This window comes from Neovison vison, chromosome 6 (genome assembly GCF_020171115.1).
Source record: "Neovison vison isolate M4711 chromosome 6, ASM_NN_V1, whole genome shotgun sequence".
Classification (NCBI taxonomy): Eukaryota; Metazoa; Chordata; class Mammalia; order Carnivora; family Mustelidae; genus Neogale; species Neogale vison.
Window position 1 is genome coordinate 210,883,557 of NC_058096.1, and position 72,089 is coordinate 210,955,645.

A 72,089-nucleotide genomic window follows, 5' to 3' on the forward strand; every position below is an offset into this window, starting at 1 on the left:
CAATGTGATACAACAAATTAATATGAGAAGAGAGAAGAACCACATGGTCCTCTCAACTGATGCAGAAAAAGCATTTGACAAAATCCAACATCCGTTCCTGATTAAAACGCTTCAAAGTATAGGCAAAGAGGGAACATTCCTGAACCTCATCCAATCTATCTATGAAAGACTCACAGCAAATATCATCCTCAATGGGAAAAAGCTTGCAGCCTTCCCGTTGAGATCAGGAACAAGACAAGGATGCCCACTTTCACCACTCTTGTTCAACATAGTATTAGAAGTCCTAGCAACTGCTATCAGACAACAGAGAGAAATAAAAGGTATCCAAATTGGTAATGAAAAAGTCAAACTCTCTCTCTTCGCAGATGACATGATTCTTTATATGGAAAACCCAAAAGACTCCACCCCCAAACTACTAGAACTCATACAGCAATTCAGCAGCGTGGCCGGATACAAAGTCAATGTGCAGAAATCAGTGGCTTTCTTATACACTAACAATGAAAATACAGAAAGGGAAATTAGAGAATCGATTCCATTTACTATAGCACCAAGAACCATAAGATACCTGGGAATAAACCTAACTAAAGAGGTAAAGGATCTATACTTGAGGAACTATAGAACACTCATGAAAGAAATTGAAGAAGACACAAAAAGATGGAAGACCATTCCATGCTCTTGGATCGGAAGAATAAACATTGTTAAAATGTCTATACTGCCTAGAGCAATCTATACTTTTAACGCCATTCCGATCAAAATTCCACCGGCATTCTTCAAAGAGCTGGAGCAAATAATCCTAAAATTTGTATGGAATCAGAAGAGACCCCGAATCGCTAAGGAAATGTTGAAAAACAAAAATAAAGCTGGCGGCATCACCTTACCTGATTTCAAGCTTTATTACAAAGCTGTGATCACCAAGACAGCATGGTACTGGCATAAAAACAGACACATAGACCAGTGGAACAGAGTAGAGAGCCCTGATATGGACCCTCAACTCTATGGTCAATTAATCTTCGACAAAACAGGAAAAAATATACAGTGGAAAAAAGACAGTCTCTTCAATAAATGGTGCTGGGAAAACTGGACAGCTATATGTAGAAGAATGAAACTCGACCATTCTCTTACACCGTACACAAAGATCAACTCAAAATGGATAAAAGACCTCAACGTGAGACAGGAATCTATCAGAATCTTAGAGGAGAACTTAGGCAGTAATCTCTTTGATATCAGCCACAGCAACTTCTTTTAAGATACGTCTCCAAAGGCAAAGGAAACAAAAGCGAAAATAAACTTCTGGGACTTCATCAAAATCAAAAGCTTCTGCACAGCAAAGGAAACAGTCAAAAAAACAAAGAGGCAACCCACGGAATGGGAGAAGATATTTGCAAATGACAGTACAGACAAAAGGTTGATATCCAGGATCTATAATGAACTCCTCAAACTCAACCCACAGGAAACAGACAAACACATCAAAAAATGGGCAGAAGATATGAACAGACACTTCTCCAATCAAGACATACAAATGGCTATCAGACACATGAAAAAATGCTCATCATCATTAGCCCTCAGGGAGATTCAAATTAAAACCGCATTGAGATATCACCTTACACCAGTTAGAATGGCCAAAATTAACAAAACAGGAAACAACATGTGTTGGAGAGGATGTGGAGAAAGGGGAACCCTCTTCCACTGTTGGTGGGAATGCAAGTTGGTGCAGCCTCTTTGGAGAACAGTGTGGAGATTCCTCAAGAAATTAAAAATAGAGCTTCCCTACGACCCTGCAATTGCACTCCTGGGTATTTACCCCAAATATACAGATGTCGTGAAAAGAAGGGCCATCTGTACCCCAATGTTTATAGCAGCAGTGGCCACAGTCGCCAAACTATGGAAAGAACCAAGATGCCCTTCAACGGATGAATGGATAAGGAAGATGTGGTCCATATACACTATGGAGTATTATGCCTCCACCAGAAAGGACGAATATCCAACTTTTGTAGCAACATGGACGGGACTGGAAGAGATTATGCTGAGTGAAATCAGTCAAGCAGAGAGAGTCAATTATCATATGGTTTCACTCATTTGTGGAGCATAACCAATAGCATGGAGGGCAAGGGGCGTTAGAGAGTAGTAGGGAATTTGGGTAAATTGGAAGGGGAGGTGAACCATGAGAGACTATGGACTCTGAAAAACAGTCTGAGGGGTTTGAAGTGGCGGGGGGGTGGGAGGTTGGGGTACCAGGTGGTGGGTATTATAGAGGGCACAGCTTGCATGGAGCACTGGGTGTGGTGAAAAAATAATGAATACTGTTTTTCTGAAAATAAATAAATTGGGGAAAAAAAAAGAATGCTTGGATCAACCAGGAGATCAAAGAAGAACTGAAACAATTCATGGAAACCAATGAGAATGAAGACACTTTGTTCCAAAACCTATGGGATACAGCAAAGTCGTTCCTGGGGGGGGGAATACATAGCCATCCAAGCCTCCCTCAAAAAACTGAAAAATTCAGAACACAGCTGCTGTCTCTACACCTTAAAGAACTGGAAAAATCAAGAAATCAAACCAACTCCACACATAAGAAGCGACATCATCAAGATTAGAGCTGAGATCAATGAGGTAGAAACCAGAGATACAGTAGAATGTATCAATGAAATGAAATCAGTGAAACGTAGCAATGAAACTGTTTTTTTTTTTTAAGGAATCACTAAGATCGATAAAACATTGGCCACAGTAATCCAAAAGAAAAGAGAGAAACCCAAATCAATAAAATTATGAATGAAAAGGGAAAGATCACAACTAACACCAAGGAAGTAGAAACAATCATCAGAAGATATTATCAACATTTAGATACCAATAAGCTAAGCAACCAAGAGGAAATGGATGCATTCCTGGAAAACTATAAATTCCGAAAACTGAACCTGGAAGAAATGCACAACCTGAAGAGACCAATATCTAGTAACAAGATTGCAGAAGTGATCCAAAACCTTCCAAAAACTCCTCCAAGAACTCCTCAAACTCAACCCACATGAAACAGACAAACACATCAAAAAATGGACAGATTTATGAACAGACACTTCTCCAATCAAGAAATACAAATGGCTGTCAGACACATGAAAAGATGCTCATCATCATTAGCCCTCAGGGAGATTCAAATTAAAACCACATTGAGATATCACCTTACACCAGTTAGAATGGCCAAAATTAACAAAACAGGAAACAACATGTGTTGGAGAGGATGTGGAGAAAGGGGAACCCTCTTACACTGTTGGTGGGAATGCAAGTTGGTGCAGCCTCTTTGGAGAACAGTGTGGAGATTCCTCAAGAAATTAAAAATAGAGCTTCCCTACGACCCTGCAATTGCACTCCTGGGTATTTACCCCAAAGACACAGATGTCGTGAAAAGAAGGGCCATCTGTACCCCAATGTTTATAGCAGCAATGGCCACAGTCGCCAAACTATGGAAAGAACCAAGATGCCCTTCAACGGATGAATGGATAAGGAAGATGTGGTCCATATACACTATGGAGTATTATGCCTCCATCAGAAAGGACGAATATCCAACTTTTGTAGCAACATGGACGGGACTGGAAGAGATTATGCTGAGTGAAATCAGTCAAGCAGAGAGAGTCAATTATCATATGGTTTCAGTCATTTGTGGAGCCTAGCCAATAGCATGGAGGACAAGGGGTGTTAGAGAGTAGTAGGGAATTTGCGTAAATTGGAGGGGGAGGTGAACCATGAGAGACTATGGACTCTGAAAAACAGTCTGAGGGGTTTGAAGTGGCGGGGGGGTGGGAGGTTGGGGTACCAGGTGGTGGGTATTATAGAGGGCACAGCTTGCATGGAGCACTGGGTGTGGTGAAAAAATAATGAATACTGTTTTTCTGAAAATAAATAAATTGGGGAAAATAATACAACCTTCCAAAATACAAAAGCCCAGGACCTGATGGATTCCCTGGGGTATTGTACCATACTTTCAAAGAAGAAATAATACCTGTTCTCCTGAATCCGTTTCAAAATCTTGAAGCAGAAGGAAAACTTCCAGACTCTTTCTAACCAGCATTACCCTGATCCCCAAACCAGGCAAAGACCCAACCAGAAAGGAGAATTTCATACCAATATCCCTGATGAATATGGATGCTAAGATTCTCAACAAGATCCTAGCCAACAGGATCCAACAGCACATTAAAAAGATTATCCACCATGATCAGGTGGGATTCATTCCTGGGCTACAGGGATGGTTCAACATTTGCAAATCAATCAATGGGATACAACAAATTAATAAGAAAAGGGAGAAAAACCAAATGGCCTTCTAAATAGACGCAGAAAAAGCTTGCATGGAGCACTGGGTGTGGTGAAAAAATAATGAATACTGTTTTTCTGAAAATAAATAAATTGAAAAAAAAAGAAAAAAAAAGAATTACTATCTCAAAAAAAACAAAAAACAACAACAAAAAAACACTTCAAAGTATAGGGATAGAGGGAACATTCCTGAACTTCATCAAATTTATCTATGAAAGACCCACAGCAAATACATCCTTAATGGGAAAAAGCTTGCAGCCTTCCCGTTGAGATCAGGAACATGACAAGGATGCCCACTCTCACCACTCTTGTTCAACATAGTATTAGAAGTCCTAGCAAGAGCAAGCAGACAGCAAGGGGAAACAAAAGGTATCCAGACTGGCAATGAAGAAGTCAAACTCTCTCTCTTCGCAGATGAGATGATTCTTTATATGGAAAGCCCAAAACACTTCAACCCTAAACTACTAGAACTCATACAGCAATTCAGTAACATGGCAGTATATAAAGTCAATGTACAGAAATCAGTGGCTTTCTTATACATTAACAATGAAAATACAGAAAGGGAAATTGGAGAATCGATTCCATTTACTATAGCACCAAGAACCATAAGATACCTGGGAATAAACCTAATCAAAAAGGTAAAGGAACTGTACTCGACAACTACAGAACACTCATGAAAGAAATTGAAGAAGACACAAAAAGATGGAAGACCTTTCCATGCTCTTGGATTAGAAGAATAAATATTGTTAAAATGTCTCTACTGCCTAGAGCAATCTATAATTTTAATGACATTCCAATCAAAATTCTGCCGGTATTTTTCAAAGAGCTGGATCAAATAATCCAAAAATTTGTATGGAATCAGAAGAGACCCTGAATTGCTAAGGAAATGTTGAAAAACAAAAATAACACGGGGTCATCACGTTACCTGATTTCAAGCTTCATTTTAAAGCTGTGGTCACCAAGACAGCATGATACTGGCTTATAAACAGGCACATAGACCCCTGGAACAGATTAGAGAGCCCAGATATGGACCATCAACTCTATTGGCAACTGATGTTCGAAAAAACAAGAAAAAAATATGCAGTGGAAAAAAGACAGTCTCTTCAATAAATGGTACTGGGAAAACTGGGCAGCTATATGTAGAAAAATGAAACTCGACCATTCTCTTACACCGTAAACAAAGATAAACTCAAAATGGATAAAGGTCCTCAAGGTGAGACAGGAATCCATCAGAGTCCTAGAGGAGAACATAGGCAGTAATCTCTTCGATATCAGCCACAGCAACTTCTTTCAGGATATGTCTCCAAAGGCAAAGGAAACAAAAGCGAAGATGAACTTTTGGGACTTCATCAAAATCAAAAGCTTCTGCACAGCAAAGGAAACAGTAGAGAAAACAAAAAGACAACCCTCAGAATGGGAGAAGATATTTGCAAATGACAGTACAGAAAAAAGGTTGATATCCAGGATTTCTAATGAACTCCTCAAATTCAACACACACGAAACAGGCAATCATATCAAAAATGGGCAGAAGATATGGACAGACACTTCGCCAATAAAGGCATAAAAATGGCTATGAGACACATGAAAAAATGTTCATCATCACTAGCCATAAGGGAGAATCAAATGAAAACCACATTGTGGTATCACCTTACACCAGTTAGAATGGCCAAAATTAGCAAGACCCTGAATTGCTAAGGAAATGTTGAAAAACAAAAATAAAACTGGAGTCATCACGTTACTACAAGATTTACTACAAGCTTTACTACAAAGCTGTGATCACCGGGACAGCATGGTCCTGGCATAAAAACAGACACATAAACCAGTGGAACAGAGTAGAGAGCCCAGATATGGACGCTGAACTCTATGGACAATTAATCTTCGACAAAACAGAAAAAATATACAGTGGAAAAAAGACAGTCTCTTCAATAAATGGTGCTGGGAAAACTGGACAGCTATATGTAGAAGAATGAAATTCGACCATTCTCTTACACAGTACACATAGATAAACTCAAAATGGATAAAAGACCTCAACGTGAGACAGGAATCCATCAGAATCCTAGAGGAGAACATAGGCAGTAATCTCTTCGATATCAGCCACAGCAACTTCTTTCAAGATATATCTCCAAAGACAAAGGAAATAAAAGCGAAAATAAACTTCTGGGACTTCATCAAAATCAAAAGCTTCTGCACAGCAAAGGAAACAGTCAAAAAAACAAAGAGGCAACCCATTGAATGGGAGAAGATATTTGCAAATGACAGTACAGACAAAAGGTTGATATCCAAGATCTATAAAGAACTCCTCAAACTCAACACACACAAAACAGACTATCATATCAAAAAATGGGAAGAAAATATGAAGACACTTCTCCAATGAAAACATACAAATGGCTATCAGAGACATGAAAAAATGTTAATCATCTCTAGCCCTCAGGGAGATTCAAATTAAAACTACATTGGGGCGTTTGAAGTGGCAGGGGTGTGGGAGGTTGGGGTACCAGGTGGTGGGTATTATAGAGGGCACGGCTTGCATGGAGCACTGGGTGTGGTGAAAAAATAATGAATAATGTTTTTCTGAAAATAAATAAATTGGAAAAAATTGAAAAACAAACAAACAAAAAAAAAACACATTGAAAGAACCAAGATGCCCTTCAACGGACGAATGGATAAGGAAGATGTGGTCCATATACACCATGGAGCATTACGCCTCCATCAGAAAGGATGAACACCCAACTTTTTTAGCAACTTGGACAGGACTGGAAGAGATTATGCTGAGTGAAATATGTCAAGCAGAGAGAGTCAGTTATCATATGGTTTCACTTATTTGTGGAGTATAACAAATAGCATGGAGGACAAGGGGAGATGGAGAGGAGAAGGGAGTTGAAGGAAATTGGAAGGGGAGGTGAACCATGAGACTACGGACTCTGAAAAACAATCTGAGTGTTTTGAAGGGGTGGGGAGGTGGGAGGTTGGGGTACCAGGTGGTGGGTATTGTGAAGGGCACGAATTGCATGGAGCACTGGGTGTGGTACAAAAATAATGAATACTGTTATGCTGCCAATAAATAAAAAATAATTTAAAAAAATGAATACTGTTATGGTGTGGTGAAAAAATAATGAATACTGTTTTTCTGAAAATAAATAAATTGGGAAAAAATCAGAACTGTATGATTGTTAGAGAAAATAAAGAGAATGACTTTAAAAAAAAAAAGAATACTGTTATGCTGAAAAAATAAAAAAAATAAAAAACAAATAAAATAAATTCTTACCGCATGCCAAATAATAATAATAATAATAATAATAATAATAAAGAATGCCATTATTTCTTACAAGAATACAATCAAAACACAATAAAAATTCAGCCTAATCTCTGGCTGAATATATTTTTGGCTTTGTTACCCATTTACTTCTGATATACAAATTGTTTTTGCAAGTGTGTTGCTTTCTTGTAGAGATTATGCTGAGTGAAATAAGTCAAGCAGAGAGAGTCAATTGTCATATGGTTTCACTTATTTGTGGAGCATAACAAGGAGCATCCATCCTTGCATGGATGACAAGGGGCGTTAGAGAGGAGAAGGGAATTTGGGTAAATTGGAAGGGGAGGTGAACCATGAGAGACTATGGACTCTGAAAAACAATCTGAGGGGTTTGAAGTGGTGGGGGGGTGGGAGGTTGGGGTACCAGGTGATGGGTACTATAGAGGGCACAGCTTGCATGGAGCACTGGGTGTGGTGAAAAAATAATGAATACTGTTTTTCTGAAAATAAATAAATTGGAAAAAATATATATATATTCAGCCACTTTAGTATTAAAATAGCTATGAGGTACTGATCCTTGGTATATTCCTTCATGCATATTAAGTACATTTTCCCCTGTGGATGCCACTAGAAGTGACAACTGTGAAGTATACATCTTAAATGTATACTTCACAAGGTATTATTTACTGTCACAAGGTATTATTTACTTCCACAGACCTGGATCCTTTTAATAAAAATAGAACTAAAGCTAAATACACCCCATCTGAACTTTCTTTTTAAAATATTCTCACTCCAGCCCTCACACTTCCAGGCCTAATGTCCTGTTTTCCTACTCTGCTTACCTGCAAAAACTCCTTGAATGTGTTCTAATTTCACTGGAACCACTTTATGTCCCCCAATCCTTCCTCTGTCTCATCCAACTTGACTCACATTCCCACAACATGTTGTGATCCCTTTAGTGATGAGTCCAATGAACACTTCTTTTAAACATATATTAAATGAATTATTTTAAAAATATTTTGCACTTTATTTTTTTTAAATTGGTCCAAGTTGTTTGTTTATTTATTTATTTATTTTAAGCTTTTATTATTTTTTCAATTTATTTATTTTCAGAAAAACAGTATTCATTATTTTTTGACCATACTCAGTGCTCCATGCAAGCCGTGCCCTCTATAATACCCACCACCTGGTACCCCAACCTCCCACCCCCCCGCCACTTCAAATCCCTCAGATTGTTTTTCAGAGTCCATAGTCTCTCATGGTTCACCTCCCCTTCCAATTTACCCAAATTGCACTTTATTTTTTAAGTCTTTATTTATTTGACACAGAGAGAGACAGAGTGAGAGAAGGAACACAAGCAGGAGTGGGGGAAGGAAAAGCAGGCTTCCCACTGAGCAGGGAGACTGATGTGGAGCTTGATCCCAGGATCTGGGACCATATCTGAGCCAGAGGCAGATGCTTAATGACTGAGCCACCCAGGTACCCCTTAAACCAATTATTTTTAACCTTAGTATTCAACCCAGAAAACAAACATATAATCTCTTGGATCTAGATAGGTTGGTTAGGTTCACAGACAATCTTAGGTAAAGGCTCTCAGGTTACATTCTCTCTGATCCTTTCCTGAAATACTTGTTGAGTTCTTAGACTAACCTGTGTGGGGACTAAGATGAAAGTCTTCTTGTGGAGGTCTGAATTCTTCCCCAAGTGGTTGGTAATGGAGACCCAAGGTCTGTTCCTGGACAGGACAGCAGGAAGTGGTGAAACATGGGTTCCCCAGCCAGACCTAGGAACTCAAAAGCAACAACCATGTCCTTTCCTGCACAATGATGAGCCACGGTAAGGGATGCAGTTGAGGAGATATTTACAGCTTCCTGTGTCTAGTAATTAGGCACTGTTCCTAGTGTTACTTTCACCTCTGAGCATATTATTTCCCTGTGGACCACTGGTTTGCAAATTTCCAGAAAGAAATTTTTTTCAGCCAATTCTCTGTTCCTAGGAGACCAGATTAGAAGTCAGGTGAATCCAACTTTTCTTACTTCTTCTCCATGATCTTGCCTGACTTCCAGAGCTCTAATCTCCTTCTATCTTATTACAATTTTGAGTTAGTATTTTGTCCAAATCTAAGACTGAAGGGCCACTTAATCAGGTCTCATGGACCTCCAAAGTATTTTCTTATGACACAGAAGGTCTCCTGACAGCTCTAGAAAAATTCTATCCCTCTCTTCATCAAGGGAGAAGGGTATGTTAATTAGTGATAAATGTATTGATACATTTATGTCTAATAATCATCCAGGTTATTTCATGGTGGTAATACAAATGAAGTGCTCCATTTTTTAAAAAGTGTGTTAATTATGAGATATTTAGATCATTTTATGCCCCATACACTGAGTTGAGAATCCTACATAGATTAGTTTGTTAGCTTGTTTTTGTTTTTCTTTACTGTTCCTTGGAAGTTTCTTTTTTAATTTTTTTTTTAAATTCAGATGAATGGATAAGGAAAATGTGGTCCATATACACTATGGAGTATTATGCCTCCATCAGAAAGGACAAATACCCAACTTTTGTAGCAACATGGACGGGACTAGAAGAGATTATGCTGAGTGAGATAAGTCAAGCAGAGAGAGTCAATTATCATATGGTTTCACTTATTTGTGGAGCATAACAAAAAGCATGGAGGACAAGGGGAGATGGATAGAAGAAGGGACTTGAAGGAAAATGGAAGGGGAGGTGAACTATGAGAGACTATGGACTCTGAAAAACAATCTGAGGGTTTTGAAGGGGCGGGGGTGGTAGGTTGGGGGAACCAGGTGGTTGGTATTGGAGAGGGCACGGATTGCATGAAGCACTGGGTGTGGTGCAAAAACAATGAAAACTGTTACGCTGAAAAGAAATAAAAAATTAAAAAAAATAATTGAGTCCTTAGGATATCATATTCTGAGTGTTATCCACTTCAAAACATATGTTAATTTCTTGAGGAATCTCCACACTGTTCTCCAAAGTGGCAGCACCAACCTACATTCCCACAAACAGTGTAAGAGGGTTCCCCTCTCTCCACATCCCTTCCAACACATGTTGTTTCCTGTCTTTTAATTTTGGCCATTCTAACTAGTGTAAGATGATATCTCAATGTGGTTTTAATTTGAATATCCATGAGGTATAGTGATGATGAACATTTTTTCATGTGTCTGATAGTCATTTGTATGTCTTGATTGGAGAAGTGTCTTCATATTTTCTGCCAATTTTTTGATATGATAGTCTGTTTTGTGTGTGTTGAGTTTGAGGAGTTCTTTTTTTTTTAAATTTAATTTAAAAATGGTTTATTATTAAAATCAGTAAATTTTTTTCCTCCCAATTTATTTATTTCCAGAAAAACAGTATTCATTATTTTTTCACCACACCCAGTGCTCCATGCAAGCTGTGCCCTCTATAATACCCACCACCTGGTACCCCAACCTCCCAACCCCATGCCACTTCAAACCGCTCAGACTGTTTTTCAGAGTCCATAGTCTCTCATGGTTCACCTCCCCTTCCAATTTACTGAAATTCCCTACTACTCTCTAACGCCCCTTGTCCTCCATGCTATTGGTTATCCTCCACAAATGAGTGAAACCATATGATAATTGACTCTCACTGCTTGACTTATTTCACTCAGCATAATCTCTTCCAGTCCCGTCCATGTTGCTACAAAAGTTGGATATTCGTCCTATCTGATGGAGGCATAATACTCCATAGTGTATATGGACCACATCTTCCTTATCCATTCATCCGTTGAAGGGCATCTTGGTTCTTTCCATAGTTTGGCGACTGTGGCCACTGCTGCTATAAACATTGGGGTACAGATGGCCCTTCTTTTCACGACATCTGTATCTTTGGGGTAAATACCCAGGAGTGCAATGGCAGGGTCATAGGGAAGCTCTATTTTTAATTTCTTGAGGAATCTCCACACTGTTCTCCAAAGAGGCTGCACCAACTTGCATTCCCACCAACAGTGGAAGAGGGTTCCCCTTTCTCCACATCCTCTCCAACACATGTTGTTTCCTGTTTTGTTAATTTTGGCCATTCTAACTGGTGTAAGGTGATATCTCAATGTGGTTTTAATTTGAATCTCCCTGAGGGCTAATGATGATGAGCATTTTTTCATGTGTCTGATAGCCATTTGTATGTCTTGATTGGAGAAGTGTCTGTTCATATCTTCTGCCCATTTTTTGATGTGTTTGTCTGTTTCGTGTGGGTTGAGTTTGAGGAGTTCATTATAGATCCTGGATATCAACCTTTTGTCTGTACTGTCATTTGCAAATATCTTCTCCCATTCCGTGGGTTGCCTCTTTGTTTTTTTGACTGTTTCCTTTGCTGTGCAGAAGCTTTTGATTTTGATGAAGTCCCAGAAGTTTATTTTCGCTTTTGTTTCCTTTGCCTTTGCAGACGTATCTTGAAAGAAGTTGCTGTGGCTGATATCAAAGAGATTACTGCCTATGTTCTCCTCTAAGATTCTGATGGATTCCTGTCTCACGTTGAGGTCTTTTATCCATTTTGAGTTGATCTTTGTGTACGGTGTAAGAGAATGGTCGAGTTTCATTCTTCTACATATAGCTGTCCAGTTTTCCCAGCACCATTTATTGAAGAGACTGTCTTTTTTCCACTGTATATTTTTTCCCGTTTTGTCAAAGATTAATTGACCATAGGGTTGAGGGTCCATATCTGGGCTCTCTACTCTGTTCCACTGGTCTATGTGTCTGTTTTTATGCCAGTAACATGCTGTCTTGGTGATCACAGCTTTGTAATAAAGCTTGAAATCAGGTAAGGTGATGCCGCCAGCTTTATTTTTGTTTTTCAACGTTTCCTTAGCGATTCGGGGTCTCTTCTGATTCCATACAAATTTTAGGATTATTTGCTCCAGCTCTTTGAAGAATGCCGGTGGAATTTTGATCGGAATGGCGTTAAAAGTATAGATTGCTCTAGGCAGTATAGACATTTTAACAATGTTTATTCTTCCGATCCAAAAGCATGGAATGGTCTTCCATCTTTTTGTGTCTTCTTCAATTTCTTTCATGAGTGTTCTATAGTTCCTCAAGTATAGATCCTTTACCTCTTTAGTTAGGTTTATTCCCAGGTATCTTATGGTTCTTGGTGCTATAGTAAATGGAATCGATTCTCTAATTTCCCTTTCTGTATTTTCATTGTTAGTGTATAAGAAAGCCACTGATTTCTGCACATTGACTTTGTATCCGGCCACGCTGCTGAATTGCTGTATGAGTTCTAGTAGTTTGGGGGTGGAGTCTTTTGGGTTTTCCATATAAAGAATCATGTCATCTGCGAAGAGAGAGAGTTTGACTTCTTCATTACCAATTTGGATACCTTTTATTTCTCTCTGTTGTCTGATAGCTGTTGCTAGGACTTCTAATACTATGTTGAACAAGAGTGGTGAAAGTGGGCATCCTTGTCTTGTTCCTGATCTCAATGGGAAGGCTGCAAGCTTTTTCCCATTGAGGATGATATTTGCTGTGGGTCTTTCATAGATAGATGTGAAGAGGTTCAAGAATGTTCCCTCTATCCCTATACTTTGAAGCGTTTTAATCAGGAACGGATGTTGGATTTTGTCAAATGCTTTTTCTGCATCAATTGAGAGGACCATGTGGTTCTTCTCTCTTCTCATATTAATTTGTTGTATCACATTGATTGGTTTACGAATGTTGAACCATCCTTGTAGCCCAGGGATGAATCCCAGCTGATCATGGTGGATAATCTTTTTAATGTGTTGTTGGATCCTGTTGGCTAGGATCTTGTTGAGAATCTTAGCATCCATATTCATCAGTGATATTGGTCTGAAATTCTCCTTTTTGGTAGGGTCCTTGCCTGGTTTGGGGATCAGGGTAATGCTGTCTTCATAGAAAGAGTCTGGAAGTTTTCCTTCTGCTTCAATGTTTTGAAACAGCTTCAGGAGAATAGGTGTTATTTCTTCTTGGAAGGTTTGGTAGAATTCCCCAGGGAATCCGTCAGGTCCTGGGCTCTTGTTTTTTGGGAGATTTTTGATCACTGCTTCAATCTCGTTATTAGATATCGGTCTATTCAGGATGTCGATTTCTTCCTGGTTCAATTTTGGTAGTTTATATTTTTCCAGGAATGCATCCATTTCATCTAGGTTGCTAAGCTTATTGGCATATAACTGTTCGTAATAACTTCTGATGATTGTTTCTACTTCCTTGGCGTTAGTTGTGATCTCTCCCTTTTCATTTATAATTTTATGAATTTGGGCTTTCTCTCTTTTCTTTCGGATTAGTGTAGCCAGTGGCTTATCGATCTTATTGATTCTTTCAAAAAACCAGCTTCTAGTTTCATTGATACGTTCTACTGTATCTCTGGTTTTTCCCTCATTGATCTCAGCTCTAATCTTGATGATTTCCCTTCTTATGTGTGGAGTTGGTTTGATTTGTTGTTGGTCCTCCAGTTCTTTAAGGTGTAGAGACAGCTGGTGTTTTCTGGATTTTTCAATTTTTTTGAGCAAGGCTTGGATGGCTATATATTTTCCCCTTAGGACCGCCTTTGCTGCATCCCATAGGTTTTGGACCGAAGTGTCTTCATTCTCATTGGTTTCCATGAATTGTTTCAGTTCTTCTTTGATCTCCTGGTTGATCCAAGCATTCTTAAGCAAGGTGGTCTTTAGCTTCCAGGTGTTTGAGTTCCTTCAGAACTTTTCCTTGTGATTGAGCTCCAGTTTCAAAGCATTGTGATCTGAGAATATGCAGGGAATAATCTCAGTCTTTTGGTATCGGTTGAGTCCTGATTTGTGACCCAGTATGTGGTCTATTCTGGAGAAGGTTCCGTGTGCACTTGAGAAGAATGAGTATTCTGCTGTTTTAGGGTGGAATGTTCTGTATATATCTATGAGGTCCATCTGGTCCAATGTGTCGTTCAATGCTCTTGTTTCTTTATTGATTTTCTGCTTCGATGATCTGTCTAATTCTGAAAGAGGCGTGTTAAGATCACCTACGATTAGTGTATTCATATCAATATGACTCTTTATCTTGATTAACAGTTTTCTTAAGTAATTGGCTGCTCCCATATTGGGAGCATAGATATTTACAATTGTTAGATCATCTTGGTGGATAGTCCCTTTAAGGATTATGTAGTGTCCTTCTGTATCTCTGACTACAGTCTTTAGTTTGAAGTCTAATTTATCTGATATGAGAATCGCTACCCCATCCTTCTTTTGAGTCCCACTGGCATGAAAGATGCTTCTCCACCCCTTCACTTTCAGTCTGCGTGTATCTTTAGGTTCAAAATGGGTCTCTTGTAGACAGCATATGGATGGGTCCTGTCGTTTTATCCAGTCTGCAACCCTGTGCCTTTTTATGGGTGCATTTAGGCCATTCACATTGAGAGTGATTATTGATAGATATGTTTTTATTGACATCGAGTTACCTTTGAAGTCTTTCTTTCTGTAGACTGTCTCTATATTTCTGTTCAATGCTATTCTTGGGATTTTTCCTCTTTTATAGAACCCCCCCTTAATATTTCCTGTAGTATCGGCTTGGTGGTTGCATAGTCTTTTAAGCCTTGCTGGTCTTGGAATCTCTTTATCTCTCCATCCATTTTGAATGTCAGTCTTGCTGGATAAAGTATTCTTGGCTGCATGTTCTTCTCATTTAGTGCCCTGAATATATCTTGCCAGCCTCTTCTGGCTTGCCAGGTCTCTGTGGACAGGTCTGACGTTATTCTGATGGGCTTCCCTCTGTAAGTAAGGAGCCTCTTTGCCCTGGCGGCTTTGAAGAGATTATACCTACAATTATAATTTCTCAATTTGACTATCAGGTGTTGTGATGTTTTTTTGGAGTGTATAATCTTGGGTGGAGACCGTTCAGCCTCTAGTACATGAACGCTGGTTTCATTCGCGAGATTAGGAAAGTTCTCATATAGGAGTTGTTCCACTATATCTTCTAGACTTCTTTCTTTCTCCTCCCCTTCAGGAATTCCAATAATTCTGACGTTGGAACACTTCATGGCATCACTTATTTCCCTAATTCTGCTTTCGTGGGATCTAAGATGTTTGTTCCAGGCTTCCTCCTGATCCTTTCTCTCTATCTGTTTGTCTTCCAGATCACTAATTCTCTCTTCTGTCTCAGTTACCCTAGCTTTGAGAGAGTTTAGATTGGATTGGAACTCATTGAGAGCATTGTGGACCTCCTCCCTGGTAGCTTTAAGCTCTGCCCTAACATTGTGAACATCCTGTCTGGTCGCTTTCAGTTCGGCCCTAATCAATTCTGTTTGGTCATCCATGGCTTTCTCCAACCTAGCTATTGCCTGGATAATTGTTAGCCTGAATTCTCTTTCCGACATATTGTCTATGTTGATAGCCATTAGCTCTGTTGCAGAAGGTCCATCCTCTGTATTTTTCTTCTGTTGGGCATTCCTCCTCCTAGTCATTTTGGTGGGAGAAGACTGAACAGATTTAGCTGGAATATCCACTCTGGTGCAGTCAAGGTGCACCCTGGAACACTTCCTGATCTCCGTCTCAGAGAGAAGACTCAGTCTGGGTGCAGAAGCTGAATAAATTCCCCCTTGGACGCTGGCAGTGCAGGATCCAAGTTAAAGACCCTGGGGGCGCAGGATCTTTTGCTCGTCCCCAAAGCCAAGGCAGTGGCGGCTGTCTGGGAGCTCCTGACCGCCAGAGAGGTTCCAAGCAGCGATCGCACACTGAGATTTTGCCGCCGGCCCGGGCTGGGAGTGCCCGGCTTGTGCGCACCTCTTTTCAGAGGCGGCTGTGGGTCGGGCTTGCGTCTGGGGCACTGAGAACGGGGCGCTGGTCCGTAAGCCGCAGGCTGGGCTTTTGCGCGCCTCTGTCCTGGGAAGAGTTTCGCGCGCGCGGCTTAGACTTTGAAACAATGGCCCGGGTCAAGAAGCGCCCCCGGGCCTTAGAAACCCAGGAGAGCTGGAGGGTCGTATGCGCGCATCTCAAGCTTTGTGGTAGGGCTAGCGCGCATTCTGCAGACCGGCGCAGCTCCCATCCCCTCACAGGAGCCGGAACGCCCGCGCTCTGGGGCGCGCTGGCGGCTTAGGGACCAGTAGCTGGTTTCACTGCTGCACTCTCTCTGCCTCCGTGCAGGGGAGGCCGTCTGGGACCGGGGACTTAAGCCCCTGTCTCTAGCCGCCCCGATTCCCACAATTTGCCCCCGAGATCCTTTGCTCTTTTGGAGTGCTTTCAACCAGTCTCCAAGTTAATGCTGGTCCCCAGACGCAGGGCACTCTCGCTCGTATCGGGGTATTACTTTTCCACCGGTCGCCTCTGGTGGCTCTCTCCCCCTTTTGTTTATCTTCCGGTATCATTCAGCTGTTCCCATTCCGCTTTACCTGCTCACTGGCGTCTTCTGCCCCTGTAGAGATCCAGACGTGTATAATTCTGATCTCAGGCTGATTTCATGGGTGATCGGAGTTCTTTGGTAGGTAATCAGCTCGCTTTGGGGTACCAGCTGAAAAGACGCCTCTTCCTAGTACCCGGCCATCTTGTCCCCCCCTGAGGAGTTCTTTATAGATCTTGGATATAAACCTTTTGTCTGTACTGTCATTTGCAAATATCTTTTTCCATTCAATGTGTTGCGTCTTTGTTTTGTTGACTGTTTCCTTTGCTGTGCAGAAGCTTTTGATTTTGATGAAGTCCCAGAAGTTTATTTTCGCTTTTGTTTCCTTTGCCTTTGGATACATATCATGAAAGAAGTTGCTGTGGCTGATATCGAAGAGATTTCTGCCTATGTTCTCCTCTAGGATTCTGATGGATTCCTGTCTCATGTTGAGGTCTTTTTTTTTTTTCCCCAATTTATTTATTTTCAGAAAAACAGTATTCATTATTTTTTCACCACACGCAGTGCTCCATGCAAGCTGTGCCCTCTATAATACCCAACACCTGGTACCCCAACCTCCCACCCCCCCGCCACTTCAAACCCTGAGAGTCTATGGACTCTGAAAAACAGTCTGAAAAATGTTGAGGTCTTTTATCCATTTTGAGTTTATGTGTACGGTGTAAGAGAATGGTCGAGTTTCATTCTTCTACATATAGCTGTCCAGTTTTCCCAGCACCATCTATTGAAGAGACTATCTTTTTTCCACTGTATATTTTTCCTGTTTTGTCAAAAATTATTTGACCATAGAATTGAGCATCCAGATGTGGGCTCTCTACTCTGTTCCACTCGTCTCTGTGCCCGTTTTTTTTTTTTTTTGTTTTCCAATTTATTTATTTTCAGAAAAACAGTATTCATTATTTTTTCACCACACCCAGTGCTCCATGCAAGCTGTGCCCTCTATAATACCCACCACCTGGTACCCCAACCTCCCACCCCCCCGCCACTTCAAACCCCTCAGATTGTTTTTCAGAGTCCATAGTCTCTCATGGTTCATCTCCCCTTCCAATTTACCCAAAAGCACATACCCTCCCCAATGTCCATAACCCTACCCCCCTTCTCCCAACCCCCTCCCCCCAGCAACCCACAGTTTGTTTCATGAGATTAAGAGTCACTTATGGTTTGTCTCCCTCCCTATCCCATCTTGTTTCATGGATTCTTCTCCTACCCACTTAAGCCCCCATGTTGCATTACCACTTCCTCATATCAGGGAGATCATATGATAGTTGTCTTTCTCTGCTTGACTTATGTGCCTGTTTTTATGCCAGTACCATGTTGTTTTCGTGATCACAGCTTTGTAGTAAAGCTTGAAATCAGGTAACATGATGCCCCAGTTTTATTTTTCTTTTTCAACATTTCCTTAGTGTTTCGGGGTCTCTTCTGGTTCCATACAAATTTTAGAATTATTTTCTCCAACTCTTTGAAAAATACTGATGGAATTTTGTTCGGCATGGCATTAAAAGTATAGATTGCATAATATTTTAACAATATTTATTCTTCCAATTCAAGAGCATGGAATGGTCTTCCATCGTTTTGTGTCTTCTTCAATTTCTTTCATGATTTTTCTGTAGTTCCTTGAGTTCAGTTCCTTTACCTCTTTGGTTAGGTTTCTTCCCAGGAATCTTATGTTTCTTGGTGCTATAGTAAATGGAATTGATTCTCTAATTTCCCTTTCTGTATTTTCATTGTTAGTGTATAAGCCACTGATTACTGTAAATTAAGTTTTTATCCTGCCATGTTGCTGAATTGTTGTATGAGTTCTAGTAGTTTGGGTGTGGAGTCTTTTGGGCCTTCCATATAAAGAATCATGTAATCTGTGAAGAGAGAGAGTTTGACTTCTTCATTGCCAATTTGGATACCTTTTATTTTTGTTTGTTGTCTGATTGTTCTTTCTAGGGCTTGTAATACCATGTTGAACAAGAGTGGTTAGAGTGGGCATCCTTGTCTTGTTCCTGATCTCAACAGGCATGCTGCAAGCTTTTTCCCATTGAGGATGATATTTGCTGTGGGTCTTTCATAGATAGATTTGATGAAGTTCAGGAATGTTCCCTCTATGCCTATACTGTGAAGCATTTTAATCAGGAATGGATGCTGGATTTTGTCAAATGCTTTATCTGAATTAATTGAGAGGACCATGTGGTTCTTCTCTCTTCTCTTATTGATTTGTTCTATCACATTGATTGATTTGCGAATGTGGAAGAACCATCCTTATAGCCCATGATGAATCCCACCTGGTCATGGTGGATAATCTTTTTAATGTGCTGTTGGATCCTCTTGGTTAGGATCTTGTTGAGAATATTAGCATCCATATTTATCAGTGATATTGTTCTGAAATTCTCATGATCAAAAGCTTCTTCACAGCAAAGGAAAGAGTCAACAAAGCAAAGAGGCAACCCACGGAATGGGAGAAGATATTTGCAAAGTACAGTACAGACAAAAGGTTGATATCCTGGATATATAAAGAACTCCTCAAACTCAACACACATAAAATAGACAATCATATAAAAAATAATGGGCAGAGGATATGAACAGACACTTCTCCAATCAAGACATACAAATGGCTATCAGACACATGAAAAAATGTTCATCATCACTAGCCATCAGGAAAATTCAAATTAAAACCACATTGAGATACCACCTTACACAGTTAGAATGGCCAAAATTAACAAGACAGGAAACAACATGTGTTGGAGAGGATGTGGAGAAAGGGGAACCCTCTTACACTCTTGGTGGGAATGCAAGTTGGTATAGCCACTTTGGAAAACAGTGTGGAGATTCCTCAAGAAATTAAAAATAGAGCTTCCCTATGACCCCGCCATTGCACTACTGGGTATTTACCATAAAGGTACAGATGTAGTGAAAAGAAGGGCCATCTGTACCCCAATGTTTATAGCAGCAATGGCCATGGTCGTCAAACTGTGGAAAGAACCAAGATGCCCTTCAACTGATGAATGGATAAGTAAAATGTGGTCCATATACACTATGGAGTATTATGCCTCCATCAGAAAGGATGAATACCCAACTTTTGTAGCAACACGGACGGGACTGGAAGAGATTATGCTGAGTGAAATAAGTCAAGCAGAGAGAGTCAATTATCATATGGTTTCACTTATTTGTGGAGCATAACAAATAGCATGGAGGACAAGGGGTGTTAGAGAGGAGAAGGGAGTTGGGGTAAATTGGAAGGGGAGGTGAACCATGAGAGACTATGGACTCTGAAAAACAATCTGAGGGGTTGGAAGTGGTGGGGGTGTGGGAGGTTGGGGTACCAGGTGGTGGGTATTATAGAGGGCACAGCTTGCATGGAGCACTGGGTGTGGTGAAAAAATAATGAATACTGTTTTTCTGAAAATAAATAAATTGAAAAAAACTTACCTATTTATTAAAAAAATGGACCAGAATAGTGGCAATGTATGAAAAATAAAAGTTTTCCTATGAAGTAAAAAAAAACCCCAAAACACTGAATATTGTTACACTGAAAAGAAATAAATATTTAAAAAAAGATTGAAAAGCAAACATGTAAAAATGTTTCTTACAAACATTATTTGTAAGAAAAACCAAAAAAACAAAACCAAAATAACTACAGAATCCTGTGTTAAAATTCTATGCTCTTATTTTTATGTTCATTCAGATGTTTTTTTTATTCATTTGTATCAACCCCAACTTTGGATTTACTTTCAACATAATAGATGGGTTTTAACTAAGTCTCTGTGTGTCTATTTAAATGTGTGTGAATATGTTTATTTGAGGAAAGATGTACAAATATGTACACAGACATATACATACTCACATTACTAGCCTTGAATGTTTTCTTTGTACTCAACAAAGTGTTTGCACACATTTAATTTATTCCTTACAACTTCTGTCAGAATTTAGGGTTCATTCCCTAACATTATTTTTAGAAATAAGGAAATTGAGACTCACATTCATCACATTTTAAAATTTTTTTATTTATTTTCAGTGTAACAGTATTTATTGTTTTTGTGCCACTCCCAGTACTCCATGCAATCTGTGCCCTCTCTTTTTTTATTTGATATTTATTTATTTATTCATTTATTTATTTTAATTTATTTTTATTTATTTTCTGCACAACAGTATTCATTATTTAGCACCACACCCAGTGCTCCATGCAATCTATGCCCATTCCAATACCCACCACCTGGTTCCCCCGACCTCCTACCCCTCACCCCTTCAAAACCCTCAGATTGTTTTTCAGAGGTCATAGTCTCATTCATCACATTTTATCAATAACATTACAAAGGAGTTAAAACTTACTGTATACATTTTTTTAATTCTACATGAATGGAGTCATGTAATATATATGTATATATACACACATATATTCATATATATACATATATGTGTATATATATAAACATTTCATCTTTTAAAGCAAGTTTGTGAAAATAATTTAATACAACCAGATTTATTCATAAACTTTCAACCTGAATTTTTACATTAGAATCATACAGAAGATTATGTTTTATAAAAAGCCACCTTAATCCCAGAAAAGAGTCATGAAAGATTTTGAACCCAGTTTACTGTTTAAAGGATGCTCTTCCTTTGTGTCCTGTTGTAAGCACTATTCATTCTCTTCAGTTTTGCTTAAATGCTTCACCACATCAACTCAGTTCCATTCTTGGGGAGGTTCTCCTTTGTGATCTGTTTTCTCTGCCAGATTGCATTTCTGTTTTTTTTTTAAGCTGTTCTTTTTTGTCTTTTTCCTTACTTGATGGGGCTATATTAGGAGTTTTAATGGAGATGATATTGCTTATGGGTGTGGTAGCATTCATGGGATGGTGATACTCCATGAACAGCTCTTTAGTGTCATTTGTATATTCAAATGATGTGTAGGTCCTAGCATCATGAGATTAACTGCCACTGTTTCTTATATCTTGGCTAATATGCTCTGCTTTACAACTGATGCTGTGAGTGTTGTTAAAAAAATCAGGGTGCCTGTGTGGCTCAGTGGGTTAAAGCCTCTGCTTTTGGCTTGGGTCATGATCCCAGGATCCTGGGATAGAGCCCCACATCAGGGTCTCTGCCCAGTGGGGAGCCTGCTTCCTCCTCTCTCTCTGCCTGCCTCTCTGCCTACCTGTGATCTCTGTCTGTCAAATAAATAAGTAAATAAATCTTTAAAAAAATGCTTAGCGAAATAAGTCAAGCGGAGAAAGACAACTATCATATGATCTCCCTGATATGAGGGAGTGGTGATGCAACATGGGGGCCTAAGTGGGTAGGAGAAGAATCCATGAAACAAGATGGGATAGGGAGGGAGACAAACCATAAGTGACTCTTAATCTCACGAAACAAACTGTGGGTTGCTGGGGGGAGGGGGGTTGGGAGAAGGGGGGTAGGGTTATGGACATTGGGGAGGGTATGTGCTTTTGGGTAAATTGGAAGGGGAGATGAACCATGAGAGACTATGGACTCTGAAAAACAATCTGAGGGGTTTGAAGTGGCGGGGGGGGTGGGAGGTTGGGGTACCAGGTGGTGGGTATTATAGAGGGCACGGCTTGCATGGAGCACTGGGTGTGGTGAAAAAATAATGAATACTGTTTTTCTGAAAATAAATAAATTGGAAAAAAAAAGCATTCACAGATAAGATTGGAAGTGTTCAAGGGTATGTTTCTGTCCAGGAAATCTCTATAAAGAAGGCTCTAGGATCACCACTTTTGCCTCTCTTATAATGAAAGTAAACTGGGATTAATTCTCAGAATCATTCATCTACTGCATCAACAGCAGGTCATGTTTCCAGTTCCATTTCCTGGACCTCATTGGCACTCAGCAAGTGGGTCATGGGACACCTCTCAGGAGGGCATCTGCAATAAGGACAAAGGGAGAGCAGTGGCCTGGAGGCCAGGAAATCCTTCTTCTGTGTCCTTTGCTGTAGAAAGTAGAAAGTGTGTCCCTCATACTGGAGCAAGAATTCCATGTTCCTCTATAATCTTAATTTTTGTATGCTTTCCAAAATTCAGCAAATTGTAATATATATATATAGTAATAAATTGTAAAATATATTTAATATATAATATAATAATATATATTACAATTTGAATATATTATATATATATGAAAAAAATACATATTTTTTAAGAGAGAAAGTGTAAGTAGTGGGAGAGCAGAGGAAGAGGGAAAGAGAGAAATCCCCAAGCTGACCAGGAGCTCTGTTCCAGGACCCTGAGATCACAACCAGAGCCAAAATCAAGAGGCGAATGCTCAACTAACTGAGCTAGGTGCCCTATCAAATTGTATACTTTAAATGTGTGCAGCTTATTCTATGCAATTATACTCCAGTGAATCATATTTGTAGGGAGACATGGAAGCTTCCAGGCAGTAGGAAGACAAGACAGAAAACATAATTATGTAAACTCTTTTTCACCCCAATGATAGACATCCTTACATATGGATTCCAGCCTCACATCATCAATAAGCAGGTGGGCAGCATGAAAACATTGGTTTGAACATTAGTAAATGTCTCACTTAAATTTTGATTCATCTCTGACTCTAGGGCCATATTATGTCAAACTAGTCATTGAAATTTGTGTTTCTGTGTAGACTACAACTGGAGATGTGTGTTTGATTATTGGTTTGCCAGGACTAGGCAATGTGGACACTGAGATGCATAAGAGAACAGGATCCTAATGAGAAAAATAAAACCCAATATGTTTTCTTTTTCATAAAGAGTAGTGCAACTTATGATTATTTTGTGGGAAAAAAATAAAACCTCCTCAATTTGATAAATTTTTTTCAGAAGAAATTATTCTTAACAAATCTATAGAATCTCATGAGATTAATGGGAATTTCCTATATTTTGTGGTTTTAAAAAATATTTTATTTATTTATTTATTTATTTGACACACAGAGAGAGAGAGAGCACAAGCAGAGTAGCAGCACGTAGAGGGAGAGGGAGAAGCAGGCTTTCTGCTGAGCAAGGATCCTGATGTGGGTCTTAAGCTCAGGTCCCTGGAATCATGACCTGAGAGGAAGGCAGATGCTTAACCTACTGAGCCACATAAGCACCCCAAGGGAATTTCCAATATTTTGTCCAAAATTGGAAATCAACTTAGGAAATCAGGAGAGCAACTAAGGACCACATTGTGAGATACCAGAGAGCAGAAAATTTAATACAGATGGTTACTCAAGTTGTACAGAGAAGATGATGTCACAGAAAGGGATATGCCACGAAATCAAGAGTAAGAATAAATTGTAAGTCCACAATCTGATCAATGAATTACCACTGCTGGCTCTCAGGCTTTGAGTCCTGCTATCATGTGCATTTTTTTCAGCCCCAGGACAATGGGCCCTTTTATAGTTTTCTTTCCAAAGAATCTTTTCAGAGCCCTCCTTATGTCTTTATTTCTCAGGCTATAGATAAAGGGGTTCAGCATGGGTGTGGCCACCGTGTACATCACTGAAGCTGTTGCACCTGAGTGTAAGCTCTGGGGAGTAGAAGAGCTGAGGTACACTCCTAGACTCGTACAGTAAAATAAGGAAACAACTGAGAGGTGAGATGCACAGGTGGAAAATGCTTTATACTTGCCCTGGGATGATGAGATCCTGAGTATGGAGGAAACTATCTTAGAATAAGAGTAAAGGATTCCAGCAAGGGGTCCACCACCCAGCAGCCCAGCTCCAAAATACATCACCATATGATTAAGAAAGGTGTCAGAACAGGCAAGCTGGACCACCTGTTTAATTTCACAGAAAAAGTGGGGTATTTCCAAGATGGTGCAGAAGGACAGACGCAACACCATTAAGCACTGTAACAAGGAATGCAAGATGCTCATGATCCAGGACATGAGGACCAGCAGTCCACAGAGCCGGGGATTCATGATGATCATGTAGTGCAGGGGGTGACAGATGGCCAAAAATCGGTCATAGGCCATCACAGTCAGGATGTAGTTGTCCAATCCTGCAAAGAGTAGGAAAAAATACATCTGGGTGATGCAGTCTGCATAGGTAATGACTTTTCTCTCTGTCTGTATATTCATCAGCATCTTTGGGATGGTGGTGGAGGTGAAACAGATGTCTACAAAGGACAGGTTGGCGAGGAAGAAGTACATGGGAGTGTGGAGTTGGGAGTCAGAGCTGACAGCCAGGATGATGAGCATGTTTCCAAACACAGTGATCAGGTACATGGAGAGGAAAAGCCCAAATATGAGGGGCTGTAGTTCTGGTCCCTCTGAAAATCCCAGAAGAAGAAATCCTGAAACTCTTGTAAGGTTCCCTGGCTCCATGGGTTGGAGGTAGCTATCAGGATATAGAAAAATAAATGACTACTTTCACATAAACATGTGTTTTTATAATCTAGCACAAGTCCTACTACTTATATCTTAGAGTCAAGAAATTAATTTCAATATGTGTGTGGGGTCTCATCTCCATTAGGGCATCCCTAGCACCAATTCACATCAGAAATACTGTAATCACCTCAGTCTGTTCCTCACACATAATGTAGACTCTTGATCTGTTGAGAATATGTTTCATTACTTTAAGGGATGTATACTGAATGTTGAACATGTTCCAGGCACTGTTTGGCAATAGACAGAAGGTGCTTATAAGCAATGTCCTAATAATCATATGGTGAAGAAAGAATATAAGCAAATGCTAATAATCAAATAATATGTCAGATGGTAACAGAAGTTATGAAGACAAGGAAAGAGGATATAAAGGAGAGAGTTGATGGGGTGTTATTTTTTTTTACTATATGTTCATAAAACCTGCAAAGAAGGTAACATATGAACAAGACCTCAAGGGAGATAGTAAGGGAGACTGAGGTTATCTCAGGAAGTGTGTACCCAGCAGGATCAACAGCCATGTCAAGGCCCTCAGGAAGCTGTTTGATTCAGAAAATCAAGGCTCAAAAGAAAACTAGGATGTCAAGAGGAAGAAGAAGGGGAGAGATGAGAGGTGGTAGCAGTGTGTGATGAGGAATGAAGCAGTCTCCAGGCTATGACTGAAACTTCAAGACACAAGAATCACTCATTTTATTAATTTTTCAAGACTTTCTTAATTTTTTTATAAAGATGCCCAATGAGTCAAAATGCACACCCACATTAGTAACTCCTGTTCATAGAATTCTGGCCTCAGTCAATAAGAGTCACCTTGTAATACGTGAGCTCTTATACCCCTGCTCTGAGGACTGCCCTCTGTTCACAACACTCACACACACACACAGACACGCACACCATGACCCTCTATAGCCTCCTGGGATACTGACTGCCATGTCTTTTTCACCCCCAGCCACACTAGTTAGGCCAACAGCAGATACACATCAAGCTCACCAGATCTCATTATCTTTCCCCTAAATAATGCAGAAGTGGTACCCAGAAATTCCTAGGGACAATAAACTTGGGGATGCCTATTGGTGTGCTCATTTTCTGATATCAATTTAAAGAAACTTAGCCAACCTCTGGGGTGCCTGGATGGTTCAGTGTGTTAAAACCTCTGCCTTCAGCTCAGGTCATGATCCCAGGGCCCTGGGATGGAGCCCACATCGGGCTCTCTGCTCAGCAGGGAGCCTCCTTCCCTTCCTTCCTCTCTGCCTGCCTCTCTGCCTACTTGTGATCTCTCTCTCTGTCAAATAAATAAATAAAATCTTTAAAAAATAAATAAACATAGGCAATCTCTTCAGTAAAGATGTAGAGAAAAGAGAAGAATGACATGGACATGAGAGGAAAAACAGCTCTAGCAGGGCAGGCAGCCCTTGAGAGACCAACCAGGAGGAAGAAAAAAGTGTTTTTGGTTCTGATGACATTCCTGATCTCCTTAGAGCTCCCTGATGTCCAGAAAAAAAATAATACAGGAGCAAAAAGACAAAAGTAGTGATATTTTCATGTGAAACATGTTATAGATGGAATGTTCCAAGAGTAGAATGAGGAAAAGGTATAAACCAACACTTTACAGAAGGAAATATACAAAGTAAAACAGCAGTTGGACTGTTTTAATATCAAGGATCAGAAGGTTTGCTTTTTTGGTGGCCAGTCCATATTTATTTGACAAATTGTTGTTTATTTGGCCTGGTAGGGGGCGAAATAAGTCCCTTCCTCATTTGTCTTGTGATACATCTTTTCTTTGTTATTCTTGTTCTTTAGGTTTTGATGTTTTTGACAAGACCAAAGGACATTCTTTAGTCCTGGTTCCAGTCTTCACCCCAGATCCTGCTCTATCTGACCTGCACCAACCATAATAATCCATCCTTACTCAATATGACTTCTCCATGTGATTTTTCCATGAGGTTATTATGTCACACACAATTTTATTTTATTCTCCTCTGCCTTTGTCAGTGTGTGCATTACCAAGTGAGCAGACACTTCATGTGCATCGTTCCCTTTGTTTTTCCCAAGCAATGGGAGTATATGTGCCTTTATATGAACACACATTGAAGGAAACAAAGACCTATAGAATAAGAATAGCAAAGGAGATTAAACCTGTTAACTTGAGATTAAACCTGTTACCCAACTGTATTAAACAAAACTAAAAAGAACATCAAAAACATGTGATGAAAACTGGATGTTTTAAGCAAATAATAAATTTTTGAACACTACATCAAAAATTAATGAGGACTCTGAAAAACAATCTGAGGGCTTTGTAGGGGCAGGGGATGGGAGGTTGGGAGAACCAGGTGATGGGTATTGAAGAGGGCATGGATTGCATGGAGCACTGGGTGTGGTGCAAAAACAATGGATACTGTTATGCTGAAAATAAATAAAAAAATAAAAATATGAGGTACTATATATTGGTTAACTGAAGATAATAAAAAAAATTTAAAACTGAACAAAACATGATATACCACATACTCTGGATAATATCAACAATTAAATTAATAGTTTTTAATTAGTTATTAGTAATTAATAGTTACTTTAGTGAAGACCTTGACATAAGAGAACATATAATAAAATGTATCTAGAACTCTGACACACAGTGAGTGTTCTGTAATTATTTGCTGATAGAGTCAGGAATTAGGTTACAGTAGACATGGACATTTAACATATGGGAAGGTTGCACTTCAATTGGAACCATCTTGATTGTTGAATAAAAGCTGACACAAATGGCTATCTGTCTACGAGGAAATGAAGTGGTTCCTGATCTTAGGTACCTTTAAGAAAACCAGTGTAAATATAAATAATGCTTTTCACATGACTATATAAAAAAAGTGCAGATAAAATTTATAGCCAGACAAAACCATTATAATTTAAGTGAGAAAATCAGAAGCAAAAAGAAAAACACATTTAACTCTATCAATTAATATTTTTTAAGGTCAAAAATTCCCAACCCATAATCAGTTGAATAACAACTTTTAAAAATCATTTTAAATGCAGCTAACTGTGGGAAATATATGGACAAATTATAATGATGGATCCAATATATGAATCCTTTCTCAAGGTGAGTGATAGTTTGAGAAAACAATAAAGTTTTGGTTTCTCTCTCCCGCCCATCAGTTGGGAAAGCCCCTGAAGAGCTACCTGGCTGACTGGGGCTGGAACTTCTTAACTGACAGTGAAAGAGACACTTTCTAATTTGGGAGTCAGAAGTGAGAAGAACCATGAGAGACTATGGACTCTGAACAACAGTCTGAGGGGTTTGAAGTGGCGGGGAGGTGGGAGGTTGGGGTACCAGGTGGTGGGTATTATAGAGGGCACAGCTTGCATGGAGCACTGGGTGTGGTGAAAAAATAATGAATACTGTTTTTCTGAAAATAAATAAATTGGGAAAAAAAAAGTGAGAAGTATGCAATGATGGGAAAACAACCTGAAGGCAGATATAAATATTAAAAATACTTATATTCTTTAACTTAGGGTTTCTCAGTCTCTGCACTGACTGACATTCTGGGTCAGATCCCTCTCCGCTGTGGGTCTTCCTGTGCACTGTAGCATGTTTAGCAGCACTCTTGATCACCATGTGGCTCTCCCCAGTGCAATGGTGAGAACAATCTGGATATTGCTTCAGTGTTCCTTCGGTGACAAGATGGCTCTTGGTTGAGAAGACCTGTTTTAACTTAACAATCCCCAACTATTTCTGTAATAGTGACACAATAGTATTTCAGAAAAAAAATATGAAAAACTGCTGATTGGTTCAATATCACAGCCACACCACGAAATGTTAAAGACATTGAAATAAGGATCTAGGATGATATGAGTTGATTGTAGGCAACTCTATGAGAAATTGTTGAGAAGGAAGAAAAAGTGGACACAAGTTTGGGAAAAAAATACTGCACTAAGACATCAAGAGCATTTATGTTTTGCATAGGGTCCTAGTGAATCATTTATATGAAAGTGCATGAATGTATACATGCATAAAATGGAAGAGAAGTTGCAAAAGAAACTAGAAACTTATGGAACAAAGAATGTCAGTAAGAATGTCATTAGGTTAAGTCTATTGTTTATAAACAACTGTGCTGAAATAAACAAAAAAATGGAATGAAAACCTGACTTATATAAAGACCTAGAAGAACAATAACTTAAAGACACCAAATCGGTTGCTAATTCTGATTCAAGATTAAATTGCCAAAGACTCATAAATAAAAGGATATAACAGAAAAGCATTTACAATATGTGGAGAAAGCAGTGAAACTAAGTTGTAATTTCATGTTACATAAAGACCTAGGGATTCATATTGGCTTATAGAATGGAAAGGTGATTTTTAGCTAAACGGTAAAGAAAAACTTCTTCCAAATGATGGCCAAAGGATGCAACCTTCAGAAACAGACCTAATTACTAAAGGCCAAAAAGGGTACTAAGGAATAATAGAGATGTGAAAACAAGTCAGAACTATGTGTAGAAAGTAATTTATCACTGCTAAGGATGAAGAGGTTTCTTTTTTATGTATAGCAAGGACCAAAAAATGAATAATACTGAAGAGCCTGCTTGAATTTCTCAGTAAGAAAAAGAAAAAAGAAAAAGGGAATTCATGAGATAGAATGAACAGCGTGGTGATTACATGGAGTCACAGATCAGGAAACTGAGTCAGAGATCAGAAAGCCACCAGGAAGATAGACCTTAAAAGCCCTCATCACAAGAAAAGTTTGTGATGATGCATGGTGACAAATGTGTGGTAATTTCGGAAGATACACAAATATAGAATTGTTTTGTTGTACACCCAAAACTAATAGGATGTTATGTGCTAATTATACATCAATCAAAATAATAAGTAATTGACAGAGCCCAATATGACTGTCTGATAGATTTGACCACACAAAATTCTTAAACTTTCCTGCATTGCCCAGAAATACATTTATACATATTAAATGGCCAACAGTCAGTTTCTGTAAAAACTTCCCTTCTTTGATAGAAAGGGCCACATTTTATTTTAAATTCTTTTGTTTTATTTTATTTTGTTTTTATTTTATTTTTTAAAGATTTTACTTTCACAAAGTCTCTACACCCCATGTGGGGTTTGAACTAACAATCCCAAAATAGAGTCCCATGCTCCACCAATTGAGCCAGCTAGACACCCCAAAGATCAAATTTTTACTTATTTTTTTAAAATTTCTTTTTTTTTTATTTGACAGACAGAAATCATAAGTAGACAGAGAAAGAAGGGGCAGAGAGCCTGATGCAGGTCTTGATCCCAGTACCCTGGCATCATGACCTGAGTCAAAGGCAGAGGCTTTAACCCACTAATCCAACCAGGTGCTCCAAAGATCAAATTTTTAAAAAGGAATGAAAACACACTTATAATATTATCCAAAGCAAAAGACTCACATAGGCAATTTTTAATAGAAATTTACCAAATGGCCAACAAACTCACAAATACAGTCAACCTCAACAGGTTCTAAAACAATGCAAAGTAAAGCTCATTAGCATACCCATTCTCATCTACTACATCCTATTTCTTTTTCCAATGTGAATTCCCAGAATGAGAGAAGGAAATGTGTGTACGTTTCATGCATTACTATTATAAGGATGTATTTGCAATCATCCCTTGGCCAGGATCTTTCTCATTCTTTGAAAGCATAGTCTAAGATGCTCCATCTTATCATAAAAATAGAGCTTCCCTATGACCCTGCCATTGCACTCCTGGGTATTTACCCCAAAGATACAGATGGAGTGAAAAGAAGGCCCATCTGTACCCCAATGTTTATAGCAGCAATGGCCACAGTCGCCAAACTATGGAAAGAACCAAGATGCCCTTCAACGGATGAATGGATAAGGAAGATGTGGTCCATATACACTATGGAGTATTATGCCTCCATCAGAAAGGATGAATACCCAACTTTTGTAGCAACATGGACAGGACTGGAAGACATTATGCTGAGTGAAATAAGTCAAGCAGAGAGAGTCAATTATCATATGGTTTCACTTATTTGTGGAGCATAACAAATAGCATGGAGGACAAGGGGCGTTAGAGAGTAGTAGGGAATTTGGGCAAATTGGAAGGGGAGGTGAACCATGAGAGATTATGGACTCTGAAAAACAAACTGAGGGGTTTCAAGTGGCGGGGGGGTGGAGGTTGGGGTACCAGGTGGTGGGTATTATAGAGGGCACGGCTTGCATGGAGCACTGGGTGTGGTGAAAAATAATGAATAATGTTTTTCTGAAAATAAATAAATTTTTTTTTAAAAAAGGACATGGCCTCACTTCTAGCATCCTACATAAATACATTAATTTATCGGTAAAGCCAGCAAACAACTACTGTGATCTCTGGCATCATGGCTATGCTGCATGAATTCTCAGTGACTTTAGGTAGAAGTCTTGGTTTCTGTTTCCTTTGATCCCCTCCTGCAGTGACTGCTGGGATCTTGAACTCACCTGCATGAGAACTCAGAGAGAAAGTTTCCCTTTGCAAGTTACAATTCTTCCCTGGATAGTTGATGATGGACATCAAACAATGTCTGCAGACAAGATGCAGGAGTGCATCAAGCATTAGTCTCCCAGCCAGACTTAGGACTCAAAAAACAACAACAATGTTCTGTCCAACCAAAATGCCCACGCCGAGATCCTGTAGCAGAAGAGGGATTTACAGCTCCCTACATATGCTCATTAGGCACACATCTCTCTTGGTGCTCCTACCTTTAAATGAATGATTTCTCCTGGGGGCACTGGTCTGGACAGAATGGAGATATTTCTGGATGATTCTCTGTTCCTAGGAGACCATATTGAATGTCAGGTGAATTCAGTTTTTATTAACTTTTCTCCAATAATTTTCCCATTTCCAGAGGTCTAAACTTCCCAGCACATGATCACAACCCTGACTTAAAGTTTTCTCAAAAGTCTAATACTGAGGAACTCATTTGACTCTTTCCCTTGGGTCTTCAAAGCATTGGTTTATGGGGGAGACATAACCCCTTATATCTCTAGAAAATTAATATTTCCTTCTTCAAGAAAGGGGAGACATTTGTTCCTTTACTCTAAAATCTTGGTTAGTGCACTCCTTGGCTTCATGATAGTTTAGTCAGAACAATGAAGAATATCACAGTTAGATGACAAGTTAAGAACTGGCATTTGCTTCCATATTATAAGGATTATTATCTCTTTCAATTAATAAACACTTCATAATAAGAAACCATTTATTAATTGAAAGAGATACATTTATATTTCATGCACCACAACCTAGCTTACCCCATTATAGGGCATATCAAATTTATTTTAGACAAAAGTTCATTCTGTAAAGTAGTAATTTTACAAATTCCATTATTTATTGTAGAAATGGGGCTAAGAGGGATTTATGTTCTGCTCTAATGTATAAACCAAGTAAGGGATGGATTAGATTTCTTTATTAGAATTATGTCAGGATGCTTTAGTTCTGAAACTATAGCATGGTAGTTCTCAACTCTAGATATTTGGCCATGTCTGAAGGGTTGCTTCCAAACACCTGTAACCCACAGCCCAGCACCCAACAAAAGTAATTATCCAGCCCCAGTGTCAACAGTTAGAAGGTGAGAAATAAGATTCTAGACCAGACTTCTGTACTTTCCTTGTGCATACAAATCACTATAGTTTGTAGTTAAAATGCAGATTCTGACTCACCAGGTCTCCAAAAGGCCCAGACACTATGAATTTCATATATGTATATATATATATATATATATTTTCATAGATAGAGTGTGGAGCATGGAAAAAATATATATATAGATAGAAATATATATATATCGATATATATATATCGATATATAATATATCTAAATAGATAGAAAAATATATATATAATATATAAATATAAATATATAAATATATAATATATATTTATAATTATATAATTGTAATATACAATTATATAATTAATAATATATATTATATATCTATATCTATATCTATATATTTTCCATGCTCCATGCTCTATCTATGCTCTAATGTATAAACCATATATATATATATATATATATATATATGGTGTAAAAATCTATGCTCTCCTTTTTAAATGGAAGGGCTCTTGATGGGTATTAAGGAGGGTACATGTTGCGATGAACACAGGGTATTATATGCAACTAATAAATTGTTGAACACTACATCAAAGCTTATGATGTACTATATGCTGGCTAACTGAACATAATAAAAAATTAAAACAAAAATTTACATAGAGAGAGTGATAAAGAATTATATTAATTCAGAGAGAAAGAAAGAAAGAAGAAAGAAAAAGTGAAAAACAAGGAAGGAAGTTAGGAAGGGAGGGAGGAAGGAAGGAAGGAAAAAGAAAGGAAGATTCGTTCTTGAGGAGTATCAATTAATGTATATGAAAAAAATTTATAGTAGGCAAAAGAAGGGCCTCCAAAAGATGTCATCCTGAAGAACTTTTGAAGTTGTTAGCTTACTTAGCAGGGTAATCAGGATATCAAATGGAATAAATCTACTGGTCATTATCCTGCAAAGATAAGCCCAGATTATCCACATTGGACTAGCACAGTCACAATGGTCCTTTAAATGTGGATGAGCAAGAAAGAATAATGGGGTCAGACATATGCTTGAAACTACTGAGGTGCTGGTTTTGCAGATGGAGGAAAGGCCATGAGCTAAAGAATGTGGGAGCCACTAATCAGGAAAGAGGGTGTTTTCCTCCAGAGCTTCCAGAAGGATTTTGGCCCACAGACATCTTCATTTTAGCCCAATTGCACCCCTTTCATGCTTCTGATCTCTAAAACCTTCAAAGAATTATTTGTTTTTAGACACTAGTGAGATAATTTGTGACAGCAGTGACAGGAATCTAATATAGATATTTATCCAGTAATCTAGTTTTCAGGAACTGAGTTTGAGCCTCTCAAATCATTCAGTTAGCTTCCCTTGGGTGTTTTGTGTTGAAATCCCACATTAAACAGAGAAATTAGAGTTAATTTGGAGATATTCGGCCCCATCAGATGGTACAGAGAATTTCCCACTGCAGAAATATAAATATGGTTCTTTCAGGCATTTTTAAGATAAGAAAAGTAATTCATTATTAACATTAAGTCACCCTAATTATTTTAAGATTTATTTATTTATTTCAGAGAGAGAGAGTGGGGAGGGGAGTGGCAGAGAGAGGGACAGAGAAACTTAAGCAGACTCCAAACTGAGCATGGAGACTGATGTAGGATTTGATCTTATAACCAAGAGATCAATACCTGATGCAAAACTTAGAGTCAGATGCCCAATGACTGGCCAGTTAGATGTCCCATCCTAAAGTTTTTGTTATTGTTTTGTTTTTACATTAATCATTCATTCCACTTTAAATATGTTTGTCAAAATTTCTGCAATCTTTCTATTTCATGTTCATGCAAACATACCTTTTCATTTCAATATTCTGCAAATTTCATTAATGTTTTCTTTCAAACGTTTTCTTTCTAGTAGTTGTTATTATAAACCAGTGTGTGAATGTGTGCACACAGGTGAGTAAAAATGTTTATTTGAAAGAAAGAGATGCATGAGTGCACACACTCATGTATATACAGACACTCTTCATTCTCACATCTTTTCTTTAGACTCAACAACAGTATTTTACTTATTCCTCACAGCTTTCATTTCAAGTTTCACATTACCTTCAGAAATAAGGAAATGGACGTCCAGGTGAATTACACATTTTTAAGATTGTATTTATTTATTTATTTGACACAGAGAGAGATCGCAAATAGGCAGGTGGGAGGAGCATGCTCCCCATTGAGCAGAGAGCCCTATTTGGGGCTTGATTCCAGAACCCTGAGATCATGACCTCAGCCAAAGGCAGAGGCTTAACCCACTGAGCCCCTAGGTGAATTACATTTTTTACAGAAACATAAAAATCCAGATAAAACTTCCTGTTCTTCTCAAGTTCTAAAAAATGGGCCCATACAGTATGTATGCTTAATTCAAGTATTAGACCTTTAATTTAGCAAAATGTACATTTAATATATATGCAGCTTACTGTATATAACTATACTTCAATACATTCATGAGAATTTAAAATTGTAATGGTATATGACTCATATTTGATCAAAAGCAATTATAGCTGCGTCATATGTGACAGGGGTGAGAGAAATGTCTTATAACCAGGAAGAAGGCAAAGTGTCACATATGGATATAGAAATAGCAAAATTCAATTATGGAGATTTAACTTTGGTATATTACTTCTTCCATAAATTCTAAGATTAACCTAAATATATAAATTAAACAAATGTTATATATTAGTTGAAGAAGTGAAATGCAGCTCCACACAACATCGTAGATGACCTTCAGAAATAAAATGTAGAGAGTGATAAGTAGTGCAGAATAGGTCAGAACAACTCCCCACTAGACAATCTAATAATGAAGGTGCTATATGAAGACATACATTTCCAGATTGGCTTGCTATACAGTCTTAGCAAAGAGACACAATTACAAAAGCAAGAAGAATAGAAAGAAATTATAAAAATACCATTCTAGGCATTAGTACTGCTATTTGGGGAAAGAATTTGTGATTACTCTACTATTGAAGTTTATTAGACAGGGCAAAAGCTTAATAAAGTGAGGTACTTAACACCCACCACTAGGTGGTGGGCATTAAGGAGGGCACATATAGTGTGGAGCACTGGGAGTGGTGCATAAACAAGGAATTCTGGAGCACAGAAAAGAAATTTTAAAAACTAAATAACAAACAAACAAACAAATGAATAAATGAAAACTTAAAAAGTGAAGTACTTAAACATATGAAGAAGGTGAGTTCCAACAAATCGAAATTTCAGAAAATAAATAGAAGGAGCAGATTCTAATTCCACAGCCTGATTGAAAAATAGTAGTTCTTGGCTCTTAGACTGCAAACCCTGCAATCATGAGCACTTCTATAGTCCCAGGACCATTGGCCCTTACATAGCTGGAACACCAATGATTCTTTTCAGAGCCATCTTTATGTCTTTGTTCCTCAGACTGTAGATGAAGGGGTTCAGCATAGGTGTGACCACAGTGTACATCACTGAGGCTACTGCACTTGTGTGAGAGTTCTGGGTAACTGCAGAGCTAAGGTACACTCCTAGGCTGGTACAAAAAAATAATGAGACAACAGAGAGGTGAGATGCACAGGTGGAAAAAGCTTTATACTTTCCCTTACCTGAGGAGATTCTATGAATGGAGGAAACTATCTTAGAATAAGAGTAAATGATCCCAGTGAGAGGACCACCAGCCAGCAGCATAGCTGCAAAGTACATCACCATATTATTAGAAAAGGTGTCAGAACATGCAAGTTGGATCATCTGATTGAGTTCACAGAAAAAGTGGGGGATTTCCACCTCTGTACAGAAGGAGAGCCGCAACACCATTGAGGTCTGTAACAAGGAGTGTGAGACACTTGTGATCCAGGACATGAGAACTAACAATCCACAGAGCCGGGGGTTCATGATGACCATGTACTGCAGGGGGTGACAAATGGCCACGAACCTGTCATAGGCCATCACAGCCAAAAGATAGATGTCCAACCCTGAAAAAATTATGAAAAAGTACATCTGTGTAATGCAGTCTGCATAGGTAATGACTTGGGTCTGAGTCTGGATGTTCCACAGCATCTTGGGGATGGTGGTGGAGGTGAAACAGATGTCTGCAAAGGACAAGTTGGAGAGGAAGAAGTACATGGGGGTATAGAGATGGGAGTCAGAGACAGCAACCAGAATGATGATCAGATTTCCACACACAGTGATCAGGTACATGGAGAGAAAGAGCCCAAATATGAGGGGCTGCAGCTCTGGCCCCTCTGAAAATCCCAGAAGAATGAATTCTGATATCCTTGTATCATTGACTGATTGCATGTGGTAGTACTACCATCAGGAAAGAGGAAAAAGACATCATTACTTTTTCATGACTAGCAGACCTCACATGGTTGCAATGTGGCAATTTATATTTTAGAATCAAGAAATTAACTTCAGTATCTTCTGTAGAGACTGTCCTGGTTTGAAGAGATTCCCTACCATTTTATCTCGGATTAGGCATTATGTTTCATTTCTCACCTCCACCCTCAGAAGTCATACATTATACTGTTTTTGTTAAGAACATCTTTCATACATTTGAAGAATATGTATGGAGTGTCAAATATGGTCCAGGCAATGGGAAGCCATGAGAACAGGATTATGAAGACCAAAAACCACTATAATTCAATGATAGAGAAAGAACAGAGGCAAATAAAAATATTAATAATATATCAGATTCTGTACCAAATTGCACCCACCAACAGAGCAGAAGAGTTCCCCTTTCTCCATATCATCTCCAACACTTGTCATTTACTGTCTTGTTAATTTTGACCATTCTAACTTGTAAAAGGTGATATCTCAATTTACTTTTTAAAAATTTTTATTTTATCTCAGCATAACAGTATTCATTATTTTTGCACCATACCCAGTGCTCCATGCAATCCATGCCCTCTCCAATACCTGCAACACCCCCACCACTTAAAACCGCACAGATTGTTTTTCAGAGTCCATAGTCTCTCATGTTCACCTCCCCTTCCAATTTTCCCCAACTCCCTTCTCCTCTCTAACTCCCCATGTCCTCCATTCTATTTGTTATGCTCCACAAATAAGTGAAACCATATGATAATTGACTCTCTTTGCTTGACTTATTTCACTCAGCATAATCTCCTCCAGTCCTGTCCATGTTGCTACAAAAGTTGGGTATTCATCCTTTCTGATGGAGGCATAATGCTCCATAGTGTATATGGACCACATCTTCCTTATCCATTCGTCCGTTGAAGGGCATCTTGGTTCTTTCCATAGTTTGGCGACCGTGGCCATTGCCGCTCTAAACATTGGGGTACAGACGGCCCTTCTTTTCACGACATCTGTATCTTTGGGGTAAATACCCAGGAGTGCAATGGCAGGGTCATATGGAAGCTCTCTTTTTAATTCCTTGAGGAATCTCCACACTGTTCTCCAAAGAGGCTGTACCAACTCAATGTACTTTTGATTTGAATTTCCCTGATGGCTAATGATGTTGAACTTTTTTTTCATGTGTCTGTTAGCCATTTGTATGTCTTCTTTAGATAATGTCTGTTCATGTCTTTGGCCCATTTTTTTACTTGATTATTTGTGTTTTTGGGTGTTGAGTTTGAGAAGTTCCTTATAGATATTGGATATCAGCCCTTTACCTGTAGCATCATTTGCAAATATCTGCTCTTACTCCATGGGCTGACTCTTTGTTTTGTTGACAGTTTCCTTTGTGGTGCAGAAGCTTTTATCTTGATAAAGTCCCATAAGCTATACAAAATGAAGTCCCAAAAGCTGCATATACACAGCTATACACAGAGGATCATATGGTTCTTGTCTTGTCTTTTCTTTTGGGACTTCATCAAGAAACAGATGTAGTGAAAATAAGGTCCATATGCACCCCTATGTTTTTAGCAGCAATGTTCACAATAGCCAAACTGTGGAAAGAGCTGAGATACCTTTCAACAGACAAAAAGATAAAGAATATGTGGTCCATATACACAATGAAATATTATGCAGCCATCAGAAAGGATGAATATCTAGCATTTGTATCAACATAATGGGACTAGAGGAGATTATGCTAAGCAAAATAAGTCAAGCAGAGAAAGCCAATTATTATATGGTTTCACTTACTTATGGAACATAAGTAATAACATGGAGGACATTAGGAGAAGGAAGGGAAAAATGAAGAAGGTAATTGGAGGAGGAGACAAACCATGAGAGAGACTTGGTACTCCAAGAAAAAAATAAAGGGTTTCAGAGGTGAGGAGGTTGCAGGATGGGTTAGCCTGGTGATGGGTGTACATATTGCATGGAGCACTGTGTATTACTTGTAAGAAATGAATCCTGACATATTGTATGGTGACTAACATAAAAAAAAGAAAAAAAAAACAACAGATGGCATACTGTATGATGAGTAACATAAAATAATAATAATAGTAATAATAAAAAGTTATCTGAGGGTGTCATTGTTATTACAAGAACAAGAGTAGGTATAAAGGAGAGAGATGAAAGGAAGGCCATTTTTGTAACTGGTGTTCATGCAAGAACGGTTGCTACAGCAGGAGTATTCAGCTCCTTCTGAATACCATCTGGTGACTGAATTCTGACCTCTGTATTATAAGAGTCACTTTGGAATATATTAGATTGTGAGCCCAAGCCCTTGGACTCTTCTCTCTCCACAGGAGACACACACACACACACACACACACACACACTACACACACACACTACACACACCCCAATTCATTGCTCTCTAGGCTGTGTTCTTAAAACGACCCCCCACCCCCGGTCAAGGGTGAATCTGGAGGGGCTGCAACCCAGGCTGTCCCGATCACTGATCATTCCCTTAAACAATGTAAAATGCTACCTGAAATTCCAATTAGCGAGCTTCCCATGGACAGACATATTTACCTATATAAAATTTAAAACTTTTTATGGATAATATATCTACCAAAATCAATGAATAGTCTGTCAAATGAATTTGAAATGATGCTAAATGCAGAATAAACATAGAGTTTATAGACATATAATAATCATAGTAATCTAGTAATGAACATGTTGTTCAAGTACACAAATATTTGCTCAATTTAGTAATGGTTTAGAAAACAACGAGAAATCTCTGGCACACTCATCAGCTTGTGAGACAATATAAAGATCTTTTGCACGGATTCGGCTGCAATTTTTAAACAAGTAGCAAAAAATATTTCTCTAATTCTGTTGGCAGAAATGTAAACTGTTACAATGTTGGGAAAACAACCTAAAGACAGCTATAAATTTGAAAATACACATATCGTTCAGCTCAGAAATTCTCAGTCTTGACACTTTTGACATTCTGGTCCACTCTGTTCTGTGTGGTGGCCTGCGCCTTGGTCTTTGTAGGATATTTAGAGTTTTCCTGGTCTCACTCTGAATTTCTCAGTGACCCCCTGGGGAATAACATTTCCTCTAATGGAGAAACAGATTTTTAACATAATAACATCTAAATATTTTTGTAGAATTGTTATAATAACAATGTATTGAGAAAGAAAACACTTTCAAAGTGTGAGTAGCACAGTCACATCATGAGATATTATGCAGACTCTGAAATAAAGAATCAGCATTATCCTAGTTGACTGGAGGAAAGTCCATGATGTATTATTGAGAAAGAAGAAATAATGGAAACAGGAAGGAAAAAAAAAAAGGACTGTGCTAAAACTGAAGAGCATTTATGATAAGCACAGGATACTATTCATCCATTTGTATTGTGTTTGAAATGTATAAGTGTGCATCATCTAGGGATAGAAGTTTTAAAAACACTAAGCACTTAAGGAATATATATTGTCAGGAGGAATGAAATTAGGTCAAGTGTAGTGTTTCAAAACAACTTGTGAAACAAAATTATATGAGAATCTAAAACTAATGTATATAAAGACATAAAAGAATATTGTGTGTTATCAAGATGAGTTACTAATTCCAGATTTAATGTCCAAAGACTTGAAATAAAACAATATGAGAGAATGATGTTTACAACTGAGGAGGAAACACTGATAATTTTTTTTCTTACATAAAGATACATGTATGAAGATATGGTTATAAAACTAAAGGCAATCTCCAGTCAAATGTAAAGAGCAATAATAGACAAAGATGATGCAGTTTTTAGAAATGGATCTCATCACAAAGAGATAAAAGTACCCATGGGGAATAACAGATGTGCAAAAACAAATGAGAAATATGTATAGAGGTGATTTATTAACATTCAGTGTACAAAATACCATTTATTTTCATTTTTGTTTATCAAAAGGATTGGCAAGTGAAGAATATTAGTGACAGCTCAATTTTTCAGGAAGGAAAATAAATCAAAAAAGCAATATAGAGAACACCATATAACCAAGTGATGGATTTGAGCCCACACTACTAACTCCCCACATATACATACACAATAGAAATCATTGCAAACAGCAAAGTTGGTAAAATAAAACAAAAACCTGCTCAATTCCTTGTTTGAAATAATGCAATTAAAAAAAGAATTGTAAAAAAAAAAAAACAAAACCCTCGACACACTGTACAAATGCAAAGACCTGGCAGAGACAATGTACAGTAGAGAAAACCAATGAATAACTAATCCACAAATATGTTCAGCTCCCTGAGTAATGAAATCATTGCAAAGCAAAGCTCTTCCACATTGTTTTCACTGTAATATCATCGTTTTCACATGAATACCAAGAGTGACAGAGAACACTGTGAAAAAATGTATGTCTCATGGATTACCATTGCGAGGTCACATCTGCAAGCAATATACTGGTCTAGATCTTCCTCATCAGTATAGAAACAGAGTCCAATATGCCACATTTAAAGGCAAAAAAGAAATGCCCTGACTTCGCTGGACATCCTTCCATCCCTAATATTTCTAATATTTCTACTCCCTTTAATTGCAAAACTCACTGGTTGTGTTCTATTTTCACTAGGAGTACTTTATGTTCCCGCTCCCTGACTTCATTGTCAACAATCACCCTTGTGCTACTGAACTCCATGTTTACTTCTTTCTTTAACATAATCACTGAATCCATTAATCAGCTCATCAGGCGAGCAAATGAGTATAGAAATCAGTAGGTTTTTATGCCAGGTTGATGACTGTTAGGTGACCTCAGGTCACTACACCAGGCATGGATTGTGTCTAAGACTTGCCTGCAGAACCTGCAAGGCTCTGGGACTCACCTGAATGACAACTCTGAGGGAGGGGTGTTTATGTGGCAGTTTGAATTCCTCCCAGGTAGGGATGATGGTGACTAAACTGTCCTCATGTAAGACAACATTAAAGAGGCTGGAGTTAGTCTCCCAGCCAAGCTTAGGATTCCAGAAACAACAATCAGGTCTCATCCAGCCCAAGGCAGAGGGACTGCTACAGAGGAAATATTTAGAGCTTCCTCTGTCTGTTCATGAATAACATTTCCTTCCAGCTCCTCCAACCTCTAAGCACATGATTTCCCTCTGGGACACTGGTGTGGATACAAAGGAAACTTTTACTGGAGACTGTGTGTTCCCAACAGACCAGGCTATAACCAAATGAATTCAGAGTTAATTACTCCTTCCTCAGAACTCTGTTGCTTCCAGAGTTCAGACATCCTGGCACCTTATCCCAACCCTGAGTTCAATTCTTCCCCCAAATCTAGGACTGAGCAATATCTCTGGGTTAGATACCTTGGATCTCCAAAATGTTGATTTATGGTGGACACACAGTCCTGCCATCATTCTTTTTCAAAAAGAACTAAGTTTTTTTTTATATATAAACCCTGAGGAAGACATACCATAGCTTCATGACATATTTGCTGAACAACAGGAATCATACTTCTAAGTTAAGAGTTGTCATTGGGTCCCTCAATGTGAAGTATTTCTTAATTATCAGAAGTTTTTTTTACACTATTTTATGAGCTTGGAAAAGTAAATAGATTCTTCCCTATATATTCCAGAATGAACCAATTCTTGCAAATGATTTTAGCTCAAAGCCATTTCAGGATTCTGATCCCCTGAATGCTAAGAACATAAATGTGTGTTAAAACATGTTCATTTTAAAGAGTAGTAGGAAAGTAATAAAATATTTATCAAATAAAATTTTGATCAGGAAACTGAGATTAAGCAATTGTAGATAAATGTTCAGTCCTATGACAATTTTCCATGCAGTGTCTCCTTCACAACAATGCATTCAGAGCCCTTTTAATGTCTTTGTTCCTCAGACTGTAGATGAAGGGGTTCAGCATGGGTGTGACCACCATGTATGTTGCTGAGGTGAATGCACTTCTGTGGGAGCTCTGGGGAGCAGCAGAGCTAAGGAACACTTCTAGGATTGTACAATAAAATAAGGAGACAACTGAGAGGTGAGATGCACCAGGTGGAAAATTCTTTATACTTGCCCAGGGCTGAAGATATTCCATGTATGGTGGGAACAATCTTTTTATTTATTTATTTATTTTCAGCATAACAGTATCACTATTTTTTCACCACAACCAGTGCTCCATGCAATCCGTAATCTTGGGGGGAAACCTTTCGACCTCTAGTACATAAACGCTGGTTCCATTCATGAGATTTGGAAAATTTTCAGGAAGAACTTGTTCCACTATATCTTCTAGACTTCTTTATTTACTTCTTTATTTTATTTTCGCTTTTGTTTCCTTTGCCTTTGGAGACGTATCTTGAAAGAAGTTGCTGTGGCTGATATCAAAGAGATTACTGCCTATGTTCTCCTCTAAAATTCTGATGGATTCCAGTCTCACGTTGAGGTCTTTTATCCATTTTGAGTTGATCTTTGTGTACGGTGTAAGAGAATGGTCGAGTTTCATTCTTCTACATATAGCTGTCCAGTTTTCCCAGCACCATTTATTGAAGAGACTGTCTTTTTTCCACTGTATATTTTTTCCTGTTTTGTCAAAGATTAATTGAACGTAGACTTGGGGGTCCATATCAGGGCTCTCTACTCTGTTCCACTGGTCTATGTGTCTGTTTTTATGCCAGTACCATGCTGTCTTGGTGATCACAGCTTTGTAATAAAGCTTGAAATCAGGTAAGGTGATGCCGCCAGCTTTATTTTTGTTTTTCAACATTTCCTTAGCGATTCAGGGTCTCTTCTGATTCCATACAAATTTTAGGATTATTTGCTCCAGCTCTTTGAAGAATGCCGGTGGAATTTTGATCGGAATGGCATTAAAAGTATAGATTGCTCTAGGCAGTATAGACATTTTAACAATGTTTATTCTTCCGATCCAAGAGCATGGAATGGTCTTCCATCTTTTTGTGTCTTCTTCAATTTCTTTCACGAGTGTTCTTTAGTTCCTTGAGTACAGAACCTTTACCTCTTTAGTTAGGTTTATTCCGAGGTATCTTATGGTTCTTGGTGCTATAGTAAATGGAATCGATTCTCTAATTTCCCTTTCTGTGTTTTCATTGTTAGTGTATAAGAAAGCCACTTATTTCTGCACATTGACTTTGTATCCTGCCACGTTGCTGAATTGCTGTATGAGTTCTAGTAGTTTGGGGGTGGAGTCTTTTGGGTTTTCCATATAAAGAATCATGTCATCTGCAAAGAGAGAGAGTTTGACTTCTTCATTACCAATTTGGATACCTTTTATTTCTCTCTGTTGTCTGACTGCTGTTGCTAGGACTTCTAATACTATGTTGAACAAGAGTGGTGAAAGTGGGCATCCTTGCCTTTTTCCTGATCTCAATGGGAAGGCTGCAAGCTTTTTCCCATTGAGGATGATATTTGCTGTGGGTCTTTCATAGATAGATTTGAAGAGGTTCAAGAATGTTCCCTCTATCCCTATACTTTGAAGCGTTTTAATCAGGAACGGATGTTGGATTTTGTCAAATGCTTTTTCTGCATCAATTGAGAGGACCATGTGGTTCTTCTCTCTTCTCATATTAATTTGTTGTATCACATTGATTGATTTACGAATGTTGAACCATCCTTGTAGCCCAGGGATGAATCCCACCTGATCATGGTGGATAATCTTTTTAATGTGCTGTTGGATCCTGTTGGCTAGGATCTTGTTGAGAATCTTAGCATCCATATTCATCAGTGATATTGGTCTGAAATTCTCCTTTTTGGTAGGGTCCTTGCCTGGTTTGGTGATCAGGGTAATGCTTGCTACATAGAAAGAGTCTGGAAGTTTTCCTTCTGCTTCAATTTTTTGAAACAGCTTCAGGAGAATAGGTATTATTTCTTCATGGAAGGTTTGGTAGAATTCACCAGGGAATCCGTCAGGTCCTGGGCTCTTGTTTTTTGGGAGATTTTTGATCACTGATTCAATCTCGTTATTAGATATCGGTCTATTCAGGTTGTCGATTTCTTCCTGGTTCAATTTTGTAGTTTATATCTTTCCAGGAATGCATTCATTTCATCTAGGTTGCTAAGCTTATTGGCATATAACTGTTCGTAATAACTTCTGATGATTGTTTCTACTTCCTTGGCGTTAGTTGTGATCTCTCACTTTTCATTCATAATTTTATGAATTTGGGCTTTCTCTCTTTTCTTTCGGATTAGTGTAGCCAGTGGCTTATCGATCTTATTGATTCTTTCAAAAAACCAGCTTCTAGTTTCATTGATACGTTCTACTGTATCTCTTGTTTCTCCCTCATTGATCTCAGCTCTAACTTGATGATTTCCCTTCTTATGTGTGGAGTTGGTTTGATTTGTTGTTGATCCTCCAGTTCTTTAAGGTGTAGAGACAGCTGGTGTGTTCTGGATTTTTCAATTTTTTTGAGCAAGGCTTGGATGGCTATATATTTCCCCTTAGGACCGCCTTTGCTGTATCCCATAGGTTTTGGACCGAAGTGTCTTCATTCTCATTGGTTTCCATGAATTGTTTCAGTTCTTCTTTGATCTCCTGGTTGATCCAAGCATTCTTAAGCAAGGTGGTCTTTAGCTTCCAGGTGTTTGAGTTCCTTCAGAACTTTTCCTTGTGATTGAGCTCCAGTTTCAAAGCATTGTGATCTGAGAATATGCAGGGAATAATCTCAGTCTTTTGGTATCGGTTGAGTCCTGATTTGTGACCCAGTATGTGGTCTATTCTGGAGAAGGTTCCGTGTGCACTTGAGAAGAATGAGTATTCTGCTGTTTTAGGGTGGAATGTTCTGTATATATCTATGAGGTCCATCTGGTCCAATGTGTCATTCAATGCTCTTGTTTCTTTATTGATTTTCTGCTTCGATGATCTGTCTAATTCTGAAAGAGGCGTGTTAAGATCTCCTACAATTAGTGTATTCATATCAATATGACTCTTTATCTTGATTAACAGTTTTCTTAAGTAACTGGCTGCTCCCATATTGGGAGCATAGATATTTACAATTGTTAGATCATCTTGGTGGATAGTCCCTTTAAGGATTATGTAGTGTCCTTCTGTATCTCTGACTACAGTCTTTAATTTGAAGTCTAATTTATCTGATATGAGAATCGCTACCCCAGCCTTCTTTTGAGGCCCATTGACATGAAATATGCTTCTCCACCCCTTCACTTTCAGTCTGCGTGTATCTTTAGGTTCAAAATGGGTCTCTTGTTGACAGCATATGAATGGGTCCTGTCGTTTTATCCAATCTGCAACCCTGTGCCGTTTTATGGGTGCATTTAGGCCATTCACATTGAGAGTGATTATTGATAGATACGTTTTTATTGACATCGAGTTACCTTTGAAGTCTTTCTTTCTGTAGACTGTCTCTATATTTCTGTTCAATGCTATTCTTGGGATTTTTCATCTTTTGTAGAACCCCCTTTAATATTTCCTGCAGTATCGGCTTGGTGGTTGCATAGTCTTTTAAGCCTTGCCGGTCTTAGAAACTCTTTATCTCTCCATCCATTTTGAATGTCAGTCTTGCTGCATAAAGTATTCTTGGCTGCATGTTCTTCTCATTTAGTGCCCTGAATATATCTTGCCAGCCTCTTCTGGCTTGCCAGGTCTCTGTGGACAGGTCTGACGTTATTCTGATGGGCTTCCCTCTGTAAGTAAGGAGCCTCTTTGCCCTGGCGGCTTTCAAGAGATTATACCTACAATTATAATTTCTCAATTTGACTATCAGGTGTCGTGATGTTTTTTTGGAGTGTATAATCTTGGGTGGAGACCGTTCAGCCTCTAGTACATGAACGCTGGTTTCATTCGCGAGATTCGGAAAATTTTCATGAAGGACTTGTTCCACTATATCTTCTAGACTTCTTTCTTTCTCCTCCCCTTCAGGAATTCCAATAATTCTGACGTTGGAACGCTTCATGGCATCATTTATTTCCCTGATTCTGCTTACGTGGGATCTAAGCTGTTTGTTCCAGGCTTCCTCCTGATCCTTTCTCTCTATCTGTTTGTCTTCCAGATCACTAATTCTCTCTTCTGTCTCAGTTACCCTAGCTTTGAGAGAGTTTATATTAGATTGGAACTCATTGAGAGCATTGTGGACCTCCTCCCTGGTAGCTTTAAGCTCCGCCCTAACATTGTGAACATCCTGTCTGGTCACTTTCAGTTCGGCCCTAATCAATTCTGTTTGGTCATCCATGGCTTTCTCCAACCTAGCTATTGCCTGGATAATTGTTAGCCTGAATTCTCTTTCCGACATATTGTCTATGTTGATAGCCGTTAGCTCTGTTGCAGAAGGTCCATCCTCTGTATTTTTCTTCTGTTGGGCATTCCTCCTCCTAGTCATTTTGGTGGGAGAAGACTGAACAGATGTAGCTGGATGTATCAACTCTGGTGTAGTCAAGGTGCACCCTGAAACACTTCCTGATCTCTGTCTCAGAGAGAAGCCTCAGTCTAGATGCAGAAGCTGAATCAATTCCCCCTTGGACGCTGGCAGTGCAGGTTCCAAGATGCAGACCCTGGGGGCGCAGGATCTTTTGCTCGTCCCCAAAGCCAAGGCAGTGGCGGCTGTCTGGGAGCTCCTGACCGCCAGAGAGGTTCCAAGCAGCGATCGCACACTGAGATTTTGCCGCCGGCCCGGGCTGAGAGTGCCGGGCTTGCACGCTCCTCTTTTCAGAGGCGGCTGTGGGTCAGGCGCGCGTCTGGGGCACTGAGAATGGGGCGCTGGTCCGTAAGCCGCAGGCTGGGCTTTTGCGTGCCTCTGTCCTGGGAAGAGTTTCGCGGGCGCGTGGCTTAGACTTTGAAACAATGGCGCAGGTCAAGAAGCGCCCCCGGGCCTTAGTAACCCAGAGCTGGATGGACGTGCGTGCGCATCTCAAGCTTTGTGGTAGGGCTAGCGCGCGCGTTCTGCAGACCAGCGCAGCTCCCATCCCCTCACAAGAGCCGGAACTCACGCACTCTGCGGCGCGCTGGCGGCTTAGGGACCAGGAGCTGGTTTCTCCGCCGCACTCTCTCTGCCTCTGTGCCGGGGAGGCTGTCTGGGACCAGGGACTTAAGCCCCTGTCCCTAGCCGCCCCGATTCCCACAATTTCCCCCCGCAATCCTTTGCTCTTTTGGAGTGCTTTCAACCAGTCTCCAAGTTAATGCTGGTCCCCAGATGCAGGGCACTCTCGCTCGTATTGGGGTATTACTTTCCCACGGGTCGCCTCTGGTGGCTCCCTTCCCCTTTTGTTTTTCTTCTGATATCAGTCCGCTGTTCCCATTCCGCTTTACCTGCTCACTGGCGTCTTCTGCCCCTGTAGAGATCCAGACGTGTATAATTCTGATCTCAGGCTGATTTCATGGGTGATCAGAGTTCTTTGGTAGGTAATCAGCTCACTTTGGGGTACCAGCTGAAAAGACGCCTCTTCCTAGTACCCCGCCATCTTGTCCCCCTTCCTCTATACCTATATATTTTTTAATTATTAAAATATTTTATAAATTTAGACAAAACAATAGCTCTTAATTTATCTTGAAATAATGAACTCTTAACTAACTGGGAAAAAGTGACATGGGGGCCAAGGACCACAGTTTTCATGGTTTTATGTCAAAAGAATACATTTCTTCACCTTATTGAAGGGCAGAATAGCAATCTACTGGAGTTATCAATGCTGTGTCCCACCATGAGTCAATATTCAGGAAACCCAAGGAGCCTAGTAAAGAAAAATTCTTCACTCTCAACTTTGGGAAATATTTAACTCAGGGTTCTGATAAGGTACTAGGAGGTTAGCTCTGTGGGATGCAGGTGAATTCAGGGAAGAGTAATAATTGGATTCACCTGAGTCATAAGCTGATTTCTTGAGAACAGGTAACTACAGGAAAAAAGTGCCTCTCTCTAGAGCAATCTCCCATGGGGATGATGTGCCCAGGGGTTGGAGTAACAGGAGGGAAATGTGTTTAAGGGCAGGTAGGGAGCTGTAAATATCTCCTGCTATTGTCCCTCATCAGGTGCAACTTTGGAATGATTGGGACAGTTATTTCTTTTGGAGTCCTAAGTCTGGGTAGGAGACTGATGCTGTATTCTTTGAGAACAGAGCTTAAATCTCCATCATTAAGGGAATAATTCAGACTTTCGCACAGAGACCCCAATATGGGTGAGTCTGAATATCCAGCAGGTACTGCAGGGAAGGGCCAGAGAGAATAGAAAGGTGAAAACATTTACCTAAAGCCACCTGAGAGCCAATCCAGCCCTGCCCAGCAATGGGACATCAGTATGGTTTTTGGCTTGATTGAATAATTAATGAATATATTTATTTGTGATCTTAAAAAGAAAACATTGAAATCAGCCATTAATGGGGGGTTATTGAGGATTAACTAGTGGTGATGGAAGAATTGTGATGAGTGCATAAAGTGGTCCCAATAAGAGTAGAACACAAATCCAAGAATCTTTGCAACTAAGGGGAATAGAGATACAGTTATTAGCTACGAGGGATATGCAATCAAGTGAGAGCATTCATTTTATTCTCTTAAGCCAGGGAAAATTTGAGTGTGTTCCTACATTGATGAGAAAGATTCAGAAGAATGGATCATGAGAAATACATTTCAGAGTGTCCTTTTTCATGCTTGGCATTCTAAGCAATTAAAAAATGTAATAAGTGAAAGGGAATATAAAAAAATACATTGCAATTATTTTCCTACTGGTGAGGATATTTGTGGTTTTCTCAGATGTTTGCTTTCTGCATTACAAATTGTCTGTGCCAGTTCTGTGATTTTGTTTGGTGGGTTTGGAGTGTATATATTCTTCTTTTTTATTCCATTTTTCTACACATAAGAATTAGAGTTTTTCCATCAGCTTTGTTATTTGACCTTCAGTTTCTTTATGTATGTGTAAATGTATTTGAGGGTAGTAGTAAAGTTAATATATTGTGTGTTCAAACCTAACATTTGGCCATATTATCCTCTCCACTCTTCCATATATAAGTGTAGAAAATTTTTCTGCATCGTTTGAATTAATGAATTATCATTTATACATATTCCCAACAACATATCTTCACGTTTCTGTTATTCCCTATTCTACCTTTTGGCCCTTTGTGATTAGATCTATTTCTCAAAGTACCCTCACTGGCAGCCATAATTGGAAAAGTATATTTTTTATCATTTAACTAACATTCACCTTTTTTCCTAAATAAATATGAGTTAATATATATCTATAGGAAATGAAAGCATCAGTTAAGAAAATGATTCATACTCACTTTTTTGGTTATATTATTTTATTTATAAGTTTTTATGTTTTTTAAAAACTAACCTGCATGCCCAATGTGGGGGTTAAACTCACAAGCCAAAGAACAAGAGCTGTACTCTCTCCTGAGAGAGTACTAAGCCAGGCATGTGCCCTTGTTTCCAAGTCTTTAGCACCTTAATCTTGAATTAGTGACCCATGTTGATGTCTTTACGTTAATACTATTTTACGCTTATCTAGAAAATTAGTTTTAGATTGTTATTGTGTTTCAGGCTGTTTTGAGATAGCTCCATGTCTAACTTATTCTTACTCCTACAGTTCTTAGTACACTTCTAAGTACACTCCTAAGTACACTCCTTAGTACACTCCTAAGCTCTTAGTTTCTTTTAAAACCTCCATTTCTAGGGGTGCCTGGGTAGCTCAGTCAGTTGACTGTCTGACTCTTGGTTTCAGCTCAGGTCATGATCTCTGGGTCATGAGATGGAGTCCTGAGTCAGGTTTTGGGCTGATTATGGAACCTACTTGGGTTTCTCTCTGCCTCTTCCTCTGTCCCTCATCCACTTAGGTTCTTTGCTCTCTCTTTTTTTCAAAAAATAGTATTTTTCTATATTATGCTCATGAAAATATTCATACATATTTTTCTTTTTTAAATATTTTATTTATTTATTTGACAGACAGAGATCACAAGTAAGCAGAGAGGCAGGTAGGGGTGGGGGAACAGGCTCCCTGCTGAGCAGAGTTTGATGAGGGGCTCGATCCCAGGATGCTATGATCATGACCTGAGCTGAAGGCAGAAGCTTAACCCACTGAGCCATCCAAGTGCCTTCAAACATATTTTTCTTAAATATTTTATTTATTTATTTGATTGAGACAGAGAGTGTTCAAGAGAGCATAAGCAGAGAGAAGAGTCAGAGGGTGAGGGAGAAGCAGTTTCCCTGCTCAGGAATCTGATGCTGGATTGGATCCCAGGACCTTGACCCTAGGACTTGAGCCAGAGGTAGATGTTTAACCAACAGACCCAGCCAGGTGCCCTAATTCATACACTTTTATACAAATTCGTGAATGGAATCTTACACAGATTGTAAATGGTCTTTAACTATGGTGCAGTTTCTTTTTTTTTAAACAGATTATCTCCCCTAGTAGTACCTTACAGACTTGCCTCCATCAACAAGTATAATATTAATTCATGATTTCAGTGATCCCATAGTATTTCAAGGTGTGGCTCCGTCATCTACACTTTTGAGGATTTATTTATTTATTTATTCTTTCTCATTAAATTTCTATTTCAATTATACAAAAATATTTTGAGATTGAGTTAAAATGCTTGTTCTCCACTGGGGGCAATTTTGTCCTCCAAGAACATTAAGTGATGCCCAGAAGCATTTTAGGCTGTCAGATTGGAGAGGTGTCATGACAAGCCAAGGATGTTCTAGACATCCTACAATGTTCAGGACAAACTGCACCACAGAGAATGATCTGAGCGAGAATGTCAATAGCGCTGAGACTGAGAAACCCTGAGGTGAATAATGCATGCCTATATTCTTATTACTTAAAGATGTTTTCATATTATTTCCCCAAAATATTATAATGCATCATATTCTTCTATGAAAAAGAGTACCACTTTGCTACCTGTTTAAAAGTTCCAATCCCAAATGATGTGACAGTTCTGTAAGTCTTTTGACAGACTGATGGGCATGGAAGGGATTTCTTATTGTTTTCATAAATAATTAGTGAGTTTGAACAAATTCATATATTTGGTTACCACTTTGGTTTGCTCATTATTATTATATGCCCATATATTATATGCCTATTTTCTACAGTTATCAGGATTTCCAACAATTTTACAGATTACTATTTCTCTATTGAATTCTATGGATATATTTTGGCAATGAAAATGTTTTAACTTCTGTAAGTTAACTTATAAGTACACACACACACACACACACACACACACACTTAATTAATTAATTAATTAATTAGGGTCATTATTGGTCATTTTAAGGACTTCTGGGGGAATTTTTGTATTTTTTTAAATCTATTTTCAATTTCTGTATGTGGTGTTATATTAATTTCAGGTGTACGATACAGTGATTCAATAAATCTTAAACTTTATCAGTGTTCATCATGATAAGTGTATTTTAATCCCCTTCATCTATTTCACCTATTACCCTGTTCACCTCTCCTCTGGCAACCACAAGTTTATTCTCTATATTGAAGAGTCTACTGTTTTGTTCATCTCTTTTTTTCTTTGTTCATCTGTTTTGTTTCTTAAATTCCAAATATAAGTAAAATCATATATTTGTCTTTCTCTGACTGATTTCTTTTACTTAGCATTACACCCTCTAGGTTTATCCATGAATTTGCAAATAGTAAGATCTCATTTGTAGCCACTGATACACTTTATCTACCCTCCACCTACCTTCTGGCAAATACCAGTTTGTTCTCTGTATTTAAGTGTCTGTCTGTTTGTTCGCTTGTTCTGTATTTAGGTTATACATATAAGTGAGGTCATATATTTTTTTTATCTGACTTATTTTACTTAGTATAGCACCCTCTAGATCCACCCATGTTGTTGCCAGTGGCTAGATCCCATTCTTTGTTATGATTGAGTAATATTCCATTGTGTATTTGTATACTATATCTATCTATATCTGTATACCACATATTCTTTTCCATTCATCTATCAGCAGAAGCCAGGTCTGCTTCAATATCCTGGCTATTGTAAACAATGCTACAAAAGCAGTGGGTGCATATTTAATTTTGAATTAGCGTGTTTGTCTTCACTGGGTAAATACCCAGTAAATACCCCAGCAGAATTACTTGATCATGTGGTATTTCTCCTTTTAATTTTTTGAGGAACTTCCATACTGTTTCTGTAGTGGCTATACCATTTTTCATTCCCACCAACAATGCATGAGAGATCCCTTTTCTCCACATCCTTACCAATACTTATTATTTCTTCTCTTTTTTATACTAGCCATTCTGACTAGTGTGAGGTGATAGTCTTATTCATTTGGATGTCACATAAAAGTAATTATTTTATTTCCTTCTCAGTTGTTTACTGTTGGTATGTAGAAATGCAACTGATTTTTTTTAAAAGATTTTATTTGTTTATTTGACATAGAGAGATCACAAGTAGGCAGAGAGGCAGGCAGAGAGAGAGAGGGAAGCAGACTCCCTGATAAGCAGAGAGCCCAATGTGGGACTCGATCCCAGGACTCTGGGACCATGACCTGAGCCAAAGGCAGAGGCTTAACCCACTGAGCCACCCAGGCACCTGCAACTGATTTTTTGAGGGTTGGCTTTGTACCCAGTTACTTGGCTGAATTAATTTGTTATCATTTCTATCCATGTTCCTGTGGCATCTTTAGGATTCTCCACATATAAGATCACATCATCTGCATACATAAATTTATTCTTTCTTTCCAGTTTGGATGAAATTTATTTCTATTTATTGTTTTTTTTTAAATGGTATTTTGGTTGCCATATGGTACTTCATTAGTTGTTGATGTGGTGTTTCATGATTCATTGTTTCCATATAACACTCAGTGTTCATTGCAATACATACCCTCCTAAGTACCCATCACCCAGCTAACCCACACAGTTGCTCTGGCTAGAAGTTCTAGTGTTATGTTGATTAGAAGCTGTGAAATCAGGCATCCATACCTTGTTCCTGATCAAAGAGGAAAATGTTCACTGTATCCCCATGGAGTATCATGCTTGCTGTGGATTATTCATAAATAGCTTTATGTTGAGATAGTTTCCTTCTATTCCTAGATTTTAGTGTTTTTATTGTCTTCCATACACAAACATAAACATTAGTATCTTGATGCAGAGTATACACATTAATGTATCTCCCAGGTTAATGATGCATGATTATGTCATTTTGTTTTCTCTTATTTCGCTAGTCATGTTGACTACATGGAGCTAGAGAATGATACACAAATTTCAGAGTTTCTTCTTTTGGGATTTTTGGAAGAACCAGAATTACAACCATTCATCTTTGGGCTGTTTCTGTGCATGTACCTGATCACCATACTTGGGAACCTGCTCATCATCCTGGCCATCAGTTCAGACTCCAACCTCCACACCCCCATGTATTTCTTCCTTGCCAACCTGTCCTTTGTAGACATCTGTTTCACCTCCACCACCATCCCTAAGATGCTGGTAAATATACAAACACAGAGAAAAGCCATAACTTATGAAAGCTGCATCATGCAGATGTACTTTTTCATACTTTTTGCAGGTTTGGACAACTTCCTCTTGACTGTGATGGCTTATGATCGCTTTGTGGCCATCTGTCACCCCCTGCACTACACTGCCACCATGAACCCTGGGATCTGTTCACTACTGCTTCTGGTGTCCTGGATTTTGAGTGCCCTGCATTCTTTGTTACAAACCTTAATGGTGCTGCAGCTGTCCTTTTGTACAGTCTTGGAAATCCCTCACTTTTTCTGTGAACTGCGTCAAATGATCCAACTTGCGTGTTCTGATACCTTTCTTAATAACATGGTGATGTACTTTGCAGCATTGTTTCTGGGTGGTGCTCCCCTGGCTGGAATCACTTACTCTTATGCAAAGATAGTTTCCTCTGTATGTAGAATCTCATCAGCTCAGGGCAAGTGTAAAGCATTTTCCACCTGTGCATCACACCTCTCAGTTGTTTTCTTATTTTATTGCACAAGTTTAGGAGTGTACCTTAGCTCTGCTGCTACTCAGAACTCCCACTCAAGTGCAGTAGCCTCAGTGATGTACACTGTGGTCACACCCATGCTGAACCCCTTCATCTATAGCCTGAGGAACAAAGACATAAGGGAGGCTATTAATGTATTTTTCAGAGGGAAGCCATAAAAGGCCCATTTTTTACCAACTACCTGTGATTGCAGACTTAGTAGTGATTCTTTAATCAGATAATTAAAGGACATTTTAATTCTTCTATTTATATCTTGGAGTTTCATTTTGTCTAAAATCATCTTTATAGATTTAAATAAGTCCCTTTGTTGAACTTTCTGTTCCTTCTAGTACTCAACAATTTTCCTTTTGTCTTCTTAGCTTCCAAAGTTAGTCCCAATCTTGAATCAGAAACATTTTGGAGGTGAACCACGAGAGACTATAGACTCTGAAAAACAATCTGAGGGGTTTGAAGTGGCGGGGGGATGCTCAGCATCCACAGTATCCCTGGCACAGAATAGTAAGGCAAAAGTTGCTCATGAAAAACAGCCTCCCAGGGTAATCTATAGAAAAACAAATTTGCATAAACAAATTAACATGGGTTTGATATAAAAGAAGACCTGAAATACAATGAAGTAAAATTTTCTATCACACCATATTTTATTGTAGGAAATATGTTTTTGATGATGAACACCTACACATTGAAGCATGGGATATTTGGTGTCCATCTTTAAAGGTCTCTATTAATTGGAGTAAAGAATTTAGTGGCAGATTCTGTATTATTTAATTGGATGATTTTGCTGTTTCTAATTGAAAATTTCATGTCTTGCCTACAAATATTACTTCGTACATTGTCCTAAACATAAATTCTCCCCCTTTAAAAATGTTGTCATAAAACTTATAGGGTGAGTGAGTGAACAATTGGTTTGTTCACTCTGTCATTAATTTCTTTACCTTTTTTATGCTCTAAACTCTCTTCAATCCTGTGATTAAAGGATGACTCAGAAAAGACCTTGTATTCCTCCCCAGTAATGCTCTGGGAAATGAAATTTGTGACTGAGGGTCCCATAAGTTTTTCCTGGAAAAAAACACAGGTATTTCCAACCTCTACCAGTTACCCAGAAGGGAATCTCAATGATAGTCACTTTTTAGCACACTTATTTGAAATAAAAGTGAATAAGCTTGACATTATGAATACCCTTCCAAATATCAGAACAAGTATAAAAAATAAGAAGGAGTAGATTATTCCTTATATCTTCAGGTCTGTTTACATTGATTATTGTATCAGTCAGTGATTGCTGCATGACAAGCCATGCCAATGTAAAAGATTTGATATAATGCTTCTTTTAAAATTGTACGGGGGCTATGTTGGGGGAAATATTTTGGTCTCTGCTGGTCTCCTCATGAGGCTTCTGCAAGCTGTGGCTCAGTTAAAAGTGCTCTTTTAATCTTGGCTGTATTCTCACAGTTGGGGATTGCTGATGGTAGGCTGGTCTAGGTTGGCCATTGTTTGTACACCTGGGCTCTGATCCACATATTTTCTCTTCCTACAGCAGACTAGCCAGGACTTGTATACATGGGGTACAAGGCAGGGTTACTAGAGAGGAGCAGAAACACACAAAGACCCCTTGAGGTACAATGTCATTTTCAGCATACACTATTACTCAAAGAAAATGAAACATTAATTTCAGTCCAGATTCAAAGGTGGAGAATTAGATTTCATCTCTCAGTGGGAGGAGCTTCACAGTGACATTACAAAGCACATGGATACAGAGTTAAGCAATGAATTGGAGCCATCTCTGATAAAGGTCTACCACAAGTGTGATTTTCAATTCAATAAAGTCTTATTGGTGCAGGGCATAAAATCACCATACAGAACAATACAGTACAGTACAAGAGAGTGATTCAACAATTCTACATATGACAGGGTGGTCATCAGTAATGAGTGTGTTCTTAAGGGTTGAGTCTGCAGGATTTTCTATATTTAGTTCATATCATCTGTAAATAAATAAATAAATAAATAAATAAATAATTTTACTTCTTTGATTTGGATGCCCTTAATTTCTTTAAGTTGCCTGATTGCTCTAGCTAGGACCTGCAGTGTTATATTGGGTAGGAATGGTGACAGTGGACACCCTTGTCTTGCTCCTGATCACAAAGGAAAATTTTCTAACCTTTCACCATTGAATATGGTGCTACTGTGAGTTTGTCTTATATGGTCTTATTTTATGTTGAGGTGTATTCTTAGACCCAGTTTGTTGAAGGTTTTTTTTTTAATCATGAAAATATGTTGCATTTTGTCAAAAGCTTTTTCTGCATCTATTGAGATGATCATATGATTGTTATATTTCATTCTATTAATGTGGTATGTAACTTTTATTGATTTGCTTGTGTTGAACCATTCTTGTATCAAAAGGATAAATTTCAACTGATGATGGCATATAGTCCTTTCGTGTGCTGTTTAAATCAGTTTGCTAATATTTAAAACAAACAAACAGTGTCTATGCTCATCAAATATATTAGTCTACAGTTTCCTTTTTTTAAATTTTTAAATTTTTTATTTTTTCAGCGTAACAGTATTGATTATTTTTGCACCACACCCAGTGCTCCATGCAATTCGTGCCCTCTCCAATACCCACCACCTGGTTCCCCCAACCTTCCACCCCACCCCACGCCTTCAAAACCCTCAGGTTGTTTTTCAGAGTTCATAGTTTCTCATGGTTCACATCCCCTTCCAATTTCCCTCAACTCCCTTCTCCTCTCCATCTCCCCTTGTCCTCCATGCTACTTGTTATGCTCCTATGTAAAGAACCAAGATGCCCTTCAACGGACGAATGAATAAGGAATATGTGGTCCATATACACTATGGAGTATTATGCCTCCATCAGAAAAGTCTACAGTTTTCTATTCTTGTACTGAACATTTCTGGCTTTGGTATCAGGTTAATGCTGGTTTTGTAAAATGCAGTTGAGAATATGCCCTCCTCTCTAAGTTTCTGGAAGAGTTTGAGAAGGATTGTTATTCACTCTTTTTTTAAAATATATATATATATATATTTCAATTTATTTATTTTCAGAAAAACAGTATTCATTTTTTTAAATTTTTTTTTCCAATTTATTTATTTTCAGAAAAACAGTATTCATTATTTTTTCACCACACCCAGTGCTCCATGCAATCCGTGCCCTCTATAATACCCACCACCTGGTACCCCAACCTCCCACCCCCCCGCCACTTCAAACCCCTCAGATTCACTCTTCTTTAAATGATTAGTAGATTTCACTTGTGAACCTCTCTCATCCTGGGCTTTTCCTTGCTGGGAATTACTGGGTTATTGATTTAATAGGCCTAGTCATTATTGGTTTGTTCCTATTTCCTATTTTTTTCTGAATTTGGACATGGTAGTTTGTGTGTTTCTAGGATTTATCCACTTCTAGTTTGTCCAGTATTTTGGGGTGAAATTGCCCATAGTGGTCTCCTATGATTCCTTTTATTTCTATGGTACACATTGTATGGTATCCTCTTTTGCTGCTGATTTGATTTATTTAGATATTTTTCACCCCCTCCTTTTCGGGGGGTGTCTAACTAAAGGTTTGTCAATTTTGCTTAGCTTTTCAAATTATTGACTCATCTTTGTTAATCTTTCTGCTGGTTTTCTGGTCTATATAGTCTTCTTAATTTAATTTTATGGTCTATATATTCTTCTTAAGTGGTTAATAGAATTCACCTCTGAAGAGCTTTAGTCCTGGGTTTTTCTTTGCTGGGAGATTTTTGATTACTGTGTAAGTAGCCTTACTCATTATTGGTTTGTTCATATTTCTTATTTATTCCCGATTTAGTCCTGGTGACTTATGCCTTTCTAGGGAAATATCCATATCTTCTAGGTCTTCTAGGTCTTCTAATTTGGGGGAGGGAAATTGTTCATAGTGGTCTACCATGATTCTTTGCATTTCTATGGTATTTGTTGTAAGATAACATGTTTCCTGATTTTTTAATTAAAAGATTTTTTAATTAATTAATTAATTATCTGAGAAAGAGTGAGAAAGAGGCATGGAGAGAGGGGTTGGCCAGTAGTGGGAGAGAGATAAACTTACTCTCTGCTAAGCATGGGCCCTGAGGTGGGGACCTGAGATCATGACCTGAGTTAAACCAAGGGTCATATGCTTCTTTAAAAAGTTTTGTTATGTTAGTCACCATACAGCACATCATTAGTTTTTGATGTAGTGTTCCAAGATTCATTTTTTGCATGTAACACCCAATGCTCCATGCAATATGTGCCCTCTTTAATACCCATCACTGGGCTTATCCATTTACCCACCCTCCCCTCTAAAACTATCAGTTTGTTTCCCAGAGACCATATGGTTCTGCCATATGGTTCATGATTCAACTGCCCCTCTGCTTTCCCTCCCTTCATTTTCACCATCCTTCTCTTAATGTCCTCCATGCTATTCCTTATATTCCACAAATAAGTGAAACCATATGAATGCTTAACCCAACGAGCCACCCACTACTGATTCTTTTTTTTCAGCTAACATTTTCTTTCATGAAGATAGAAATACTTTTTAAATTCTTTTTTATTTTCATCATAACAGTATTCATTATTTTTGCACCACACCCAGTGCTCCATGCAATCCATGCCCTCTATAATACCCACAACCTGGTACCCCGACCTCCCACCCCCCGCCCCTTCAAAACGCTCAGATTGTTTTTCAGAGTCCATAGTCTCTCATGGTTCACCTCCCCTTCCAATTTCCCCCAACTCCCTTCTCCTCTCTCAACTCCCCATGTCCTCCATGCTATTTGTTATGCTCCACAAATAAGTGAAACCATATGATAGTTGACTCTCTCCGCTTGACTGATTTCACTAAGCATAATCTCTTCCAGTCCCGTCCATGTTGCTACAAAAGTTGGGTGTTCGTCCTTTCTGATGGAGGCATAATACTCCATAGTGTATATAGACCACATCTTCCTTATCCATTCATCCGTTGAAGGGCATCGTGGTTCTTTCCATAGTTTGGCGACTGTGGCCATTGCTGCTATAAACATTGGGGTACAGATGGCCCTTCTTTTCACAACATCTGTATCTTTGGGGTAAATACCCAGGAGTGCAATGGCAGGGTCATAGGGAAGTTCTATTTTTAATTTCTTGAAGCATCTCCACGCTGTTTTCCAAAGACGCTGCACCAACATGCATTCCCACCAAAAGTGTAAGAGGGTTCCCATTTCTCCACATCCCCTCCAACACATGTTGTTTCCTATCTTGTTAATTTTCGCCATTCTAATTGGTGTAAGGTGATATCTCAATGTAGTTTTTTTTTTTCCCAATTTATTTATTTTCAGAAAAACAGTATTCATTATTTTTTCACCACACCCAGTGCTCCATGCAAGCTGTGCCCTCTATAATACCCACCACCTGGTACCCCAACCTCCCACCCCCCCGCCACTTCAAACCCCTCAGACTGTTTTTCAGAGTCCATAGTCTCTCATGGTTCACCTCCCCTTCCAATTTTTTTTTTTGTTTCTTTTTTTTTTCCCCAATTTATTTATTTTCAGAAAAACAGTATTCATTATTTTTTCACCACACCCAGTGCTCCATGCAAGCCGTGCCCTCTATAATACCCACCACCTGGTACCCCAACCTCCCACCCCCCCGCCACTTCAAACCCCTCAGACTGTTTTTCAGAGTCCATAGTCTCTCATGGTTCACCTCCCCTTCCAATTTACCCAAATTCCCTACTACTCTCTAACGCCCCTTGTCCTCCATGCTATTGGTTATGCTCCACAAATGAGTGAAACCATATGATAATTGACTCTCTCTGCTTGACTGATTTCACTCAGCATAATCTCTTCCAGTCCCGTCCATGTTGCTACAAAAGTTGGATATTCGTCCTTTCTGATGGAGGCATAATACTCCATAGTGTATATGGACCACATCTTCCTTATCCATTCATCCGTTGAAGGGCATCTTGGTTCTTTCCATAGTTTGGCGACTGTGGCCATTGCTGCTATAAACATTGGGGTACAGATGGCCCTTCTTTTCACGACATCTGTATCTTTGGGGTAAATACCCAGGAGTGCAATTGCAGGGTCATAGGGAAGCTCTATTTTTAATTTCTTGAGGAATCTCCACACTGTTCTCCAAAGAGGCTGCACCAACTTGCATTCCCACCAACAGTGGAAGAGGGTTCCCCTTTCTCCACATCCTCTCCAACACATGTTGTTTCCTGTTTTGTTAATTTTGGCCATTCTAACTGGTGTAAGGTGATATCTCAATGTGGTTTTAATTTGAATCTCCCTGAGGGCTAATGATGATGAGCATTTTTTCATGTGTCTGATAGCCATTTGTATGTCTTGATTGGAGAAGTGTCTGTTCATATCTTCTGCCCATTTTTTGATGTGTTTGTCTGTTTCGTGTGGGTTGAGTTTGAGGAGTTCATTATAGATCCTGGATATCAACCTTTTGTCTGTACTGTCATTTGCAAATATCTTCTCCCATTCCGTGGGTTGCCTCTTTGTTTTTTTGACTGTTTCCTTTGCTGTGCAGAAGCTTTTGATTTTGATGAAGTCCCAGAAGTCTATTTTCGCTTTTGTTTCCTTTGCCTTTGGAGACGTATCTTGAAAGAAGTTGCTGTGGCTGATATCGAAGAGATTACTGCCTATGTTCTCCTCTAAGATTCTGATAGATTCCTGTCTCACGTTGAGGTCTTTTATCCATTTTGAGTTGATCTTTGTGTACGGTGTAAGAGAATGGTCGAGTTTCATTCTTCTACATATAGCTGTCCAGTTTTCCCAGCACCATTTATTGAAGAGACTGTCTTTTTTCCACTATATATTTTTTCCTGTTTTGTCGAAGATTAATTGACCATAGAGTTGAGGGTCCATATCAGGGCTCTCTACTCTGTTCCACTGGTCTATGTGTCTGTTTTTATGCCAGTACCATGCTGTCTTGGTGATCACAGCTTTGTAATAAAGCTTGAAATCAGGTAAGGTGATGCCGCCAGCTTTATTTTTGTTTTTCAACGTTTCCTTAGCGATTCGGGGTCTCTTCTGATTCCATACAAATTTTTGGATTATTTGCTCCAGCTCTTTGAAGAATGCCGGTGGAATTTTGATCGGAATGGCATTAAAAGTATAGATTGCTCTAGGCAGTATAGACATTTTAACAATGTTTATTCTTCCGATCCAAGAGCATGGAATGGTCTTCCATCTTTTTGTGTCTTCTTCAATTTCTTTCATGAGTGTTCTATAGTTCCTCAAGTATAGATCCTTTACCTCTTTAGTTAGGTTTATTCCCAGGTATCTTATGGTTCTTGGTGCTATAGTAAATGGAATCGATTCTCTAATTTCCCTTTCTGTATTTTCCTTGTTAGTGTATAAGAAAGCCACTGATTTCTGCACATTGACTTTGTATCCTGCCACGCTGCTGAATTGCTGTATGAGTTCTAGTAGTTTGGGGGTGGATTCTTTTGGGTTTTCCATATAAAGAATCATGTCATCTGCGAAGAGAGAGAGTTTGACTTCTTCATTACCAATTTGGATACCTTTTATTTCTCTCTGTTGTCTGATTGCTGTTGCTAGGACTTCTAATACTATGTTGAACAAGAGTGGTGAAAGTGCGCATCCTTGTCTTGTTCCTGATATCAACGGGAAGGCTGCAAGCTTTTTCCCATTGAGGATGATATTTGCTGTGGGTCTTTCATAGATAGATGTGATGAGGTTCAGGAATGTTCCCTCTATCCCTATACTTTGAAGCGTTTTAATCAGGAACGGATGTTGGATTTTGTCAAATGCTTTTTCTGCATCAATTGAGAGGACCATGTGGTTCTTCTCTCTTCTCATATTAATTTGTTGTATCACATTGATTGATTTACGAATGTTGAACCATCCTTGTAGCCCAGGGATGAATCCCACCTGATCATGGTGGATCTCAATGTAGTTTTAATTTGAATCTCCCTAACGGCTAGTGATGATGAACATTTTTTCATGTGTCTTATAGCCATTTGTATGTCTTTTTTTTTATTTAAAAAAAATCAGTTTATAAAATATCATAAATGGTGTCTCCCACTTTTACAAAATATATATACAAAGAAAGATTCTGGAAGGATATAATCAAATTCTTATTTTTAGGTGTTACTGTTACAGATTTTTTCTTTTTTGTTTTTGTTTTTTTGTATTTTTTCAGATTTTTATTTCTTTTTTTTTCAAATTATTTATTTTCAGAAAAACATTATTCATTATTTTTTCACCACACCCAGTGCTCCATGCAAGCCGTGCCCTCTATAATACCCACCACCTGGTACCCCAACCTCCCACCCCCCCCGCCACTTCAAACCCCTCAGACTGTTTTTCAGAGTCCATAGTCTCTCATGGTTCACCTCCCCTTCCAATTTACCCAAATTCCCTACTCCTCTCTAACACCCCTTGTCCTCCATGATATTTGTTATGCTCCACAAATAAGTGAAACCATATGATAATTGACTCTCTCTGCTTGACTTATTTCACTCAGCATAATCTCTTCCAGTCCCGTCCATGTTGCTACAAAAGTTGGGTATTCATCCTTTCTGATGGAGGCATAATACTCCATAGTGTATATGGACCACATCTTCCTTATCCATTCATCCGTTGAAGGGCATCTTGGTTCTTTCCATAGTTTGGCGACTGTGGCCATTGCTGCTATAAACATTGGGGTACAGATGGCCCTTCTTTTCACGACATCTGTATCTTTGGGGTAAATACCCAGGAGTGCAATTGCAGGGTCATAGGGAAGCTCTATTTTTAATTTCTTGAGGAATCTCCACACTGTTCTCCAAAGAGGCTTCACCAACTTGCATTCCCACCAACAGTGTAAGAGGGTTCCCCTTTCTCCACATCCTCTCCAACACATGTTGTTTCCTGTTTTGTTAATTTTGGCCATTCTAACTTGTGTAAGGTGATATCTCAGTGTAGTTTTAATTTGAATCTCCCTGACGGCTAGTGATGATGAACATTTTTTCATGTGTCTGATAGACATTTGTATGTCTTCATTGGAGAAGTGTCTGTTCATATCTTCGGCCCATTTTTTGATATGCTTGTCTGTTTTGGGTGTGTTGAGTTTCAAGTGTTCAATATAGATCCTGGTTATCAACCTTTGTCTGTACTGTCATTTGAAAATATCTTCTCCCTTTCCTCTTTGTTGCCTCTTTGTTTCCTTGGCTGTTTCCTTTGCTGTGCAGAAGCTTTTGATTTTGATGAAGTCCCAAATGTTCATATTCGCTTTTGTTTCCTTTGCCTTTGGAGACATATCTTGAAAGAAGTTGCTGTGGCTGATATCAAAGAGATTACTGCCCATGTTCTCCTCTAGGATTCTGATGGATTCCTGTCTCACGTTGAGGTCTTTTATCCATTTTGAGTTGATCTTTGTGTACGGTGTAAGAAAATAGTCGAGTTTCATTCTTCTACATATAGCTGTCCAGTTTTCCCAGCACCATTTATTGAAGAGACTGTTATTTTGCCACTGTATATTTTTTCCTATTTTGTCGAAGATTATTTGACCATAGAGTTGAGGGTCCATATCGGAGCTGTCTACTCTGTTCCACTGGCCTATGTGTCTGTTTTTATGCCACTACCATGCTTTCTTGGTGATAACAGCTTTGTAGTAAAGCTAGAAATCAGGTAACGTGATGTCCCCAGTTTTATTTTTGTTTTTCAACATTTCCTTAGCGATTCGGGGTCTCTTCTGATTCCATAAAAATTTTAGGATTATATGCTCCAGCTCCTTGAAGAATACCAGTGGAATTTTGATCAGAATAGCATTAAAAGTATAGATTGCTCTAGGCAGTATAGACATTTTGACAATGTTTATTCTTCTGATCCAAGAGCATGGAATGGCCTTCCATCTTTTTGTGTCTTCTTTAATTTCTTTCATGAGTGTTCTGTAGTTCCTCGAGTACAGATCCTTTACCTCTTTGGTTAGGTTTATTCCCAGGTATCCTATGGTTCTTGGTGCTATAGTAAATGGAATCAATTCTCTAATTTCCCTTTCTGTATTTTCATTGTTAGTGTATAAGGAAGCCACTGATTTCTGCACATTGACTTTGTATCCTGCCACGTTGCTGAATTGCTGTATGAGTTCTAGTAGTTTGGGGGTGGAGTCTTTTGGGTTTTCCATATAAAGAATCATGTCATCTGCAAAGAGAGAGAGTTTGACTTCTTCCTTGCTAATTTGAATACCTTTTATTTCTCTTTGTTGTCTGATTGCTGTTGCTAGGACTTCTAATACTATGTTGAACAAGAGTGGTGAAAGTGGGCATCCTTGTCGTATTCCTGATCTCAAAGGGAAGGCTGCAAGTTTTCTTCCCATTGAGGATGATATTTGCTGTGGGTCTTTCATAGATAGTTTTGATGAAGTTCAGGAATGTTTCCTCTATCCCTATACTTTGAAGCATTTTAATCAGGAACAGATGCTGGATTTTGTCAAATGCTTTTTCTGCTTCAATTGAGAGGACCATGTGGTTCTTCTTTCGTCTCATATTAATTTTTTCTATCACATTGATTGATTTGTGAATGTTGAACCATCCTTGTAGCCCAGGGATGAATCCCACATGATCATGGTGGATAATCTTTTTAATGTGCTGTTGGATCCTGTTGGTTAGGATCTTGTTGAGAATCTTAGCATCCATATTCATCAGTGATATTGGTCTGAAATTATCCTTTTTCATAGGGTCTTTGCTTGGTTTGGGGATCATGGTAATGCTGGCTTCATAGAAAGAGTCTGGAAGTTTTCCTTCTGCTTCAATATTTTGAAACAGCTTCAGGACAATAGGTGTTATTTGGTAGATAACACCAAATAATTCCCTGGTAGAATTCCCCAGGGAATCCGTCAGGTCCTGGGCTCTTGTTTTTTGGGAGGTTTTTGATCACCGCTTCAATCTCGTTACTAGATATTGGTCTATTCAGGTTGGCGATTTCTTCCTGGTTCAATTTTGGGAGTTTATAGTTTTCCAGGATTGCATCCGTTTCATCTAGGTTGCTTAGCTTATTGGCATATAACTATTGATAATAACTTCTGATGATTGTTTCTACTTCCTTGGTGTTCATTGTGATCTCTCCCTTTTCATTCATAATTTTATGTATTTGAGCTTTGTCTCTTTTCTTTTGGATGAGTTTCACCAATGGTTTATTGATCTTATTGATTCCTTTAAAAACCAGCTTCTAGTTTCCTTGATACATTCTACTGTATCTCTGGTTTCTACCTCATACATTTCAGCTCTAATCTTGATTATTTCCCTTTTGATGTGTGGAATTGGTTTGATTTGTTGTTGATCCTCCAGTTCTTTAAGGTGTAGAGACAGCTGGTGTGTTCTGGATTATTCAATTTTTTTGAGGGAGGCTTGGATGGCTATGTATTTCCCCCTTAGGACCGCCTTTGCTCTATCCCATAGGTTTCAGATCGAAGTGTGTTCATTGTCATTGTTTTCCATGAATTGTTTCAGTTCTTTCTTGATCTCCTGGTTGATCCAAGTATTCTTTTTTTTTCCAATTTATTTATGTTCAGAAAAACATTATTCATTATTTTTTCACCACACCCAGTGCTCCATGCAAGACGTGCCCTCTATAATACCCACCACCTGGTACCCCAACCTCCCACCCCCCCGCCACTTCAAAGCATTCTTAAGCAAGGTGGTCTTTAGCTTCCAGGTGTTTGAGTTCCTTCTGAACTTTCCTTGTGATTGAGCTCCAGTTTCAAAGCATTGTGATCTGAGAATGTGCAGGGAGTAATCTCAGTCCTTTGGTATCAGTTGATTCCTGATTTGTGACCCAGTATGTGGTCTATTCTTGAGAAGGTTCCATGTGCACTTGAGAAGAAAAAATATGGACTGCTTCACGAATCTGCGTTTAATCCTTGTGCAGGGTCCATGCTAATCTTCTCTGTATCATTCCAATTTTAGTATATGTGCTGCCGAAGCAAGCACTGATGTCAATTGTATGTTAACAACATCAACAACAAACAATAATAGTAATGCCAAGGGTCAGTTCATCCATACTTCGGATCAGGCTGTGTCACAAGGGCAAATGAATTTTAAGTACCCACATGAAGTACAAAAAATATTAGCTGTATTTTGAGATATTCTTCTTCATCAGCTGGTATGGAAAATTCCTCCTGGCTTAAATGTGAGTGTGGTCTGATTCTGAGGCCTTTGAGGCAGTGACATGGGAAAGGAACTCACGATCAAAGTTAATGTTACCCATTGTTATTTGAAAACTTGGGCCCATATTTTGCGTACTTTTATTTTATGTTGATTCAATCATTCATCTTTTTCAGAGCTATCCTCTCCACTCTCCCTCCAGTTTCCTTTCAACATAAAGACAAAACAATGGGTGGTATCTCAGTGTGGTTTTGATTTGAATTTCCCTGATGGCTAATGATGATGAATCTTGTTTCACGTGTCTGTTAACCATTTGTATGTCTTCTTTGAAGAAGTGTCTGTTCATGCCTTCTGCCCATTTTTTGACATGATTATTTGTTTTTCGGATGTTGAGTTTGGGAAGCTCTTTAAAGATCATGGGTATCAACCCTTTGTCTGTAATGTGATTTGCAATGTCTTCTCCCATTCCATGGGTTGCCTCTTTATTTTGATGACAGTTTACTTTCCTGTGCAGAAGCTTTTTATCTTGATGAAGTCCCAAAAGTTGATTTTCGCTTTTGTTTCCTTTGCCTTTGAAGATTTGTCTTGAAAGAAGTTGCTGTGGCTCATGTCAAAGTGGTTACTGTCTGGTCTCCTCAGGGATTTATATGGATTCATATCTTACATTGAGGTATTACATCCATTTTGAATTATATTTGTGTATGCTGTAAAAGAATGGTCGAGTTCCATTCATCTATAAACATCTGTCCAATTTTCCCAGCACGATTTATGGAAGAGGCTTTTTTCCATTGGATTTTTTCCCAATTTTTCCATTTTTTTTCATCTTTGTCAAAGATAATTTGACCATAGAGCTGAGGGTCATCATTAGTCATCAGGGAAATTCAAATCAAAACCACATTGAGATACCACTTTACACCAGCGAAGCAAAAAATGTTGGAGAGGATGTGGAGAAAATGAAGTAAAAAATGTTGGAGAGGATGTGGAGAAAGGGGAACCCTCTTACAGTGTTGGTGAGAATGCAAGAAGGTGCAGCCACTTTGGAAAACAGTGTGAAGTTTCCTCCAAAAAATAAAAATGGACCTACCCTATGAACTCGCAATTGCGCTACTGGGTATTTACACCAAAGATACAGATGTAGTGAAAAGGAAGGCTATAGGAAAGAAGCAGCAATGTTCACAATGGCTAAACTGTAGAAAGAGTCAAGATGACCTTCAACAGATGAATGGATAGAGAAGATGTGGTCCATCCATACAATGGAATATTATTCAGCCATCAGAAAGATGGGACTGGAGGAGATTATGCTGAGTGAAATAAGTCAAGCAGAGAAAGTCAATTATAATATGGTTTCACATACTTATGGAACATAAGGAATAGCATGAAGGACATTAAGAGAAGGAAGGGAAAAATGAAGTGGGGTGAATCAAAGGAAGAACTGAACCATGAAAGACTGGACTCTGAGAAACAAACAGAGCATTTTAGGGGGAGATGGATGTAGAGACAGGTTGGTCTGATGATGGGAATTAAGGAGGGCACATATTGCATAGAACACTGTGTGTTATACATAAACAATGAATCTTGGAACCCTACATCAAAAACTAATGACATACTGTTTGGTGACTAACATAACATAATAAAAAATAATATTTTTTAAAAGGGAAAATACAATTTAGAGATTCACAGTTGATTCCAGACCCATGAGGAGACCAGCAGGGATCATAATTGCTTCCCAGAATATAATGCTACTGGATTGTAAAGGTATTACTGATGAGGAGAACAAAGGCAAGAGAAATGTAGCTAAAAGTCAATCTCCTTACAAATTACAGCCCTTGATGAATTCCTGAGACATGCAGAGGTTGACATTCCACAGGAATTCATGGCTGCCTTAGCATTAATGTTTTATTAGAGACTAAAAGGAAGCTTATCTTGACAATAACCAGACCTCTAAGGTCTTGTAAACCTCATGTTCAGTGTGCACAAATTCTTTAGAAACTTACATTATTTTTACCTCCTTCCTACATAAACTCAAATGTATATAACCAGTCATCCTCACAGTCCCATGCATCTCTTTAAGTCCATGGGTCCAGACCTTGCTATAATAAAAGCACATTTGTGCATCATAAAATGGCTCAAGAATTCTCTCTTAACCTTTGCAACTGGGGACCCACATCATAATGGCATCCCATTTGACAAGAACAGCCTGTTATACAGCAAGAGATGACTGACACAACAATCCAAGTGAACAGACATGAGGCAAAAAGAACATGTGCTGCTTTTTATTTGTGTCCCATTATCTGACAAATGAAGAGAGCAGCCATGATAATTCTGTTAGTTAAGATATTTCTGGTGACTATATGAACAAGTGACTATATTTGGGCTCCCTCCCATGTCACTAGCATATCCATTGAAGGATATGCACATTTGTGTGGAAGAACTGGTGACCCTGAACCACAGGACCCACAGGATGTCCAGCTGTCCTGTGCAGTGTCAGCTGGTAATGCAGGGGAAGATATTTCTGAGCAGGAAGTATTTACAAAATGAATGATGTTGATACTTTTCATTCTCCATCCCTTAGAATCTGTGGCAAATACTAGGAAAAGGGAGCCATTTCCTTTTCCAATAGAGAGAGTCATATTAGCATGTAGCAGTGGAAGTGTTAGTTAAAGTAGAAACAAGAAGATAATTCAGTGATAAAACATATAAGACACTAACCAACTCTTCACCCCAATGAATAAATAAACCCCCTCAGGTGTGGACATCAATCTTCCATTCTTCAATAAATGATGCATAGTATGAATTTGGTGTGAAAAAAATAAAAAAAGAAAGAAAAAAATGAAACATTTTGTATAGTAACAAAATGATGGTTTTGAAAATTTCTTTCCTCATATTTACAATCACCCTGACACTAAGAACATATCAGGTTCATCTATTTACTCAAATTTGTCTTTCGATGTAGACTTCACTGGGAGGATATGCTTGTTAATTAGTGCTTGCCAGGGACTATGGCAGGCTCCCTGGACATAAGCCAAATCACAGAGTCAAAGCAGGAGACTGATTAGGTAATACAGGAGCCTGTTTGTTGTGTAACTGCTTGATATCAAGCATCAGATTTCTGAGGCATCCATTTCAAAGACAACCATGGTGAATAAACATATTGTCAGGTGGGACACAACTACCAGAGAAGAACTCAGGTATCCCCAGCAATGAACTACCCCTTCAGGAAGCCCTGGGTAACCTCCACACTGACACATGAGTGACCCTGATTCTTCAGCACCCAATGTCTACCAATATAAAATTCTACAAAAGGGTAATCACACAAACACCTAACCACTCTGACCATAGACACTAATAAAGGCATATCTCTCAGGGGAGCTCATTCTCTCTCTCCCTCTCAATGTTTCTCTCTCCTTTGAGAACTCTCCAAAAGCCTTTGGTCATGCTTTGTGCCCTTCAGGACGTAAGAGGGAGGCTTCTCTGATGGGTGTTGCTGACGTGTGTCTTGCAATCACAGTAAGAACCCAGGGCTGGTGAAGCCATAGAAGAATATCTGGTCAGTGAAGCATCTGTGGATATGTCCACAAGCACAGGGGCACAGAGGAGTTCCCAGGATTTCCAGCCTGAGCACCCCTGTCAGTAGCCTGAGACATAATGGGAACAGTGCTACGGTACACATTATCAGGAAGAAGAGTTAAGTTAGTGATGTAAAAAGATGTACAGACTCAAGGTGAAAACTGGGATTTTGTATTTTCCTCCACAGTATAGTTATGTGAAGTGCTTCGTGGCCCTTCCAAATGACGAGTACAACTCATGATTATTATTTTAGAAATTATTATTTTTTTTCCAATTTATTTATTTTCAGAAAAACAGTATTCATTATTTTTTCACCACACCCAGTGCTCCATGCAAGCCGTGCCCTCTATAATACCCACCACCTGGTACCCCAACCTCCCACCCCCCCGCCACTTCAAACCCCTCAGACTGTTTTTCAGAGTCCATAGTCTCTCATGGTTCACCTCCCCTTCCAATTTACCCAAATTCCCTACTACTCTCTAACGCCCCTTGTCCTCCATGCTATTGGTTATGCTCCACAAATAAGTGAAACTATATGATAATTGACTCTCTCTTCTTGACTGATTTCACTCAGCATAATCTCTTCCAGTCCCGTCCATGTTGCTACAAAAGTTGGGTATTCATCCTTTCTGATGGAGGCATAATACTCCAAAGTGTATATGGACCACATCTTCCTTATCCATTCGTCCGTTGAAGGGCATCTTGGTTCTTACTATAGTTTGGCGACTGTGGCCATTGCTGCTATAAACATTGGGGTACAGATGGCCCTTCTTTTCACGACATCTGTGTCTTTGGGGTAAATACCCAGGAGTGCAATTGCAGGAATTATTATTATTTTAGAAAAGCTAGCGAAAATATACTTGACATGGTTCAAGACACCTGAAATGAAATAATTTTTAAGAAATCCAGCATGTCCAATACAAGATAATAAATTTCCAGGCTTTTGTGATCCATGGCTGTGGAAAACATTGGAATTCTTTGTAAAATGGAGAAAAAGGACACCAGCTCTATATTAGAAAGATAAGACCCTTAAAATGAGTACCTGACATCTATGAAGATAATTGAATACAAACAAATGAAAAATTCAGGAAATAAATGGTAGGAGCCAATTCTATTTCCAAAACTTTATCAAAGAATGAGAGTTATGGGCTCTGAGGCTGTGAATTCTGCAACCATGGGCATTTCTTCAGTCCCAGAATGATTGGCCCTTACATCACTGGAACCCCAATAATTCTTCTCAGACCCCTCTTTATGTCTCTGTTCCTCAGACTATAGATGAAGGGGTTCAACATGGGTGTGACCACCGTGTACATCACTGAGGCCACTGCACTTGCATGGGAGCTCTGAGTAGCAGCAGAGCTAAGGTACACACCAAGCATTGTACAATAAAATAAACAGACAACAGAAAGGTGAGATGCACAGGTGGAAAATGTTTT

General features: G+C 38.8%; 4 protein-coding genes, 1 non-coding gene and 1 pseudogene across 5 annotated transcripts in view; 1 reads left to right on the forward strand and 5 right to left on the reverse strand.

Annotated features, from left to right (window-relative positions):
* Positions 1–21,520: 21,520 nt before the first annotated feature.
* Positions 21,521–22,873, reverse strand: LOC122910218 (annotated as a pseudogene).
* A 1,315-nt stretch (positions 22,874–24,188) lies between these two features.
* On the reverse strand, positions 24,189–25,178 carry LOC122910219 (olfactory receptor-like protein OLF4). Its single transcript, XM_044254878.1, has one exon. It carries the CDS (start codon positions 25,176–25,178, stop codon positions 24,189–24,191), a length of 990 nt encoding a protein of 329 aa, XP_044110813.1.
* A 10,985-nt stretch (positions 25,179–36,163) lies between these two features.
* Positions 36,164–37,096, reverse strand: LOC122910700 (olfactory receptor 7A17-like). Its single transcript, XM_044255317.1, has one exon. It carries the CDS (start codon positions 37,094–37,096, stop codon positions 36,164–36,166), a length of 933 nt encoding a protein of 310 aa, XP_044111252.1.
* A 17,065-nt stretch (positions 37,097–54,161) lies between these two features.
* LOC122910701 (olfactory receptor-like protein OLF4) lies at positions 54,162–55,144 on the forward strand. The gene is given in 2 exon segments (XM_044255318.1): positions 54,162–54,183; positions 54,186–55,144. Coding segments are annotated over 2 exon segments (981 nt in total).
* Positions 55,145–66,805: 11,661 nt separating this feature from the next.
* Positions 66,806–66,912, reverse strand: LOC122910961. Its single transcript, XR_006385312.1, has one exon. It is a non-coding gene; the product is annotated as a U6 spliceosomal RNA (small nuclear RNA).
* Positions 66,913–71,861: 4,949 nt separating this feature from the next.
* The window catches only part of LOC122909548 (olfactory receptor-like protein OLF4), a 933-nt gene continuing 705 nt past the window's right edge, over positions 71,862–72,089 (reverse strand). Inside the window, exon 1 of the mRNA XM_044253827.1 lies at positions 71,862–72,089. This exon is cut by the window's right edge and continues 705 nt beyond it. Within this exon, the coding sequence (XP_044109762.1) occupies positions 71,862–72,089 (228 nt within the window).

What these genes read in the sequence shown, in the direction of transcription:
- LOC122910219 (XM_044254878.1), bottom strand. Translation starts at nt 25,178, where the DNA reads ATGGAGCCAGGGAACCTTACAAGAGTTTCAGGATTTCTTCTTCTGGGA.
- LOC122910700 (XM_044255317.1), bottom strand. Translation starts at nt 37,096, where the DNA reads ATGCAATCAGTCAATGATACAAGGATATCAGAATTCATTCTTCTGGGA.